Source organism: Antechinus flavipes, chromosome 2 (assembly GCF_016432865.1).
Source record: "Antechinus flavipes isolate AdamAnt ecotype Samford, QLD, Australia chromosome 2, AdamAnt_v2, whole genome shotgun sequence".
NCBI classification, from domain to species: domain Eukaryota; kingdom Metazoa; phylum Chordata; class Mammalia; order Dasyuromorphia; family Dasyuridae; genus Antechinus; species Antechinus flavipes.
Window position 1 is genome coordinate 593,866,301 of NC_067399.1, and position 72,089 is coordinate 593,938,389.

Genomic DNA, 72,089 nt, shown 5'->3' on the forward strand with positions numbered 1-72,089 from the left:
TAGAAAAAGGGGAGAGGAGAGTTTAGAGATGATACTACTATATAGCTAAGAACCAAATGAGAGAAAATAAAGTCAGAGCAAAGGTGATAGTTTGGCAGAGAATTTCAGTGGAGAGTGACTGGGTGACAAAGAATAGATTTAGGACTAGTTGGAAGTGCTGAGGGGTGAAAGATACCCAAACAGCAATGGAGTCCCCAGACTGGTGTTGCAGGTTTTTTGTGAAAGAATTTGCAGTCCCGATCTCCAGGAGAGGTTATTGACAAAAATGGTTTTCACTGAGAAACTATTTCCCTCAGCAGGCTGCTTCCTGATTAGAAAGATAGCAAAGGTTTGGGTACAGAATCTTATTTTTTATTTAGCCTTCTACAATTTGGGGTTAGGGATCAATTCAAGGCTAATTTCCAAATCAATAAGAGTAGTGATTGTTTTACAGACCAAAGTGATTCCCAGATTAATTGGAGATGGAAGTTTCCCCATGTGCATCTGGGAGAAGGGTGGGAATTATTTTTAGGAATTTCCCCAGGCCAGGTGACACACCCTCCACAAAGATCAAGGGGACACAGTTCTATTACATCAAAAGGATAGGTGATAATCATCAGAATATTGTTCACAGAAGTGGACCATATGAATAATGAGGATATCAAGGGATGATCGCTCCTAAGTATAGCTGATACAGATTGAAAATGTGGGTCATGAAAATTAAGGGCATGGATGACAAGAAAGAGCAGGGGAGACATTAAGATATGCTTGTGAGGATATTAATATATATTGCATTTCCCAAGTTATAGAAGATATGATTTTGAGTCTGGTATTAAACTCCTTGAAAAAGGAGGGAGAGGGGCAGTGAACGAGATAAGGTGAGATCTTTCAAGACAGTTGTGAAAATAGAGTAAGGCTTCATCTATTTCAAAGTTTGAGTGGGCCTGAAGGACTTTAAGCATTAAGTCAAGGGCATACTTAAAGTGTCTCCTCCCTGCTATTCTCCTAAGGGCATACTTAAGCCCCCTTCCTGCCATCCTCCTAAGGGCATACTTAAAAGTCTCCTCCATGCTATCCTCCCTATTTCAACTGAATATGGGCAACTATGTACTTATTGGTCAAGTTCAATTTCTTGGATAGTTCCTGCATTTAGAATGTAAGATCCTCAGCCAATAAGGATGAGGGTCAGTGGTGGGAGGGGGATTAAAAGCATTGACCTTGCCCCCTAAGGTGCTTCCTCCCTTCAATTGTTCGATGGGTGGGACACCTGATTCTCGTGAGAACGGTAAAAATAAACTTTGCTTTGCTTTTAGAGATCTCTCCAGTCTTTTTTTTTATTAAATGATTTCTGAGCCACGCAGCAGCTAGATGGCGCAGTGGATAGAGCACCAGACCCTGAAGTCAGGAAGACCTTAGTTCAAATATGACCTCAGTTACATAATACTTCCTAGTTGTGTGACCCTGGGCAAGTCATTTAACCCCAATTGCCTCAACGACAAAAAAAAGAAAAGAATAGAAAAAGGAGGGAGAAACAACCAGACTACTTCCACAATGGTCTGGATAGGAAGATAAATATGGATGAAGGAAGCCTAAAATAAGGAAGAGTCACTGAATAAATGGGCCAATGAAAAGAGATCTAACTCAAAATAGGTATTTTTTTAAAGTACATGTAGAGAGGCAATACATTAATATAAAGCCATAATGACTCATTAGCAAGTAATTGAATTTCAGGCTTTTTCTGAAGATTTCAAGGTCTGGCAGTAAGCATTTATTTAGCACCTTCTGCCTGTCAGGCACCTGAGATACAAAGAAAGGAAAGGCAAAAGACTCTCCCTTCCCCTGAAGAACTCCCAATTTAATATTGGAGGCAACATGCTAACAACTATGTACAAATAATATATCTACAGAATAAATAGGAGAGAATCAAAAGAGGGAAGGCACTAAAATTAAGAGGATTAGGAAAATCCTGTAGAAGGTACATTTTTAGCTGGGACTTGAAGGAAGCCAGGTAGTAGAGAGAAAGAATATTCTAGGATTGAATATAGTCAGAAAAAATAGAGTACAGATAGAGGAGATATAGTGGATAATGAGACCTTCTAATACAAAGGTTCAGATTTAGACAAAAAGGAAAAGAAAGCAAAGTTTACAATCTGTTCTCTTAGTCTTCCTGTTGAGGTCTAGATTTGGGATACCTAAATGAGATTAGGGTTTAGTTGAGGTCTAGTGGCAGGTTTGGGGTACAGGGAGTCAAGCAAAGATCCCTTGCAACCTCCTTGGATTTGGCGCAAGGATACAGCGGTAAATGAGGTCTAATAGTGGCATGAGTCCCCAATAAAAGCATTTATTGGCCGAAGAGCTAGATTGATAAAAGAGGTTTATTATTGGGTTTGGAAGTAAGGAGATAGGTGAAGATAGAGATAAGCAGGGCACCGGACAAAGGGTCCAGTGGACAGAGGGTCCTCACATGGTTAGCATGTTTGGAATGTCTGCGAAGAGGGGTTCCCAGCGTGGCCTTTTTATAATAGGAGATTTAGCTTGAGGGGCTTTTGGGTGTAACCTCAAAGTTGGCTCAGATCTGAGTCAGGTCCGAATCTTCTATTGGAATTCAAAGGGACCAGGATTTGTGAGTCAAAGGGTAATTACATTCACTAGAAGGGGATGAGAATCTAGAAAGGAATCTTTCTCACATCATTCTCCCCTCAAGCAGTTGGAACTTAAATTCATTTAAGAAAAAAAAAGACATGGGACAAAGTCTCTTATTGAGACAGAATTGAGGATTTTCTCCTTCCAGGATTTTCCAAGTTCGGGGGTCCCCTCTTCATTTCATCCTCAAGCAGTCACCTCCAAAGGCATGTGGGGAAAAGGGACGCCGATCTCCTCTTAACTGATTCTAACTGGCAAGGGTCGTAGAGATTTGGGGGTTCATGCCAGGAGGTGAGGCATGAGGTGTGGGGTTTGGGAAGGGCAGCAGGGCATCTAAGGGGTGTTTGTCCCAGTCAGTCGTTCCCAGTCAATTGTTCCATGTTCTCCAGGCTGAAGGGCAGTTGAGTGTCCAAAGTTTGAAGCCCAGATCTTGGAAGCAGGTTAAAACCGGAGTGGCATCCAGGGTGGAGATGGAGGCAACAGGAAATGCATCAGGTCCCTTCTGTGGGCTGCCAGTAAGAATGCTGATGGCCCATCAAATGCTGGGAGCAAAAGATTATTTGTCTATAGTAAAAAGGGTTAAGTAGCCTAGAGTTTAGTCCTTTCACTCTTAATTTCCAGGAAAGCTAATTTCTCTGGGGGTTAGTATTAAAGGGCCGTGGACTAAAAAGTCAGGGTAGGCAGGAGGCCTTGATATCTACTAAAGATAAGAATGCAATTTAAGCTCTTAGAAATCTTTTAACTGTGTTGCCTTTCTTTAAAAAGGATTGGTTGCTCAATAAGCAAAGATCCTGAGGTCCCCCTCCCCCACACACTTTCCCCACTCTTATGGGGAAGGGGTGCAAAATATCAGCATTGTCAATCCAGCTTACTGGCCCCTGAGGTGTTGGGGATAAAAGGAGAAACAGGGCCAGACCCCAATTCCCTACAGGGGAGTAGGACACCAGGGGCAAATTCAGCCCCTGTGATGTGATGCAGTTTCTCCATTGTTCCTCCTGCTTGAACTTGGGACAGAGACTGGGGTCTCCTCGGACAGTTTCCAGGGCTCCACAGGCCTAAGTCTGGGAGAGATTTGTATTAAGAGGCACTTCTGCTCCACTACGAGTGTTTTTTCAGGAGGCAGAAGTTGCCCTGAGAAGAAAAGAGCTGAGAGTCTCAGGTTAAAGTTAAAGGGAAACCAACAAACAGGTATTAGCAGCAGAGTGGAAGAAACATCAAGTTTTGGACCCCGGAAAAGTTGAGGTGGTGGGTGGGTTCTAGGTTTCACTAGGTTGAGTTTTTTCAACTTAAAAGAGACAAGTGTGCTGGGTATGTTTTGGCTCACCACTTTTGCCTGAGGGCACAAGTGTTAATCAGTCCCAGGAAAGAAAAAAAGCACTTTAAAGGATGGACTTGAAAAAAGCACTTTAAAGGATGGACTTGTCCAGAGAGAGATTGGAATTCAGCTAATCTATTCAGAGTTCAGGTGTTGAGATTGAGGCATTTTTCTCAAGCCCACTGTTTGTCTCTGTACTAAGGGACAGCTTAATTCATTGCAAAACCCGAAAACTTTCTCATTCTATAAAGTAAACTTCCTAGACGTCTCTAGAAGGTGTCACAAAGGCCCTCCCAGAGGGCCGTTTGCCAAAAGAAAAAACAGGATTTTGTCCTCACAGCGTCCTATGAGCAACGAATCCCCCTGAAGACTTCTGGAGCCTGTCAGCAAGCTCAAATTAGCCCGGGAATTTGAGCCGCCTGTCATTATAGAAAGGCGATGTGGTGGGTTTGCCTCTGTGGAAACCTCCTAAGAGGGCCACTAACATTGAGGGCAAGGTAGCAAAGGAGAAGTGTGGTAGGAGTGGGTGTGTTCTCCATTTCAATAGCTCCTTGCTTAACTCTAGACAGTATGCATATTCTATAGCCCCTGGGCTCCTTGAGCCAGTAGTGTCTCTAGGAATGGGGGAGGGGGAACAGGGAACAAGTCTAGAGAGCTTGAGAAAAGCACAACAGGAAAGACAGACTTCTTTCCTTAAGGTGTTCACTGTGAATTCTTAAATGACTTCAGTTTCTCGCATTAATTCCTTTCTTGCTGCAGTCAAGGAATGAGGGGAGAAAAAAAAAAAAGCCATCTTCTAAAGAATTTAATTTACCTTGACCTGGAGTTTTATTCCCCAGCCATCATTCCAAAGGTCTTTCTTGAAGCTGCAACCTGGCCAGGGTTGGAGCCCAAGGGAAAAACCTTTTGTTGGCAGGGACATAGAATGCCAATCCAGAAAACAGAACAAAATGCGCTAAGAGCAAAAGGGACTGAGAAAATTAGGAGCAAGAGTTCCCACCTGTAGGATTAAGTAGCAAAGTGAGAGAAAGACACAGACATAACCTGGCTTACCTAGGTTATCTCTCCACAAGCAGCTGACAAAAGGTTTTAAGTAGTGCCCTGAGGCGGAAAAAAAAATGCGAGAAAAGTTTAAAATTCCTGTTTTTGTAGACAGCCTTGTGAGCATGCAAAAGCGTAATTCTGAGGCTTCTACAGTTAAAGGCTGTGGAGGGAGGGGCGTAGCTCTAACGCAGGATGACCAAATCAAGGAAACCTAGTCCTGCTTTCAAATGTTTGGGATGAGCACGCTTCCTGAGGGCTGGAAGCTGGGGCTTTAAGAGCCAGTAAGAGTCTGGGAGGGGCGCGGCTCACTTGTCCAGATTGCTAGCAAAGTTCCATTTTAAAAATTGGGGAAAACCTTTCTGGAGATTTGAGAAGATTAAGATTGAGTCCCCAATCTCCCCACTGTACAGTAACTCCAAGAAGGGGACAGGATAGGAGCATTTAAATGGCAGGTTACCAAGCCACATGGGAGAGGTCTGAAACAGGCCTTGAGTTCTACACTCCTCACTCCATGGAAGAGGGGGAGGAAAGGCCAGAACGAGGGCCGGGGAGGAAGAGATGCCATCTTACTCAGCCCCGTGCATCCTGACTGGAGAGGGGTCCTCTGGCGATTCCACCCAGGAACTTGAGGGCAGGGTAGCTCATCTAAGCCCCCAAATCTTGCTGGGAGAGCAACACCTGAAGGAGAGACTCTTATCCCTGTCCAGGAAGTAGCAGCCATGGGCAGAGACAATCTCTAAACTCACCCCAATTCAGTGACCTTTCTCCTCGTGGCTAGAGCCTGACCATTAGAGACTCCCTTGCATTTAACAGTGGAGTGGGAGAAGGGCTCAAACATGGCTCCTTTTACGTTTCTCTGGTTATCTCCCCAGAACAGATCAAAGAGAGCGTTGGCCTGGGACCCCGAGAGGGGTGGGGTCCCCAGAACAGCCATGTGTCTCCTTGGTCTGGGGGGGAGGTGTTAAAGAGACACTTCCTCTCCTGTCTCAGGGCTTTCTGGGTGAGAGAGAGAAAAGATTAGAAATTTGTTGAGATGCAAAGGAAGGGCCTTTAATTCTCGAAAAGGATTTGGACAGAGGGAGTTTCCTCAAGCAAAGCACCTGCTCCCGGAAAGATTTTAGAGACAGGGGAATGTCTAGATTGTGGACAGGTAAAAACTTTTAGTTTTCCAAATTCTTAGAGACAAAGAGCCGACAAAAGAAGGCCTTTTGTCAATCTGCAGCAATTCCTAAAGAATTGTGCCAGAGTTTAGAGCTCCCAACAACGACCCAAGCCTGACCTGAGGGCTTTGGGTGTCCACTGCAAGATAAGGAAAGAAAAAAGTCTTTTACCTTGTCCAGAATTCCGGATTGCCTGGTCCTGCTATCTGTAAAAAATAGCAGCCTTTTCACCTGAAATGGAAGTAGGGTGAGATGGAACATTCTCCCCACTATCTTTAGAGATAGAGTGAGCCGAAAGAAGGAACGCAGATTCTTCCTGGAAGAATACTGACCGAACAGCTCAAAACCCAGATTGGTTCTGAGTGCCCTGAAAAGGTTGGGTTTCAGTTTGGTCGCCAAATTATCTAGCTTCTGGTGTTCGTTTCGTCAGAGAACCAAATGTTGAGGTCTAGATTTGGGATACTTAAATGAGATTAGGGTTTAGTTGAGGTCCAGTGGCAGGTTTGGGGTACAGGGAGTCAAGCAAAGATCCCCTGCAACCCCTTTGGATTTGGCGCAAGGATACAGCGGTAAATGAGGTCTAATAGTGGCACGAGTCCCCATAAAAGCATTTATTAGCCCGAGAGCTAGACTGATAAAAGAGGTTTATTATTGGGTTTGGAAGTAAGGAGATAGGTGAAGATAGAGATAAGGAGGGCACCGGACAGAGGGTCTAGTGGGCTGAGGGTCCTCACATGGCTAGCATGTTTGGATCTGCAAAGAGGGGTTCCCAGCGTGGTCTTTTTATAATAGGAGATTTAGCTCGAGGGGCTTTTGGGTGTAGCCCCAAAGTTGGCTCAAATCCAGGTGGGGGCTGGGGCAGGTCCAGATCTTCTATTGGAATTCAAAGGGACCAGGATTTGTGAGTCAAGGGTAATTACATTCACTAGGAGGGGATGGGAATCTAGAAAGGAATCTTTCCCACATCATTCCCATTCCCTTTGAAGGTTCTCTCACCTAGGGAGGGAAACCTCCCTCATGTTTTTTCCCTCTGTTCTCTGTCAAAACATATTTAGAAAAAACTGGAAAACTCATGGCTCATAAAGCTTGATGAATGTTTTCTCCTTATTAAAATTTGCAATTTTGTTGAGGATAATATACCTCAATCAAAATCCAAATTATGGAATTCTGAACAACAACCTTCAAATATATTGAAGATTTAGAGAACCTCTCTGCTGTTCCTCAAATCATAACATATAAGCAAAATGCATATAAAATTTGCATTGGTATATTATTGTATCGAGGGAAAAAAAGAAAAAAATTTTTTCCAACTCCTAAATTACAATTTTACTCCAATTTGTCTGTCTTCATACCTAGAAATTAGATGGAGCAAAGAAATATATCTTATTGTGTTGTTGGTACACACAGAGTGACAATCAGGATAGATATTGTCGAATGCAAACAACTTCAAATGAGGTCTGTTTTAAATAGACCACTCCATACAATTAGTGGTTATAAGCCACATTGTAAATATAAAATGCCATATAAATGCATAACAATTAGAGAAGGAAATTAATTACAGTTAGTACTTGTACCTAACCAAGTTAAGTAGTATGATTAAAAAAAGGGAAGGGGGGAGCAGTGGAGGCCTTGGTTGAGCTGACACAATTAGCCAGATGAAAAGTTGTGTGTCAACACAGCTGTACTGTCAATTGTAGCAATAACACAGAGACAGCCTGAACTTCACACTTCACTAACTTGAAATACAAAAAGCTAAAAACAAATGTGCCTGTAAGTGTGCACAATTAGGAATAGAAGGAACAAAAAACAGGAGGAAAATGGTGTCCATTAACCTTTTCTATTCCCCCTAATCTTGACGTTAGACCCTGTAGTTTCATTTCTGACCTTTTCTTCCAGAGTTTACCTTTTTTTTTCAATCATAGTTTCACATGTTCACCCAGTACTCACTAGTTATAACCTTACATACAGTATCATCTAGTCTCTTATTTGTTTCAGTTTTCTCATATGTAAAATGAAAGGGTTGAAATAGACAATTTTAAGCTCCCTTTCACTGTATATTTTATGGTTTTAGAATCCTATGATTCTCATCTCATCATGAATTTCATGTAGGTTTTAAAATGTTTTAATATTTGAAATATCAATAAATAAAAGAATTCAAACAAACTTCCACAGTTCTATGAAGTGAAAATTCCTATTTGCCAGCTTAACAGATAAATTCCTTAGACTTTTCTATTTTAAGGCTTCTCCAAATATCGTACTTGATACTTCCCTTAAAAACATTCAAGTTTTTTTGAGTCAGGAGTCAATCTACTGCCTCTCCCCCTGACAAATGTTTTCTGGGCTTCTTCCCTAGACCTTCACACTACATTTAAACTTTTCATATCCTTACTCAGAAACAAAGTAACCATTTTCTGCATTCCATTCTATTTAACTGATTACATTTTCATACTCAAGACCCTGTTAGATTGTATTAACACAGCTCTGATATTTGGCAACAAAGTTGACCTACTTCTTTTTTAGTAATCCCCTAATTCTCAGAGTGTAGTTTTTTCCCAAAGGCAAAGACTTAAACTAGCAATATTCTAAAACCCTTTCAAAAGCTGAGGTCCCTCAACTTCTTACATTATTATACTAGATCTGATATCTTGGTATATGTACTCTGGCAAATACATACTCATTAAGAGAAAAGTTCTTGGAGGGCAAGGGTCCCGTTTGTTTTGGTTTTTAGTGTTCTTTGTATCCCCAGAATCAGCACTGAACCTGGTGCTTAATAAATGGTTGTTGACTGACATACTAACCTGAACACTTAGCCCTTCACACTATCCCAGATTCCTAGCTTCTCACTAGCCTGGTTTAAAAAAAAAAAAAAAAGTAAAAATAAATGAATAAAAACTCGACCTTCCACATCCTTAGCTCATGTTTCCGACGTAGTCTCCAAATCTCCTTCCATTAGAATGTTTTTGCTTTTCTTGGTATTTCTGGGTTTAACACGGTCCCTCGTTTATGACAAACTCTTGTTAGTCACAAACATTTATTAAACATCTACTATGTTCCAAGCTCCGAGAGTAACGTGACAACAACAAGACAGAGACTTCTCCGCCCTTAGGGGGCTACATTCTAATAAGGAGGGGAAACCACGTGCCAGTTCCTATGGGGTGGTCTTTCAGGGTCCCAAGTCTTTTCATCGGTTCCATTTCCTTTTCTAAAGTAAAAATAAACAAATAAATAGCTAATTCACCAGATCTACGGGCGCCTCCCGTTAAATTGGGTCTCGACAAACCCAAAGAGTCGGTCCTTTTTCATGCCTTCTTTCTTTGGTTGGCAGGAAGCATCCAGGGTCAGCCCAATTCCTTCTCCTCTCTTCCCCCCTCCCAAGCCTCAGCTCTCCCGGGTTCTAGGCCCTCCTCCAGCCCATCCCCCGGGTTCCTCTCTCCCTTCCCCCTTCCCGTCTTCCCTCCCAGGGCCGGAGAAGCGGGGCGGGGCGGTCTCGGCCGCGCCCCCTGGCGGCCCGGGGGGCGGAGCGGCGGCGGCGGGCGGAAGGAGCGCGGTGTCAGCACAGTGCCACGGTGTCTGCCGAACCATAGCCTCAAAGGGTCCCCCGGAGGCCGTCCCGAGTCCCCCTTCCCCCGCCGCCGTTCCCGGCATCCCCGCTCGGTCTCCAGCCGCCCCTCCATCTCCCTTCCTCCGTCCCTCGCTCGGTTCGTCCCGTCCCGCGCCCCACCGGCCTTCACTCTGGAGCGGCCCCGGCAGCCGCAGCAGGGGCGGCGGCGGCGGATCGAAGAGCTCTCCAGGTCGTCCCGGGAGAAGCTGCTGCAGTCCCGGGACAGGATGTTCTCCAAGTTCACGTCCATCCTGCAGCACGCCGTGGAGGCGGTAAGGCCGCGGGGTCGCGGGCAGCACGACAGGCCGGGGATCCCAGCGAGGCCTACCTGGCGAGCCCTGGATTCGGGGCAATGGCTCGGGTACCCCGCGAGGGTCGCGAGTTCGGCCGGGAAGGCCTCCTGGAGGCGAAGAGAACCACCTGGAGGGGCCAGGTCCATCCCGGCTTCCCTGAAGCTGGTGCCACAGTCCCCGGTCATGGTGGGGGAGGGGAGGAGGAAAAAAAAGAGGGTGACCCGGACTCGTGGTCCCGAGCTCGGCCCTGCGGGTCTGGACCCTCGGCGTCCTGCCTGAGGGCCCCCAGCCTCCTCCTCCTAAGCGGAGGTGGGCCTCCGTACACCTGGTCCTGGGCAGCCCCCCCTTTCTTCCCCCCCCTTACCCGGAGCTTCCTGGACCGTTAGTCTTCCCCTGGAAAAAGCCTTCTGGATTTATCCCAAACAAACAAAGAACCGAACCCCCAGGGCTTGTTTTCGTTTTCTAGAAGGGGAAAACCCCTTCTGGCTGGGCACCCCGACCTTTCTGGGCCCAGTGGAGCTAGACCCCTTTCTTTAAGCTCTTTGCTTCCCCCTCCCCCCCTCCAGCTCTTAGGTGCACTTGATTGAGTTTTGCCTTTCTGAACTGGGACTCCCCCCTTGGGGGAGGGTTTTTTAAACGTTGTATGGATTTAAACAATACTGAGCTTTCAGTGATGCCATCTGTTTCCTTTTTTTTGTCTTCTGCCTTTTCTGAATCTTTTCTTCTGTCCAGCAATTATGTTTACCTTTTCAGAATTTCTGAGACGTGTATATAAAAAGAGATACTCTCTAATAAATAGGGAGGGAAAGAAAAGTAGATAAATGAGCAAACAGAGCAAGGATTTGTTCTTTTAAAACAATTGGTTTATATTGAAACTGATGATATTCAATTAATTCCCCAACTTGAAATAGTTCTTGTCTTCATAGTCTAGTTCCGTGTTTATTTTTTAAAAATTGTTCACAATACTTGATTTTATCAAAAGACAGGATATTTAATTATAAATGTAATCTTTTGAATAGTAATAATCCTTTTACTGGACTCATTAACAAAACAAAATTTTAGAAATCATAGCACAACTAAATTGACAGGTTTTAGCTGTTTTGGAATCCTTGTGACAAAACGTGTACATGAAATCAAGAAGGAATGAAATTTTCAACAGTTAAGAATAGTATTTAAGCTGGAGAAGATAGGATAAAATTTAAAACTCAAGTACTATATAATTTATTATTATCATAGCATAATTTATTCATTTTCTGTGTTCACCTCTCTTAAGTTGTTTACATTTAAAATTCCTCCAATTTTGAATAGCAAGGCTTTAAAAAAAAACTTTATTATGGTATATTCTAGGTCATGGAAATAAGAGATCTGTCATTGTTTCAAATTATTCATTTTAACTGAAAATGTTTTTTGCATCCATAAACTATCTCTTATGATATTGAATTTTTTGGTTTGATAGAAATCAGCCATCCTTTTTTTCCTGTATGATCTTAGAAATTAATGTGGTTCTATGAATTTAAATATTTTGTAGAACTAATTTTAGTTTGGAATTAATGTTTTGAGCCAGTGTTGTCTCCACTGTTTACTTTCCTATGGTAACTAGATTTTGCTAAAATTTGCTTCTATATAAACCAAACAACTTTACATTTTTGTAATTTTTAATCTTATAGGCTATAGGGACAGGCCTGTGATTTTATTAATACAGAGAATTCTAAAAGAGAAAACTCCCTCTATCACTGTGTTTCATCATCTCTGCGACTTACATTGTCTTCCACGATCTTCTAGAGCTGGACTTCTTTAAACTTTTTCCACTAGTGATTCCTTTTTTAACCAAGAAATTTTTATGCTACTCCAGGTATATAGGTATACAAATCATACATTTACAATAATAAATCATAATTTCACAACCCACATATAATTCACAACCTCAACCCCATATGAAGTCTTGACCCACAATTTAAGAAGTTCTTCTCTAGAGCACAGAAAGTAAAGTGACTTGATAAGGATTACATAGTCAATATATGTTAGAAGATTGAAAAGTTTCTGGCTTTGAGCCCAGTTCTCTTCACTATCCTCTCATGAAATATTTTATTATATCTTAATTTGAGTCTTCATTGTGTTCACTATTTTAGTATGTCTTTTCTTTCAGTATTCAAAGAAGTTTCTTCCAGTCATCTTTTTTATCCAAACTCTACCAATTTACACTTAGAATATTTTTTCTTCATACAATAATCTCTATTCTTAGCTCATTCTATTGTTTTTGTGTTGTTTCTCAGTGTATAATTACAAGGTTTTGTGAAGATTATATGTATATAATAATGGAAAGTGGAATTATTTTTCTTCCAGTGCCTGTGCTGAATAATTTTAAAATAATTTTGACATTATTACTTTCCAGATTTCTTCATTCTATTCCTTCTCTTCAACTTTTTTTCTTCCTGTTTGCTAAATCATTAAGGTTGCCAAGCAGTTTGTGAACATACATTAAAACAGAGTTTGAAGTGGAAATTTTGCTTCTTTAATAAGTTTCTTATTTAATTTTATCTTAATTTCAACTAAGATATTTGCAAAGACCATTATTTTTAAATTTGCAATAAGGTATTCTATTTTGGATTTAGGTGAGAAATTCGTGTTTTGGGGGGAAAAAACTAATCCAATGACCAAGAAAAATTCTTTTAACAGAATTCCAGCCAGCCATCTTCTATTTTAACTAGCTTATGTGAACCTTTAAAACCCATCTGTTATACAAATGGACTCTGTTGCCAATAAATAGATCAGGTACACATCTGAGAAGTATTTTTAGATGATTTGTGGTGTGTGTCATTTAAAGAAATTAAAAGGGAAATAAATTGCCCTACTTTGACTTAAATTCCTTGCTAATTTAATTTCAGTTTTAAGGAGTATATTTTCCCATAAGGTAATATTTCTAAGACATTATGAAGGGGGATAATCATGTTTGCCTTCAATTTTTGTATAAAGTCTTATTTCCATCCTGTTAGATAAGAAGGGATTTTTGAGATGAAAAATCCCCAAAATATTAGTTTATGATTTAATGGAGCAGATAATGTGGCAAAATAAGATAAGAATATGGGACTTTGAATTCAAATCCTGATCCAGATACTTAATAAGGTAGGTGACTCTGAGCAAGTCACTTGACCCTGTTTGTTTCAATTTCCACATCTAAAAAATAAATTGGAGAAGGAAATGGCAAACCACTCTAGTGGTTTTGCCAAGAAAATGCTAAATGAGGTCATGAAAGTTGTATACAACTTAAACTGCTGAACATCAACAACAAGGATTTTAAAAAGTCAAATTCATAATACAGTAGTTCTGTTTTAAATATGTTTATAACTCAATTCTAGAACCATTTTATAAAATGTTTATTAAACATTGTGCTGTGGAGGCTAAACAATGGTGTAACCCATCACCCTTGCCTTTAAGGTTTTAGTTATCTTGGGGAAATGACCTATAAATAAACTCAGGTATTATATAAGGAAGCAAATGATTAAGTGTTATGAGTGCTGCAGACAATAAGTATTAGAACATTGAAGACAGTAGACTTGATCTAAACCTTAGAAGATTGACAGTATTTTAAGAGAGGGGGAGGAACATTAAAGGGCTAGGGAAAAGAAAATGATCCCAAGGAAAAGAAAGATAGGAAAGATTTTTTTTTTTTTTGAGAACTATTTGGTCAGGATAGGTCCTCTAATGGAAAATATGCCACCATTGTTTATATAAATTACATATATATACACACATATATATGTATTGTGTATGTATTGTTCACTTTGGTATTAAACATATGCTTATTAACAAAGTCAAGAATGTGTTTATCACTCTGAAGGAAACTCAAAATTTTTTTTTTTTGAAGGAAAGGTTATAAAAGATTCCCCACCTCTAGTTTCCATGTTTGGCAGTTGAATTTGTATAGTATAAAGCAGAACTCTAAATCTCAAATCACACTTCATTATTTTTTATTAGAAGAATAAAAGTTTCTATGCATTGATTGAGCCCAAGTTTCTAACTTATTACTCTTACATTCAAACAGACAGTTATAAGGGGGAGGAGATCACATTGGACATCTCACAGATAACTATGATATATGATCAGTGTAGTTGAGTTGCAAAACAAAATGTACTATGCTTAGTCCAAGGGGGATTAGTAATGAAATAGGTAGATTTACTAGGGAGTCATCTTACCTAACTCTTTATTTGAAATATTGAAAACTTAAGCTATTACTTGGACCTATTTAACCTTCTTTTTAAAATAAGTTGCTTGTTTCAAGTATCATTCTTAGGAAAGGTATTTACAAGGAAACACAGTTTTTGTTGCTTAGACTTATAGTAGAAGTGCAGTTTTTGAACTTTTTGTATTTCTTTTTGTTTAGCTTGTGGAAAAGATTAAGAGTTCTATTGATTGGAAAATTGATCTGAGACAATGCTGCCTTCTTTGATTCATCAGTTATTCTTTCTAAATCTGTTTAAAATTTGCTCTGAAGAATTAAAAATGAAATAAAAGCACTAAATCTTTAAGAATAACCCGCATATTCTCCTGTAATAGCTTATTCAATTTCTTAGGTTTGTCTCACAACTGATATTTCTGATGGAACTGAAGTTATTTAGGGAAATATGCATATTTTGAAGGAAAAATATTTTTAAAATAGTTACCAGAGCCTAAAACAAGATTTTAGAATGGTTTGTCTCACACTAATGTTCCTCATATCCTCAATCTTCCTTAAATTTATTTTCATGATTCTTAACTGCATGTTTATATTTTTCTTCTTTAATAGACTTTTAATTATTTAAAAGATTTTATAGGAATCTACATCTTATAGAGTAGATTTATTTTCTTTTAAATCAATGTTAGGAGAGGTAATAAGAAGAGGAAAAAAAAAAGAAAAGGCATGACTAGAGGTAATAGAAGTTGAGGATTTAACATGTTAAATATCAGCACACACACATACACATATACACCCCAATGGATATAAATGTGTGTATTTATGATATGTATGTGAATAACCAAATAAAAGAAGAAAAGATGCTTTACATGTTAAGCATGGGAAACATGGGACTATTTGGATATTTACATCCTATTAAGTAATCTGGCATTTGGTTAGACATTGATATTTCCAGTTCTAGTTTTCTGGCAATTTGAATGCTTATTTGCTTCCCTAAAAGTAAGAATGGAAATAGTATGAAATTTTGGGTGTTGTGTTCAGAGTGACATAGCATAAACATTATTTGTCTTAAATTTCTAGCTATGCAGTCCATTATTCTGAGTGAGGTTTGGCAGACTCTCTGCCTTTAATAAAATAATAAAAGTATTTGTAAAATGTGATAAATTATAACATGTATTAGACTACCTGCTGTCTAGGGGAGGAGGTGGGGGGAAGGAGGGGAAAAGTGGGAACAGAAGATTTTGCAAGGGTCAATGTTGAAAAATTACCCATGCATATGTTTTGTAAATAAAAAGCTATAATAATAATAATGTGATAAATTATTTCCAAGCATTATAAAATATAGCATACTGTAAATATGTAATAAAACTATATTGTGAAAGTACTTGGATCACTTGTTCTTGAGGCCAAACTGGTTTGTTCTTTCTCTCGGTATTAGTAGAAATCTACAGTAAAAATCTATAAATGGCATATATAAAACATGGAAAAAACACAATTTTGATCCTTAAAATTGCCCTGAAATTAATTTCAAAGTAAAAATGGAAAATATTCTTTTGAAGTAGAAATTTTGACAAGGTTTACTTCTAAAATGAAAGTTTGCTAAAATAGATGATGTTCATTTTATATCTAATACAGTATAAAATGGAAAAGGTTTTATTTCTAATATCTCTGAAAGTGTTGCCTATAGACTGATTACTTAATTGGTTTTATATATTCTTTTCTGCTGATGTGGAAATAGTAGTTTTACATTTTAAAGTCCAAAGTAGAAAGTTCCCTTGATATAATTTCATTCTGCTGATACTAAATGTTGATATGAGTTTCAGTTTAAAAATAAATAATGGCAAAATAAGGATGGGTTAACTGTTTTCAAAACATGGCATATGCTTATGAGTAGATTAATAAAAAACAATTTCTTAAAAAACATACCAAGAAAAGATAAGGCTAAATTGTGATCCTTATATTGATAATTTATATTTTTCTTCTTATAAATTCCATTTCTATCTTGGCTTTGAGGTTTTTATGTTTCACTTTAATACCTGACCCAGAGCAAAAGGCATTTAAAAGTGGGTATTTTATATGCTGTTATACATAAGTAGACCAAAATTCTTTTTTTCATTTATTGAAAATTAAAAGCTATTTTCTAAATTGTGAGGTATTTCTTTTTCTTTCTTTGTAGCTTGCACCTTCTCTTCCTCTACAAGAAGATTTTGTTTATCACTGGAAGGCAATTACTCATTACTACATAGAGACTTCAGGTAATTTTTAAAATTAGATAAAGAAATTGCACATGAAAAACTAAATTTATGAATTGCTAGGATCTTTTTTCATTACATAAGTTTCCCCCAGAGGAAATCAAACAAACAAACAACTTATTCTACTTTGATTCACATTTTAGAAAGTATCCTAAGATAGTAAAGGTAAACTGTCAATTTAATCTTTCATTCTTTATTCTCTGTCTTTGAAAATATTTCCTTTTAAGTGTCAGATCTAATTTTTACTCCCCCCCTTTCTGTTCAATTTGAATAGAAATTTGCAGAAAACTTTATTGAGTGGTACTACCTTTCCTGATGACTGTTCTCAGCCCTTAACTGACCTCTCCCCCCCACCATAAGGAAAACACATTTACAATTTAAGTTAATTTCTTTTCATTTGTTTTTCAATATTAGAGTTTTTCTAGTAGTAAATTTTTTTCTTAATGACATGTAGCCCATGATCCATTTTGAACTGTCATTATTGTCCAATAAAAAATTTGTGAGTAATTTTTAAGCCAAGGTTTTAAAAAATATTTTATCAATTAATTGATTGATAAGTATTTATTTATTAGTGCAAAAATTCTACTAGGCCCAGGGTATATAAGAGAAAAATGAAGCTCCTCCAAAGAGCTATAGTAAATTTGAGGAAAATGAGATATACACATATCAGCCAATACAAATTATTAATTTTTGCAGGGAGAGGAATATTATGGCACTAGCAACTGAGTGAATTGGTGCATTTAGGAGGGGTACTTAAGTTTTGAAGGTAGTGAGTTAAGTGAGTTAAACATTCTAAGAAATAGATATGAAAAGGAAGGAGTGCATTTCAGGCATGTGGGAGGCAACCAATGCAAAAGCAAATACGCAGGAGCCATCTTTTCAATACCTGTTATCAGAACTATTCCAGGGAATAAAGAAGAAATGATGTAGTCTCTTATCTCAAGAAGTTTCCAGTATCTTACTATAGATAAAACATTCTCACATAATACAACTACTTATAAGCTGAACAAGGACAAAGAGTAACCTTCTATTTCCTTTCATATTCCCATAAATCCCTGATTCTGGTCAAGGAACAAATAAGAGCTTAATAAATGCAATTAAATATATGTATCATATATACGATCTATAAACACATTTGTGCACTGCTTAATGTATCGACAAATACTCACCTAAACTATATGTCAGGCACTGTGCCTAATTAGAGTTGATCTAATCTTACAAGAAGATGTTTTAGGCAGAACCTGAAACAAGGTACTAAGTAGAACTAATTAATTACAAGGCTTGTGTTCACACCTTTACTCATTGGAGTTCAATGAGTTCACACCTCCCTTGAAGTTCTTTGGGCCAGAGAGCACTATGGGAGAAAACCCACAATCCCTCTCTTGAAGGAGCATAAATAGAGCTTCAATGGGCCAGTCAAAGAAGTTCTTCAGAGTGAAGAAGCTACAAGTCGAGATTTCACCAGAATGACATGAAGAGTGGAGCTGGCTGGAGGCTGAAGAAAGCAAAGGCAGAGGCTGAAGGACCAGACCTTTGGATTTGGCGACATTCTGAGAGAGCTCTTGGAACCAAGCAGAGAGATAGGCCTCTAAGCTAACCGGCCTATATTGGAGATATTAAAAGATCTGAACTTTTATCACCTGGCTGCATTTGGGAAGAAGATCACCACATTCTGGCGCCCGAACAGGGACAGACAAAATCCTGATTCCAGGGAAGGCACCCAGAGAGAACTTTTATAATATTTTATAGAAGAACAAGAACCCCACATTTGAATTCCAACATTACCTGTGGTCAAATCAAAAATATGAATTTTTTAAAATAGATTTTTTCCAATTAAAAATTCTTTCTCGCCTATCTCCTTCCCTCCTTAAACGAAATAAGGAAAAACAAGACCCATATTGGAGCTAGTCAAACAAAACAAATTCTTAATATCAGCCATGACCAAAAATATGTCTCATTTTCATGGTGAGTCTATTATTTCTTATTCAGGGGAAGGGTAGCATACTTCATCATTGAACCTCTGGAATCTTGGTTAGTTATTGTGTTGTGGTGATTGTCATTTTTGAGTTTTTCAAAGTTGTTTGTTTTTATAATATTGTTATTACTGTATAAATTTTTTCAGTTATTCTACTTATTTTGCATTTATTCATTATAAGTTTTGCAGGTTTCTCTGAAGCCATCTTTTCTCATACTATACTCTAAAGTATAGTAGTATTTTATTACATTAAACTATTTGCCAATTAATAGGTAACCCCTTAGTTCAAGTTATGTTGCAGAAAGAGCAACAATAAATATTTTTGAGTTTACAAGTAGTAATTAAAAGATCCCCATTTTGAAATTACGTATATTTACTGCAAATCTAGCACCTGTTGCACTGCACTTGCCATCCCTATACCATAATGGGGATGTTTAGCATTTTGTAATTTTCAGCTATATGATATTGTTGAGAGAATATTGGTGTTAAAAGCTTAAGATCATTGAAATGTTACACAATTTCCCAAATGTCATCTAGGCCAGTTTTTTCCTCTTATTAAATTCTGGGGCTAGCTCATTTTCTAATCTGCCATTATAAAAATAGGTTGCATTTAAAAGGGAAAATACTTTCTTGACCAATTTAATAGTATGAATATAAAAATGGGAAAATATTGGGAGAAAATCTGTATCGTTTAGTAGCCCTAAGTACCAACTTGGAAAAAAGTTACTAAAATCTTTTGATTAGAGTTTTTTTAAACAGGTTTTTTTTTTTTTGTTTGTTTCCTCATTTATTTAAAACACACACACACACACACACACACACACACGATGACCAGGTAGGTTGAACTGACTTTCCCAGTATCACATGATAACCAATGATAGAATCAAGAATAGAACCCAGTAGTGCTCACTTTCATCCCTTCCTCTTCTCCCCAGTTTGGATCTCAAGGTTACTCTTATCAGCTAGTTTTCTTCACAATTCCTGACAATTAAAAGTCAGGTTTTTCAAACTGTGGTTTAATTAAATATTTTATTTGTTATTTTAAAAAGTGTTGGATTGATGTTTCCTTTTCCTTACATGTTCTCTTATGTAAAATATACTGCAATTCTATTTAATTCAAGAACAATTTATTAAGCACCTATTGTGGGATTTTGTATTAGTGGAGATACATACAAAAAAGATCTGCATGGCCTTTGGGGCCTTATAATTAGGGGGAGATAAAGCAAGTACAGAGAAATGTTATACAAATTAGGATAAGTACAAAAGAGGTACATTTTTGGTTATTTTGGATGAATAAAATTTAATCCAGAATATTGAACAGATTTTTTGAACAGGACTGTGGCAAAATATTATTTTTAATGAGAAGACAAAGTATGATGAAATTTGGTGGATACTATTTTTATTCTTTAGATGATAAAGCTCCAGTGACAGATACAAACATTCCATCTCATCTGGAACAGATGCTAGATATCTTGATACAAGAAGAAAATGAACTAGACTGTGGAGAGACTGGCCCTTGTATGGAATATTTACTTCATCACAAGATCTTGGAAACACTGTACACATTAGGGAAAGCTGATGTAAGTTCTTGATACATTCTGTTTTGATTAATTTTATCAAATTTTATGAGTACTTTAAAAACAGTATAGAGTGACTAGAGGGTCAACTTGATAAGATTGTCATTTATTTGTGTAGATTGTATGAATTCCTTAGTGAGCAGAAATCGTTTATTTAAAAACTTCTGAATAATAAATAAGACACTAGATATATCTAGTATTCTAATATAATTGGGTAGATTCGACACATTGAGGGTCAGAAGATGAATAATAGGATGTAAAGCATGATTCCCAAATCATGAGCTAATTCTAGGGAGTCATGTGCTATACAGAAAGGATAAACAGCCTCAGAATGGAACTCACAGTGCTGGGGGTTAAATCTTTTACTGCATGATGTCAGGAAGTCCTGTGGTCTTCAGGAGCCGTCAGCAAACTGAGGATGTGGATAAGGTAAATAGTATGATGAGATGGGAAACATGGTCTGGGGTCTGACTATATATATTAGTTCATGTACTTTTGTACTGGTCGATTCACTTATACCACTTAGGATCATCTTGCTTTCGAATAATGGCTTTGGTTCCATTCTCTTACTATTCTCTTCCAGCAACATAAAATTTTATAACCTGATTCTATCTATAAATGATATTCAGACAAGCAGATATAGAAGTCAGATTTTCTTTGAACACCTCTTCCAAGCATTATAAAATTATTAGTGATATCTTAGGCACACATATGTAGACAGCATTAAATATTTTATATTGTCTTACTCATTTTTCAGTTACTCAATTTTTATTTTTTCCCAGTATACCAAATGTTCTGCAACTCATTTTTCACCTTTTTTTTTTTTCCATTAAAACATTAGTTAAAGATAATGATTCTGGAGCAAAATAATAAGCATTGCACTCCAGTATATTTGTTTCTAATGATTACACATATTACACCATGAAATGAGTAAGTCACTGAACAAATAATTTTGTAAAATTATGATTCATATTCTTTCCTGGTATTTTTGATGCTTAAAAATTGCTCATTAAAAGGCAATATATCTGTATATATATGTGTATATATATACATACACACACACACACACACACACACACACACACACTTCAACAACAATACTGTTTGAGGATGTATTTTGATGGAAGTGGATCTCTTCGATAAAGAGAGCTAATTCAGTTTCAATTGATCAAGGGTGGACAGAAGCAGCTACAAAGAAAGAGCACTGGGAAATGAATATAAATTGCTTGCATTTTTGTTTTTCTTCCCAGGTTATTTATACCTTCTGAATCCAATTCTCCCTGTGCAACAAGAAACTGTTCGGTTGTGCATACATATATTGTATCTAGGATATACTGTAACCTATTCAACATGTAAAGAACTGCTTGCCATCTGGGGGAGGGGGTGGAGGGAAGGAGGGGAAAAATCGGAACACAAGTGAGTGCAAGAGATAATGCTGTAAAAAATTACCCTGGCATGGGTTCTGTCAATAAAAAGTTATTTAAAAAAAAAAAGGCAATATAATGAAATTCTAATTATATGAAAATAAAATATCTTTATAAGGAAAAGAAAAAAAGGCAGTATAATTAGTATTGATTATAGGAGACCTAAATAATATAAGTTCACTGTTAATTCCTTACCCATTTAATTTTACTGTATCAGTCCTCAGTTTTCCTGTGTACTATGCTATACAAAGAGTTTACAAATAATTAAATCAAGTATAGTTGTCCATTAAGATATAATTTGTGCCATAGAATTCCATTTGATAACTGTTTGCATATTAGGAAGTTTCCAGCCATTATCAAATAGTAACCTCTTTAGTTGAAACTACATGAGACTAACATTTAGAAACTACATAATTGTTTTTGCTAGTACGAAATTTAGATCTCAAGATTGTCTTGTCAACATAACTTTGCATATTTACAAATTTTTAACTTTACACACTATGTAGTCTGATGCAAAATTTTGTTTCCAGAATTTAAAGTGATATTTGGTATTTTCATTCTTATATTTTAATTATCTATGATTTTATGATATTTGAGAGGGCAATAAATTAATGAAAAAAATTTTTTCCCATTTCTTCACTTTGGGGTTAAATATATTTTCATTATTAATTTCTCTTTTTCCTGTGTCTGTACTTAGTGTCCTCCAGGAATGAAACAGCAGGTACTGGCTTTCTATACCAAACTTTTAGGAAGAATCCGACAGCCATTACTTCCACATATTAATGTACACAGACCAGTGCAGGTATTTTTTCTCCTTTAACATAAAAATAGTTCTTTTATTTGGTTTGATAAATTATTTTTAGCTTTTTCTAAAGGAAACATTTCCAAAAGGAAATGTTTAGCTCTAATCAAATATTTGAGTATCCAGCTATGTATAAGATAGTATTCTAAAGTTCAATGATGTAATTATCAATTTTTTATTTGCAATGTTGAAGATATTAAGAAATAGATTAGAAAATGAGAATGTTTTTCCCATCTCTATAACATGTGATATATGTCTTCTACAGATTTGAAGCTTCAAAAAAATCCTTACCTTTATATGAATCATACAAAAGTATTCCTTTTTCTTTTTTTAAACAGAAATTAATTAGACTTTGTGGTGAAGTACTTGCAACTCCAACTGAAAATGAAGAAATTCAGTTTCTCTGTATAGTGTGTGCAAAATTGAAACAAGATCCCTACTTGGTCAATTTTTTTCTTGAGGTATGTAGAACTATGCTTTTATTTTAAGAACTGAAGATATTTGATACTGACTTCAGTTATAATTTTATAAGAACTTTGCTTTTAGAAATTTAAAAGCTTATTTTTATCATTTGCTAAGACAACTTTTTATTTAGCACTTGTTATTTTATTCCAAATTTACTGGGGCAGCTAGGCGGCACAGTGGATAAGAGCACCAGCCCTGAAGTCAGGAGGACCTGAGTTCAAATCTGCTCTCAGATACTTAACACTTCCTAGCTATGTGATCCTGGGCAAGTCACTTAACCCCAACTGCCTCAGCTTTAAAAAACAAAACAAAACAAAACAAAAAACTCCCAAATCTAATGATGCTAAAAGAATGCACTTGGATTGCATTAATGAAATTTTCATTGTGAAATAGTTTCAAAATTAAGATATAGTTGAAGGAGAACAAAAAAGAGTGATGGAGGAGACTAAAATCTCCAGGCAGGTTTGCTCTAATTATTGTTTAATAAATCTGATACGAGATAGAGGTAACTGTAGATAGCTAAATTTTATGCCAGATATTAAGAATTGGTAAAGTTTCTCATATAGTGAATTAGGTAAGATGATCAGTTTTACATTATTTTTACTAATTATGTTGGTTTTCTTTTTGTATCTTCATAGTTTTTTTAAATGTATTTTATTAAAACCAACATATAAAAAATTTTTGAGTGGGAAAAATATATTTACTGATTTGCTTCATAATGAGCGGTGTTAGTTTCAAATATAAGCATGTTTCCTAGCACTGAAGTCACATTTTTTTGTATATAATGTTAGTAACATTAGTGGTTTCATATTTCTTTAATTTTCTTGTGTGTGTGTGGTGACCTTTTGCAATCTAATGAAACCTATAGATTCTTCTCAGAATAATTTTTGTTGCCTACATTTGTAATAGATGGAAATGATAAATTAGACGTTAGTGAAAATAGAAAATTTTTTTTCCTTCCAAGTTAAATGGACCACCAAATCTATTCATAGATTCCTTCTCCATGGATTCCAATTCAAGAACTCTGACCTAATGCCTACAAGCTTTGTGACTTTGAGCAAGTCATTTTCTCAATCTCAATGAGCATAATATTTATACTAGCTACATCACAATGTGATTGTGAAGGAAAATGCATGATAAATCTTAAAGGCTGTAAATGTATGAACAATTATTATCTCTTAGTATTCTATTGAAATTTTTCAAACTTAAAATTACTTATCAAAACTAACAATATTGCCTACTTTAGGTCTTTATTTAATTTGTTAAATGTAAGAGAATAATTATTATATATTAGTTGTAAACAGTGCTTCCCAGGTGCTGAAAATAATTTGTTCATGACATTTTAGATACTTTGCCTGAAATATCAACTCTTTTGGTTTAGCAAACCTTATTTCATTCATAGTTAAGAGGCAAATTTCAGCCTAGCATGCTTGGATTCTTATACGTTTTAATTAGTTGAATCTTAATTAATGAGCTTTTATTGTATTTTATTCTTTTACTAATAAACTTTTACTAGCAGGGCTAGGTGAAGTTTAGGAACTACTGTGATGTAAATAGAAATTGAAAAGAATTTCACAACATAAATTCTAAATATTCTAAAATTGTCTTTAAAAATTTTTATTTCAGTGAAAAAAATTTGCTTTCTCACATTCCCATTCCAATCCTCTCTCCCTTTCCATTTGAGAAAAAAAAGAACAAAACACCTTAAAAAGTTACAGTCACTAAAAACAAATTTGTCTCATTTTGTACTCTGATCTGAGTCTTTATGCACTTCGCTGTAGAGAGATAGCATGTTTCATCAGTAGTCCTCTGTAATTGTAGTTGATAATGGTGCTGATAAGAGTGCCTAATTCTTTCAAAGTTTTCCTTTATGATGTTGTCATCATTATATAAATTGTTCTAATTCTATTCACTTCACTCTGCATCATTTGATACAAGTTTTCCAGGTTTCTCTGAATGCTTCCTCACTTTTTACAACACAGTAGTATTGCATGACATTTATATACCATAAATTATCCTTCCCCCAATATGTGGGCACCCTCTCAAATTCCCGTTATTTACCACCTCAAAGAACTACAAATATATTTGTATATCCTTGGAGTTGGTTTCACTTAGGACTATTTCTCTTTAAGTTTCAACTTCTTAAATTATGGTTTGTGATCCCATATGGAGTCCCATAACTGAATGTGGGAATTAGGAAATTATGATTTATTATAGTAAATGTTTGATCTGTATGCCTGATTTTTGTGCTCATCTACACAAAATCACATAAAAATTTCTTGGTTAAAAAAAGGGGCTATGAGTAGAAAAAGTTTAAGAAGCCCTGTTACTAAGTTACCTTTCTTCTAATAAATTTTTACTCTTTTCCTCCTTGTTTCTTAGTTGAGTGAAATATTTTTGTGAACTGTGTGTGTATGTGTGTATAGGTATTTGAAGTGTCAGCTGTTCTGTCTACCCCCTCTTTATTGGTATAAACTTCTACTTGTGCACCTTGATTATGCAATATAATTTCTTTCTTTCCCTTTATCTCCATCCAGTCCCAGTGTATTCTGCTTCCCCTCTTAATTTTCCCTTCATTCGTCTTTTAAGATCATCAAAACATGATAGAACTATACCTAGGCTATGTCTACTCAGACTTCCTTTATAATTCCTGATGATTTTAGGGATCAGCAGGTATGCACATATCATTTCCCCATATTAGAATGTAAACAGTTTATGCCCTTGCATATTGTTGTTCATTCATGTTTACTTTTTATATTTCTCTTCGTTCTTTTGAATTTCAAAGTTGCTCTTTCATCAGGATTCCTTAGACATCTTCTAGTTCATTAAAGATTCACTTTTTTTTTTTTTTTTACCCTCTATAGGATTATATTCAGTTTTGCTGTGTAAGTTATTCTTGGTTATAATGTTATAATTTTATCCATTGGAATATTGTATTCCAAGTTCTTGATCCCTTTATTGTGGTAGCTGCTAAATCATGTGTAATCCTAACTGTGGTTTTCCTGTTACTTGAATTACTTCTTTTTGACCACTTGCAGTAATTTTTTTAGCTTTTGGATTTTGACTGATATTCCTGAGAATTTCTGGCCACAAGGTGACCAGTGGATTCTTTTTTATTTTACTTTGCCCACTGGTTCTATGAAATGTAGGCAGTTTTCTTTTGAGATTTCTTGAAATATGATATCTAGCTTCCTCCCTTTCTGCTTTTTGGTAATGACATTTATTTAGTTAATTCTTTTTTTAAAAAAATGTTTATTTCATTTATTGCCCAATTAAAAAATTTAATGATCATTTAAAAAAATTTGAGTCCCTGTGCATGTCCTTTGATTCAGCAGTTTCAGTACTGGATCTGTATCCTAAAGATCACAAAAGACAGAAAAGGACCCATATGTGCAAAAATGTTTGTAGCAGCTCTTTTTGTGGAGGCAAGGAACTGGAAATTGAGTGGATGCCATCAGTTGGTGAATGGCTGAAAAAGTTATGGTTTATGAAAGGAATGAAATGTTATTGTACTGTAAAAAATGATGAGCAGGCTGGTTTCAGAAAAGCCTGGAAAGATCTACATGAACTACTGCTAAGTGAAATGAGCAGAACCAGGACAACATTGTATACAGGAACTACAAGATTAAATGATAATCAACCATGATGGCTTTGGCTCTTTTCAACAATGCAATGATTCAAAGAAAATAGAGACAAAAATAAAAGCAAGAAAAATTGTTTCAGTCTGCATTCAGGGTTTATTAGTTTTTCCTCTGGAGTAGATAGCATTTTTCATTATGGATCTCATGGAATTGTCTTGTATCATTGTCTTGCTCAGATTAGTTGAGAAGTTCGTAATCGATCACTCTTACAATGTTGCTGTTACTGTATACAATGTTCTCCTCAGTTCTGCTCACTTAAACTTAACTTTGAATGAATTCATATAAGTCTTCCCAGGTTTTTCTGAAAGTATGAAAGCTTTTCATGAAAGCTCATTATGTCTTTTATAGCACAGTAATAGTATTCCATCCCAATCATGTACCACAATGTGCTCAATCATTCCCCATTTTATGGGCATCCCCTCAATATCCAATTCTTTAGAACTATTTAAAAAAAAAACCGCTACAAATATTTTTGTACAAATAGGACATTTTCTATTTTCTTCAAATGGTTATTATTTTAGTCTTTGTACTAACATCCAAATTGCCTGGCACATACTAGATGCTTAATATACACTTCTTTATTTATTTCTGTGTAGTAACTATTTGTAGTTCTCCTCTGCTTAATGTGGTCTCAGCTTTATTTCTTAAGATTATTAATTGTAATCCTTTTTCTAACAGTAATAAAAAGTTGTTAGTATTGTGATTTTTAGTTTCATGAAAGGAAAAATTCACTTGCTAATTTTAAGACAGATTATGATAGATTCTAATTTGTGTTTGTGTTACAGTATTTGCTCACTCTGTTTATGTACTCCACCAAAACCTTTTGCTTTCAAATTGATCCTTTAAGTTTCTTTTTGTTTCAGGAAAACAAGTTATTATAGGAGAAAATTTGGAATCTTATATTCAAAGATAGAAATTTAAAATGTAAGGAGTATAAATGCCAAGAGTACATGTGGTGTTTATATTTAAAGAGATTTATGAAAAAATCTTGAATATGAATTAGTTTTTAAAAATTTTACATTTCCTATCATGTTATTCTCATGATCCAATTGAAATCATTGCTTTCATGATGACTTGATTATTTTAACTTTAGATCAAAATTTTTCTCTTCTGTTATACCTAATATTACAGTATCTATAAAGAAAATTAAAACAAATAATATTCATCTAGTGGTCATTAGTCTCTTCCAGAAAGATTTTGCAACTAGTATTAAGAGTATCATAAAATAGTTAAGGTACATATTAAATCTACTTGATTCATAGTACTATCTTAAGTTGCAGTATTTTTTTTCTGGAGATAATACCTTATTGATTGCTAAAGTACCTAATTGTAGAAAAATCCACATTTTCCTCTAGACTTTGTAGTTTTTAGGATTGTGTGGTGTGACTTTGAGAATGTTGTGGTTCTTTTCAGAACAAGTTAAAATCATTGGCTTCCAAAGGAGAATCAGATTTAGCTACAGAGGATACATTAAAAGGACAAGATTACTTAACAACAGCTACAAAGCAGGCCTGTCAGTCTGAGGACCTCTCTAGTGGTATTGGAATAGAGGCAACAGAAATAGAAGACGATCTTCCTCATCAGCCAGATGATCTGTCCACAAGATTGGATCAGCTGAATGTCACTTCATTGCCTGAAGCTTCTGCTGCTCGTCCACATCAGGATTATAATTTAGTAAATTCTTTGCTAAATCTTACTAGAAGTCCAGTAAGTTCATTTATCATTTACAAATCTTGTCATTTTCCTTTTGCACGATTATTGTAGTAAAAGTTTGAAATAAAGCTTTTAGATCTTAAGTATCTATTCTTAGTTTAGAAGAAAACATATTACTATATTTTTAAGGTTTTTTTTTTCCTCTGAAAACTACAGATTTTGAAAGGCTGTATTTTTTTTTTCTTAATAGGATGGTCGAATAGCTGTGAAAGCATGTGAAGGTCTGATGTTGTTAGTAAGTTTGCCAGAGCCTGCAGCTGCCAAATGCCTTACTCAGAGCACTTGTTTATGTGAACTACTGACAGATAGACTTGCTTCTCTCTATAAGGCCTTACCTCAGTCAGTGGATCCCTTAGATATTGAAACTGTGGAAGCAATTAACTGGGGGTAAGAAATTTCATTTGTATTTCTCCATGAAGAAAAACATTTTGCACTATAAATTTCTGTTTTTTTTCAATGACCTTTATTTTTGAAAATTGTATGGCATTTCTTGTGTAGAGATGTTTACATTTCACTGTTCTGTTTCATGTTTGTAGGAGTACTCAATTTTAAATGAATTGTAATGTAATAGGTATTTGAGAATACAGTTATATATTTCCACCATTTTTTTTCTTTGTTTAAGCTGCGTAATCTTTATAGATTATTCTAGATCTCTTCCTCAGGAATCAAGTTACCTAGCAATAGGTAGTTGCTTGCATTCTTGGGATATCTATCTTTGAATTCTGCCCTTCCATCACTTTTTAAAAACCAAAATTAGGGTACTATTTTAGTCTCTTAACTTGAAGAAGAAACTTCTTGTTTAGTGGTCCAACAATTGGCAATCCTTTTACAAACACTTTTCAGCAGAAAAGGGAAAGAAGACTTACCCATTTTTATCATTTATTTGCAGATTCTCTTACCTTCCTTCACTTCTCTTTCATAGCAACAACTAAGCAACCTACTTTTTATTGTTAAGTTTCCAGAGATTGTGGGGAAATTGAGAGGAGGAAATCAGGCATGTTTTCTCCTTAAATTCCACTTATTTTTTAGTATTTCCGTTTCTGTGCACTAAAAAAAAAAGAAAGAAATAATTTCTGTTTTTCTAATCCATCTTTGTTTTTCTTTCATTGCTTTGTGTAAACACTTTTTGAAATTACTCTTCCCTTTCCATTGTCTTAAGAAAAATAATGAACCTAAATGACAGAATGAAATGTGTGCATCTTGAAAGCTATAATAAATTTTTTTGGGGGTATATCTTATATACTAAGTACTTTTCTGCATATTACAGTTTGGATTCATATAGTCACAAAGAAGATGCATCAGCTTTTCCAGGAAAACGAGCCTTGATTTCCTTTCTCTCCTGGTTTGATTATTGTGATCAGCTAATTAAAGAAGCACAAAAGGTTTGAAATATCTTTGACTCAAAGATCATTCAAAAAATAAAACTATGTATCCTCTTAAAGTTGAACTTCTTGCATCTTGCCCAAGAGAGATTTTAAGTATGTCAATGATTTGCATAGTCTAGTTTAAAAAAGCAAAGACTTTTTCCTGGGAAGTTTAGACTAGGTTCAAGTTCTGAACTTTTTTTATTACCTTAAACAAATTACTGTGCCCTTATTTTCTGGTGTATAAAAATGGGTATAACATTTGCTTTTGTAGTTTTTAGAAATATTACAATGTATAATGAAAATATATTTCTTTGAGAAACTTAGAAAACTTGCTGTATTGTAAGAAGGAACTGTTGCAGTTAGTCCTATGGTAATCAGTAGATTATCCCCCAAGCTCCTCCCATCCTTGAAAAAGAAATTCAGCTTCACTTTTTAGCAGATTGACTTCAAGTTACTTCTTTGCCATTGGCTTGCAGTGCTTTCACTATCTTGATTTACAGTAATCATAATAGATAGCATATGTTGCTTTCAGGATTTCCAAACACTTTACATGCGTTTTAAAAATTTGATCAATTTAACAGTCCTGTGAAGAAAATGCTATTATTATTCCTATTTTACAAGGGAGGAAATGAGTCTCAGAGGTTCAATGACTTGCCCAGAGTCACATAATAGTGTCTGAGGTAGAATTCATATGCACATCTTTCTGATTCCATTCTGTTCACTAGTTTTCTGAAACAGTTTTCTTAAAGAAGATATATATTTTTCATAAGTGAAAATATTATATAAAAGATTAATGCGCTTACCAACAGTCAAATTAGCTTATGACTGCTGACAGGCTATTTTGATACCATTTACACATTTTTCTTCTTATTTCTGAACATTTGCCGAAGGTGTGTAGATGGAGCCCAGAAAAAATGTATAAATTGAGTATATTATGTCAATACATCAGGAATCTTGTTGGTCAGTCAATGAACATTTATTAAATACCTGTTATGTGCCAAGCGCAATGTACGAGGCATTGAAGATTCAAAGAAAGTGAAAAAAAAAAAAATAGCACTCACCATTTATAGTCTTAGAGAATTGTCTACGATCCTGGGAGGTTCAATTTTTGGTAGTCATGTAACAAGTATCAGAAACAGTATTTGAACCTCTAGCTTCCTGATCCCAAATCCAGCACTCTTTTTGCTTTACACTAAGATGCTTCTCAGTTTGGTTTTATATGATCAATTCACATTCTTAAGGAAGATTATTTTCTCCACCAAAATAAATTAGGAAATTAGCTTTTCAATTTCCTAAATATTTAAAATGTAGTTATTTTTTCAGTTTATAAAATGTTATTCTTATACTGTATTAAATGTTTCTCTTATATTATGTTTTAGTCTGCTGCTGTTGCTCTGGCCAGAGCTGTTCGGGAAAGGTTTTTCATTGGTGTTATGGAACCACAATTAATGCAAACGTGAGTAACTTCTTTCTGTTGAAAATAAATAATAATAAAGTTAGTGTTTTTATGTCAAGTTAGTCTTTTCTGTCAACCCTAAGTATCTTTTTTTTTTTTTTCTTTGTCCAGTTCGGAGATGGGTATTCTGACATCTACTGCTTTGCTCCATCGCATTGTTCGGCAAGTAACTTCTGATGTTTTACTTCAAGAAATGGTTTCTTTTATTCTTGGAGAGCAGAGGGAACCAGAAACATTAGCAGAAATTAACAGACATCCACTTCGGCATAGATTAATTGAGCACTGTGATCATATATCTGATGAGGTGAGAAAAGGAACAATTTAGAAATTGATTTTAGCATGTCAAAGATACTAATATCTACATATATAATTGTGTATATATTATGTACATTTTTTCAATGTATTTATTTTCTAAAATTTGGAAAGAAAAACTATGCACAAAGGCAAGAATAATAATTTGAAAAGATATTTTAAAATTCATTCTTATACTTTTGGTTACAGATTAGCATTATGACTTTAAGGATGTTTGAACATCTATTACAAAAACCCAATGAGCACATTCTTTATAACTTGGTTCTGAGAAATCTTGAAGAAAGAAACTACACAGAATATAAACCTTTATGCCCAGAAGATAAAGATGTGGTGGAGAATGGATTAATAGCAGGAGCAGTGTAAGTTTTTAATGTGTCAACTGAGCATCTTAAGTAGACAGTTTCTTAAACATGAAATCTTAGAACTGAAAGGATCTGAGTGATAATCTAATCCAACTTCATATTTAATGCATGAATTCTTTCTATAGTGTCCCTACAAGATAAATGTCATTAAATTCAACCTCTATTTGAACAGCTTCAAAGACAAGACATCACTTTGAAGGGGACCCAGTTGTATTTTAGGGACATCTATATTCTTGGGAGATCTTTAAGCTAAAAATCTTCCTTTTCACTTCCTTTTCCCCACTCCTCATCCCACAAAAACAATAATAATTGGTTGTCATTCTTCCATATTTATAAAAAGTAATTATATTTTCATATAATGAAGCCTTTAAAAATACAAAGATAGCTAGCTATTCTCTGTAAATACTATGTAAACTAAATATCCCTGTTTACTTCCTCTTATGGCATGGTTTCATGTCTCCCTTAATTTTCTATTTCACTTTGCTTACTCTTTCCTCATATCTCATTTAGAAGATGAAAAATCCAAAACCAAAAGATTCCAGAAATTTAAAAGTTTAGATGAAAAAAGCCTACCTGCCATAACAGCATAGAACTATTAGATTTATTGCCAGATTTAAAGTCAAGAAGCTATTGTTTCAAACTCTACTTCTGTCACTTACCTGGCTGTGTAGTCATGAAAAAGCCACTTAATTCCTCTGAACCATAGGCAGCTCTCTAGGACTCTTTGTTATAAATGATCAATGGAGGAAGTTATGGAGTAAGTTCCCACAATAATAATACCCATCTGATGAAATTACAGGTTCTAGACCTATTGACATGGATGTTTTAATCAGTACTTTTAGTTGGAAAAAAAAATCTGTCTGCTGTAAGCTTAAAACAAAATTGATTTAACACAAACTAGTTTGTCAGTTATATACTGATACAGTATTTCTTTTTTTTAAATCAGCTAGATGGTGACATTATCTAAATAGGAGAAATAGAATTTCAGAGATATTGTGCAACTTTTAACTGATAGCTATATTTGATGATTTCTCATTCAGCCTCCACTTACTATCGTTGAAAATCTTCACATTTCTGAAATAGGCCCATTCTATTTCTGAACATCTTTAATCATTAAGAAATTTTGCTTTTGAGTTGAAATCTGATGCTCTGCTTTGTTGTTTTTGTTATTCAATAATTTTTTCAGTTATATCTAACTCTGTAACCCCATTTGGATTTTTTGTTTTGTTTTATTTTTGGCAAAGATATTGAAGTAATTTGCCATTTCCTTATCCAGCTCATTTTACAGATGAGGAAACTGAGGGAAACAGGGTTAAGTGACTTGCTGAGGGTCACAGCTAGTAAGTGTTTAAGGCCAGATTTCAACTCAGGAAGATGAATTATTCCAGATTTCAGGTCCAGCACTCTATGCACAGCACCTAGCTGACCTTAACCCTCTGCTACTTTTACCCACTTCTTCTATTAAATCTTTTGGAGCCAGGTAAAACAAATTTAATCTCACTTCCACAGGATGACTCTTCATGAACACAGACAGCTATCATAGCACTTAAGTCTTCTTTTTAGGCTAAATAGTTCCACTTTTTTCCACCATGTTTATGGCATGGATTTCAATCTCCTCTTCTCCCCTTCATCCAGAGTACTCTGGTTTATTTTTCAATTTAATTTTTTAAAATTATGAACTTAAATATAAAAAAGAGACATTTTCATACACAGAAGAAAGTCCAGCTTTTAAAAAATGTATACCAATTCCACATGTTGCCTTCAAAATTTCCTACTTATCTGTGCTTCTTTTGGAGCTAGCTTCCTTTTGTGTTTTTCTGTGCATTTAAAAGTGTTGTTTTTGGCCTTTTTTTTAAAGGGAGTGACTTCACTATTGCTGCCCACCCTCTCCTGACTTCTTTTTCCCTCTACCATTAGCTTAAATAGAGAAAAACAAAAACATTGTTAGGGATTAAGCAAGAGTTAGGCAAACAAATCCAAACAGTGGCCATATCTACAAATATATGTTTGATCTTTGTGGCCATCCACTTTTTATTAGGAGTTGCATAACATGTCTTAAAAAAAATAGTTGGTCATTGCTTTGATCACAGTTTTCAAGGCCTTTGAAAGTTGTTTTGCTTTATAGTGTTATCCTTTGTATAAATTGTTCTAGTTCTTCTAACTTCACACAATTCAGTACAATTACATACTACAATTTGTTCAGTCTTTCCTTAATTGTCTAAGAGACAATCTAAGGTACTCTCTCCTACCCTTTTTAGGATCAGGAAGTTTATTTTCCTTTTGACTCTTTTCTTCTTGTTATTATTCTCTCTCGATCCTGCTACCTTCCTAATCCTATTTGATCCTTATTAATTTTGAAGCATTTTTACATTATACTGTTTGTATGTTGTTCAGTCTTCCTTTGTCCATTTCAGGTAAGAGTGAAGTTCATCTTATGCCCTCTCCCCCTACTCCTTCCATCTTTGTAAATTCTCTCCACATTTCTAAATTATGAAAAATAACATGTTCCATTCCATTCTTCCATCTTGGGCAAGTTACTTAATCTGTGCTTGCTTTGGTTCCCTCAACTATAAAGTGGGGATAATAGCATACTTTCCAGCATTGTTGTGAGGAATAATTTTGATAATAATTGGAGTGAATTGACCACAGTTCTTGGTACATAGTTGCTGCTATATAAATATCAACTATTATTATTATTTCCTACTACTACTATGATTGTTTTCTTTCTACATGACTGGTTTCCTCCTTTTTCTTTTCCTTCTTTTTCTCCTCTTAAAGACAGACCCTCAGAATAGAACCAAAATGCTCTCAAATCATATGATTTTCTTAACATTCTTATTATTTTAAAAATACATTAAGGTTCTGAAGGGAAGAAAGGGGAGAATATGCATTTATAGCATGATTCCTATGTGCCAGACACTTCTCATAATGACTCTGAGATGTAGGTGCTATTATTGCCCCCATTTTAGATTCAACAGAACTGGGGCAAACTGAGTTTAAGTGACTTGCCTAAAGGCACTCAGCTAGTAACTGTCTAAAGCTGAATTTTAATTTGAACTCAGGTTTTCCTGTCATACAGTTCCTTCTAGTTGTTAGTTTTTTCAGTTTCAGAGAATACCAATTTAGTTTTGGTCTTTTCAGCATCAATGCTTGAAAGTCCTTTATCCCATTAATTAAAGGTCATTTTCCTCCCATAGAATTATGTTTGACCTTACAGGGTAAATTGATTGCAAACTCATATTTTTGTCTTTTGAGTATCATATTCTAAAATCTCCTGGTTTCTCAGAAGAAGTTACCAGGTCTTTTGTGATCCTGATTGTAGTCCCTAGATATTTCAGCAGTTTCATTCTGAATAGTTCTAATTTTTTTTTTTTTTTCGGAAATGAAAGCTTTAGATTTTAGCTATGACATTCTTGAGACTTCCTTTTGGGGGTTTCTTTTAGGAGGGTATTGATGACTTCATCTTTATTTTGCTTCTTAATTCTAATGGTTCTGTACTTTTAAAAACATATATATATTTTAAAGAATATTATCAGCCAAGACTTGTTTGTTTTTTTAATTATGGTTTTCAGAAAGTCCAATAATTTTTAAATGATCTCTCTTACCAAGTTGAATATTTTTAATAATAGATATCTTAAATTTTTTTCAATTTTGCGTTTTTGATTTTATTTGAATATTTTTGTTTCATAGAGCCATTGATTTCTTTTTTTTTTTTTTTTTGCAAATTTATTTTTAACACATTGCTTTATGAATCATGTTTGGAAAAAAAATCAGAGCAAAAGGGAAAAACTGAGAGAGAGTTTAAAAAACAAAACAAAACAGAAAAAAAGAAGCGAACATGGCATGTGTTGATTTACATTGAGTCTCCTTGGTTCTTTTTCTGGATGCAGATGGCATTTTTTCCCCAAAGTTAATGGGATTGCTTTGGATTACTGAACCCTTGAAAACAATCAAGACTTTCATAGAAGGTTGATCATCACACATTCTTTCTGTTATTGTGTACAATCTATTCCTGGTTCTGCATGTTTTGCTCAATTCATGTAAATATTTCTAGGCCTTTTAAAAATCATCTTGTTCATCATTTTTTATAGAATAATAATATTTCATTACCTTCATATGCCACAATTTATTCATCCATTCCCCAAATGATGGGGATTTACTCATTTTCCAATTCTTTACTACCACAAAAAGAACTTCTACAAACATTTTTGTACATGTGGTCCTTTTCCCTCCTTTATGAATTCCCTGGGATATAGATCCAGTAATGGCACTCTGGATTAAAGAGTATGCACAGTTTGATAGCCCTCACAGTTCCAGATTGCTCTCCAGAATGGTTGGATCATTTTACAACTCCACCAACAATGCATTAGTGTCACAGTTTTCCTACATTCCCTTCAACATTTATCATTATCTTTCCTGTCATCTTAGCCAATCTGAGAGCTGTGAAGTTGTCCTTCAGAGTTGTTTTAATTTGCATTTCTCTAATCAATAGTGATTTCGAGCAATTTTTCATATATTTTCAACATGAGACCTTTTCTAGAAACACAGACTGTAAAGATTTTTTCCCAGCTTGGGCTTTTCTAATTTTCAGGAATTTCATATTTCGGTGAGATTTTACTACTAATTCTTGTTCTATTTCTTTACTTAAGAAATTGTGTTTCATTTTTGATTCTACATTTTTTCTAGCTATTTGAGTAGTCTTTGTGGAAATTTTTTTTCCTGAGTCTGCTTATAATTGTTGAGTTAAATTTCAAATAATTTTTAGCACTAGATGGATGTTTCCTTTGATTTACTTAGTTTTCCAGCTTAAATTAATCACTTACAGCTTTGCCCCTCCCACTGCACTTTTGAGTGATCAGTTTTGCCTTAGATTCTTTCCCTGATTTTCACTATTCTGGTCTTAGTTCTTCAATTATTACCCCTCATTTTTGATGTTCAGAATAATGGATCATCAGAACTCTTTCGTATATCATAGGGCAAGATATTAGGGACCAGATAGCTCCTGAGCCTATACTAGTCTGAGCACTGTGGTGGTTCATTGTTGATTATTTCATGTTGCTCTTCTGTGAGGCTTCTATTATTTCCCTTTTCTCTTCCTTCTTCTTTGTCTTCATGTCTTTTTTTTTTTTTTTTAAACCATCTTGGGTTTGTTTTTGTTTTTAGGGAAATTCTCTCATTCCTTTTGGCCACAGAACTTTGCATGCTATATGTATCCCCTGGTTATGCTGGGATACTGTATTGACAGGAAAAGACTACTTAATTTTGTGCAGTTCATAAGTAGAAGAAATTACTATAGTTTCTCATTGGATTTTTTGATCATGATTCAGTCTGGTGTAAATTTTAGGGTTTTTGCTGGAATACTAGGTAAGTGGAGCTGAGCAGTGTGTCTCCTATTCAAATGCTTTTCTTGAAGAATATTCTCTTTACCAGACTTTTGACAGACTTTTAACTTGTCAGTGTCTTTCTTAAAATGTTTTCCCAAAATTGTAATCATCAAACTTGACCTTGAAGTAGAAAAGGAGGAATAATAAAAAACTTCCTTTCCTTCTTTGCAGTGATGGGTATGGCACATTACATATATTTTTCAAACTTATTATGGTTATCTAGTTTTGTAAAATTGCTTTCATCCTACGTAATGAAGGGGAAGGAGCAGAGTGGGAAATACATTTCTTTAAAAGGTAATGCAAAAACGAAAGATAAATTTTTTTTTTTCTAAATGTGGTATTTAGATATGAACATCCAAGTGTCATCTGCCAGAGTACAAGTTACAGTGGGGTTGTGATGTCCCTCATACAATGAATTTTATTTCTCTTTGAGTAACTAAGATCAACAGGGTTATTTATTTGTGGGTTTTTGTTTGTTTTTGGCTTCTATGATACATTGTTGAATTTATGATCCACTAAAATCTTCGTGTATTTTCCACTTAAAATGTTATAAGGACATGCCTTTTCTATTTTATACTTAGGCCATTGATTTTTTTTTAACCCAAGTGTAGGTCTTTTAGTTATTCCTTTTAAATCACAATTCATTAGATTAACCCTTAGTTTTATTCATCAGGATATTTTTTGCATCCCATTTTTCTTGTTTGGTTGTTTTAGATCTCTTCTATCTTCATGGTAGACAACTTGGTACATCAGAAGGAGCAAGTCCTCTAATGTGTCTGGGCCTTAGTGTCTTTACCAGTAAAATCAGAGTATTAGGTTAGATGAACCTTAAATTTCCTTTTAATTCTATAAAAAAAGATGTGTGGGGCATCCCTGACATTGTAATCCCTTTCATGGAGTGTAGATGACTCACTTTTTCCCTGCCCTAGCTGGATCATCTTCACTTTTTTTACATTGGCAGGTCTGCTTTCCCATATATATACTATACTTAAACTTTTTTTGGTTGTGAGAGGTAACCTTATTGTGGAAAGGTACATTCCTCCTACTTACTACAGCAGCTGTAGATCCTCTGCCACCTTGCTTCCACTAAAACAAACTCAGTCACCTAAAATCATGTTAATGTTAAATCTTATACAAACCATTTATTTAACAATATAGTAAAAACTATGATAACATTAAAACAATGGTAACATATATAATTATGTAACAGTATAGCAAAACAATAACTATAACATTTTCAAGCAAATACAGGAAGAAACAATTTATTGCATAAATCTGGTTCACATTCATAGAAATTTGACATGAATGAATAATCCTTCACAACTCTGAATTACATGCCCTCATATCATTGATCCATTTAGGAACATCTCTACCATGGGAAGCCCTTTTTCTGCTTAATGATTTCCTGTTTCTAACTGCTTCTCTTTTTTCCCTAACTTCTCCCCTTTACTTTCAACTGATGAAGCATTCACAAGCTCTCTTAACTCAGTCACACTTAAGAAAATGTTGAAGAAATAGGCAGTTTTATTGGCTACTAATTCCCTGAAACCAGACAGCTAAGGAACTTACTTTGCTGGCTCTCTGGGCAATGCAGACATGTGTAATTAACTGTTAGCCAGCCTATCAGACAACGAATCAGCTTCAAAGCCTTTTATTTCCTTAGCCTGATTTTCCCTTTCAAACCAGAGAGGGCAGCAGATAGCAATAGATTGCCTGTGTTGGACTAATGAGTAACAGTGGTCTTCTAGTGCAATTAGCCTTTTTCCAGTTGATAAGGAATAAGAAACTAACCTGTTCTATTACTGGCTTCTTCACATAGTTCAGAGCCAACTGTACTGCTTTCTCTTCCTTTCTCTCTTGCCCTTTCTTTACTTTCTCTTTTTATATGGTCATTCACTCCCTTCCGTAGCTCAAGTCTTAAGTATGGAATTACTTTTCTATTTCTGGGTTACAACTCTCAAACTCCTATTTTCTGTTAATTGCTAAGTTGTCCCTCCATGTCTAAGTCTCCCATAGTCTCCAAATAGCCATATGTTTTATCATTGTGGCCTTTTGTTTTTTAACCTTTTGAGCCTAAAATAGTTAAATTATGTGAATTCTGAGATTATAATATTCTACAGACCCAATTAGACCTCAGTCTAAAATATAGTCCTCTTAGTCTGGGATTCTTTTTAACTTTTTTTTCCCCACATGTATTATACAAGTTTTTAATAAAAAAGTTTCTTTCCCTTCTAGTATCCAAACTCTACACCTCTGAAAGAAGAGTCACTATACATCCTTTACAAGGTGTTTTAAGCTTTATCATTATATGAAAGTTCATTTTCTTCCTTGTTTGACAATTCTCACATCCTACCTGAAAACTACATTTACTTAAATATGGATTTTATGATTTAAAAAAATAAACAAAAGTTCTCTTTCCCTTTGAGCTACCAGATTGTTCTGACCTGACATCTAAATCCACAATTCTATGCCATCTATAAATTTGATAAGCATTCTGTTTATGCCATTAGCAAATAAATTATAGAAAGTGAATAAAACAGATCTTACATTGCTTCTAGAAATTTCACTCCAGATTCTTTGTTCTTGCTTTTAATCATTAAAACAGTTCTGAATTTATCTAATTTTAATACCATCCACCCCACATTCACTATCTTTTCTACAAATATATTAGAGACTTTGTCAAATATCTTGTCAGCATCCAATATATTTATCATCTTCCCCTGGTCTACTGTTGTTGCAACCCATGATTAAAAATCATGCTTTTAACAATTCATTTTAAAATTTTGCCTGAAATTAAAATCAGGTTCATAAGCTGTAGTTTAAGAAGTCTACGTTTCCATTTTTGCCATTTACTTGTAGCACCCATTGCAATCTGCATTTTTTTTTTTCTCAAAAATATGTGACAGGCACATAGCAGTTGCATTTCTAAGAATGATGATTTGTCTTACCATTTGCTCACTTAGCTTGGGTCTCACTTATCTCTCTAGCTGAAGATGTTTTTTTATAAGAGTAGTTCTGTCTTTCCATCATCCCTTTTCCTGTAATTATTCTTTTCACTATTGGTGCAGTACCAATCTCTTTGCCTCCAACATAGTTTGTAAAACAAAAATATAAAAACCCTGTGCACTCTTTTGATATTAACATTCATTTCCAACCTCTGACTTTTAGCATTTCTGATATTTTTATGGACTTTGCCACTTAGTTTTAATTATCTGCCCTTGATTTCATCTTTTCTGTATATGTCTTTCTAAAATCATTGTTGGCCAGTGCATTAACTTCAACCTTTTTTTCTTTTTTAAAATATTTATGCTTATCAAGGAAATTTTGTTCTTCAGTTAAACTTTTTTTTTTAAGCCATATTCTACTCTAGAATTTTAGTCTTACAACTTCTTTTGGCATACAGAATATGCTAGCAGATGTCCAAATACTCAGTTTTCCTTATCATTACTCTGTCATGGTTATGTGGCAGATTTGTGTTCTGTTTCTGAAACTTTTGCCAATTTCTTTCTGGTAGATGCATTCTTAGCCCAGCATTATTTTATACCTTTTTTAGTCCTACCCAAAATGTTCTCTTGTGCCTCCCCCATCCGATTTCTGGTTCTCCTCAAATGAATACTTCTTCTTGGTTCTTTTTGGAATAAAAATGTATCTTTTTTTTTTTTTTTTGCTATACTATAGTCATGAGTTGAATCCTATTTTTGAATTAAAATATAAAATTCATTTATTAAGTACCTTTTGCTCTAATATGAAGCCACAAATATTTTATTGCTGGGTTTCATTTTTGCACTTGATCTTCTGTGAATTAATTGCTGGGCCTTTAATCTTATTTTCTTTTCTCTTTATTCACCTGTTCCCTTTTGTGTATCTATAAGTCACTAAATATATATTCTTATTAGATGCACTTCAGCTGGCTAAGAGTATAGTTTTCATATGTGACGTCTTGATTAAGAAATTCAAATCTTTGTTCTTCAACATCATCTTCTTTACATTTTTAAGGTTCATATCTCATTTTAGTAAAGTTGTAACAAAATATTTTCTTTATTTCTAAAATTTAACTTAGGGATTTGGAAGAAGATCCATTATTTACTGATCTTTCACCAGAAAACACTTTGTCAAATCAAGAGTGGCTTAGTTCTTCACCACCTACTACTCCGGAACATCCAAAAAATGATGGAAAAACTGAAGTCCATAAAATTGTAAATAGGTAAGTTTCTGTTTAAATAGAATTTGCATGGCTTCGTTTTAATTTTGCATCTATAATTTTTGTGAATATGTTATTTGCATAGTTATTCATTTAAAAATTTCCAAAACCGTATTGTGATGTCAATAGAAGCCTTCACTTTCACAGCTTTTATTTAATACAATATAGGGAAACAGGCAACTATGCCATTCGCAGTAATTAAAGCTGAAGGTAATAGTAAAGTCCAAGAGAAAATAAGTTTGACTAAAATCTAAATTAAAAAAAAAATAACAGTGATTTTTAGCAGGATCAAAATATCATTTCTTATGGAATCTTAAGATTAAATAGTGTGGGGGCAGCTAGATGGTGCAGTAAATAGAGTACCAGCCTTGAAGTCAGGAGGATCTGAGTTCACATCTGATCTCAGACACTTACTACTTCCTAGCTGTATGACCCTGAGCAAGTCACTTAACCCCAATTGCCTCAGCAAAAAAAAAAAAAAAATAAATAATACGCTACTTTGGAAATGTTAAACAATACCACAATACCACATTGTCTGTTGATTCAAATACATTTTCTTGGCCAAATATATGTTTCTATTCATTTATTCATTTTCTTGTTTCTATTTAGATTTTACTAAATGAAACCAACAAAATTTAGACATTTATCTGCCCTCTTGTTTCCCCATTGACCAAAAGCCTTTCTCTTCTTTCTTTGCTTAAACAATAATTTGAGATCTCATACCAAGTTTTTGTCTTTATAGATTTGCATATTACTTAAGATCAACAATGTTTTAAGTTTACTTGGGAACTGAAAATGCTTCCATGATCAGCAAATTAGGTCTACTTGTTCTTTAGCATGAAAATAAAAACAAACCCAAGCTGTTTAATAAAATACTCTTAAGGGCAACTTGAAATTATAGAAAAATATTTTCCTAGTAGTATATTTGATGTAAAAATTAGGCAAGTTATATATTGTCATCTATACTTTTTCCAAGAAGTCTTCTCTTGAATTGACTTAATTCTGCTCAAAAGACACCACTAGGCAAAGGGAATTGCTTTTAACAGTATTGTCAAATGTAGAAACAGTAGTACTTAAGATGCCTTGATTTTGTTTTTGTTTTTTTAAGTTTTCTCTGTCTAGTACCAGATGAAGCAAAATCATCCTACCAGGTAGAGGGCACAGGTTATGACACCTACCTCAGAGATGCTCATAGGCAAGTAAGTAAAGCTACTAATTTTTAAAAAATTAATTCATTAAAGAGGCACATACTCTGAAATAAGAACAGTAAAAAATTTATTTTCTATCTCTTTGTTATATAGTTTTAACTTATCTATGCCCCTTTCCACTTTCTTGTTAGTAAATTATTTCCTGCCCTTTCTTCCTTCCTGTGGTAGACTTGATAACACTAGCCATTCCTAATCACTCCTTCCCTTCAGTCCCCACCAGACCAGGTTTCTTTAACTCACTCTGCTTTATTAGTTGAGAAAAAAGATTGGGAAGAGAAAAAGGAGAAAAAAAAGAAACGAGAAAATATGATTTTGCTGCCAAATCCCTATTACCACTTCTCCCTCTTCCCTACCCTACTTAATTCTCCCTTCCATCAGTAGAGGATGGCACTACAAACTCTCATTATAGTGAGGGAGAAATGAGGAAGGAAAGTTTGCCTGCTTGTTCCTTGCTTCTTTTCTCTTCCTCTCCCAGTAAAAGAAAGAAAGGAACTCTTTCCATGTCTTCATTCCTCCAGAGCCAGTCTAGAAAAGGATTGGGAAGAGAAAACCTCTATTCTTCCTCACTGAAATGAGCCAGGTACTGTGCTAAGTGCTGGTTATTCAAAAAAAAAAAAAACACAAAAAACCCCATAAAAAATTAGTTTCTGCCCTTAAGAAGTTCAGTCTTATGTGGGGAAAAAAACATACAAATAACTATGTACAAGCAAAATGTATAAAGGATAAACTGAGCATAATTAATAGAGATAAGACATTGGCATTAAGGATATTCAAGAAAGGACTCTAGGAGAAGATTGGATTTTATTTGGGACTTGTGGAAACCAGGAAACAGATAAGAATGGAGAGCATACTAGGTGTGAGAAGCAGAGTGGAGATGCAGTTGGGAGATGGAATGGATATTGCAATGAGACTAGTGTCACTGGCTTTTAGAATACATGGAGAGGGAGTAAGGCATAGAAAAAGGGCAGGACAGGGTGGGGTGGGAGGCCGGTAGGTTGTGAAGAGTATTGAATGCCAAACAAGATTCTATATGTGATTTTGGAGATAGGGATCCATTGAAGATAATTGAATAGCAGGATGACCTGATCGGACTTGCACTTTTGAGAATATCAGTTTCATAGCTAAGTGAAATATAGGTTAAAGTAGGAAAGAGACTTTTGGCAGGAAGATCAACCAGCAGCCTTTTGCTGTAATCTACATAATGAGGTATTAAGTTCCTGCACTAGGGTAGTGGCAATGTTAGTGGAGTATAGAAAACATAAAAGAAATATTACCAAGGTAAAGTTGATAACATATTGTATATTGGGGATAAGAAAAGAGCAAGGAGTTGGGAATGACATTCTAGGTTGTGAGGCTGGGTATCAGAGAGAATGGTAGTACCCTTGACAGTGATAGGGAAGTTAGAATGAAGAAAGAGCATGGGGTGAAAAGAAAATGAATTTAGTTTTGGATATATTATGTTAAAAGATGACACAAAACATCCTGTTTGAGATGTCCACTAAACATCTGGAGATGAGAGACTGGTGGTCAAGAAGGAGGTTAAAGCTGGTATCACCAGCATAGAGATGATAATTGAATCCATTGAAGCTGATGTGATCACTAAAGGAAATAGTATAGAGGGGAAAAATCCCAGATCAGAGTCCTGGTAGACACTTCTTTTAATGGGTATGATCTGGAGAAAGAGCAGCAAAGAAGACTTAGAAGGAGCAACTACTTAGGAAAACTAGCACAGAAAAATATCATGGAAACCAGAGAGAAGAGAGCATCATGAAAAGGATGATCAGAGGGTCAAAAAAGAAAGATCAAGTTGGACATATCCCTTCTTCACTTTCTCAGCAGTCAGTCCTTTTTTCCTTATTTTCTAACATCTCTTTTCTGACTATCCCATTTACCAGCCTCTATGCCCAATTCTCATTCCTTGCTTAAAATCATAGATTCAGACCTGGAAAGGAGCCCATCTGGTCTCTCTCCTTTACTTTAAAAAAACAAAAACCAGGGCCTAGTGAGACTGAGCCATATCAGTGGTAAGTGATAGAGCCAGGGATCAAAACTGGGTCTTCTTATTTCAAAGCCATTGTGTTTCTTTTGTGCTTTATTGATCAGCAGAGAGCTGGCTGAGAGATCTTTCTTGCATCTAAAGTGTAACTTCAAATGTTTCTCAGACTCATTCCAGCTGCTAAACACAGTGGAAGGAAAGCTGTTCCTGGCATCGCTAATTTGAAATTCAAATGTATTTTTTCATGGAATCAATCTTTTAAACAATTAAATACTTGAATTGTAATCTTTCAGTTTCCCAAATTGTAAATTATCTGTATATGATTTGTGGTTTAAAACCATTTTACTATCTAATTGGAATTAAAAAGTTACAAATTTGTAAACTATTGGAACAATATGATATAAAGGTTAAAGGAAATTCTGGATAATTGGTAATATGAAAGCAATTTTCAAAATTACTTTTGGATCAGAATTTTAAAGAACTTAAGTGTAAAAATGCTTTATATGGGGTACACAAAAAAATGTCTTAAAGCCTAAGGGCCAAATTGAAATTGTTAGTTAGTTCCATCATTTCTGATTCTTCCTTGTCTAGTGTGTTCTATTGAAGTAAATTCCTTTTTTTAATGATATTAAGTTGTTTTGATAACTGCTCCTTTGTAATATAGTCTGAAATCCTGAAGTGTAGTTACCCTTCTTTCATCCCTACCTCTTTTCATTATTTCTCTTGATATTCTAGGTCTTTTATTTTTAAAAATGTTTTGTTATTTTATTATATCCTATAAGACATCTCTTTGTAATTTCATTGGCGTAGTATTAAAATGGTAAATTAACTTTGGTATTGTCATTTTTTTTATATTGGCATGGCATAAGCTCTGAATATTCCTCAGATTATTTTAAGTTGTTTATTTCTTTAAAAAGTACTTTGTAATTGAATAGATATTTTGTGTGCTTTGAAAGTTATGGTAACTCGAGGAACTTAATTGGGTTTAACTGTTTTAATTGTCAGTTTAAAAAGACATTTTGATTTTAAAAGGCCACAGTTAACACTAATAAAAACTTTAATATTTTATCATGAATGTTTTGTCCACACAAAGGTAAATTTAAGAAGATTTATTCTTTCGTGTAAATTTTGGAAGTTGCATGTTTAAGAAAATAATTATTGATTCTTCAAGGTTTATAATATAAGATGAAAGAGCAAAATTTTCACTTAAATTTGATATTATATACATAGAGAGAAGAGATGTTAATAATTTATTTTTCCTGAAAATGTTCATCTTTGTTTTGTGAAATAACAGTTATAGGCCCTAACTATGGACACATGCTATGTCACTGCTTTTTTACTGAGATATCTATCTATTCATATTCATGCCTTTTGATACTAAATTAGATATTTTGCTCTGGACTTAACATTACTTTTAAAGCCATTCTAGTTGAAAATATTGAAGGAAATAAGTGCCTTTTTTTTTTTTTTTTTTTTGTGAAAGTGATACTTTATCATCATACCCTTTGCACTCTGCCACCTTGTCACTTACAGCCATTTCAGTTAGGTGTTCCTCCTTTGGGCTTATATAAGCCAAGTATCCCGCAAAGCCCAATTAATATCAGAGGATAGCAGATGTGGAGTTGGAAGATATCCTAGAGATAATCCACTCTAAACTCCTCATTTTTCAAATAATGAAAATCAATACTCTAAGGAATTAAGGAGATTTGCATGAAGTAATATAATCACTGGGAGTTCAAATTCAAACTCAAGGCTCTTGAGTTCAAATCCAGCACTCTACTTTTTTCACAATATCCCACTGTTGTTTCTTGTATACCTAGCATTGTATCTATTTTGGTGAATAAATATATTGTAAAGTTTCTGAAAATCATTTGTTTAAAATTTGTTAGCTCAATTTAACCATCTAAATACCTTTTTCTTAGTTCCGGGACTATTGTTCTATCTGCTTAAGATGGGAGTGGCCTGGCTCTCCAAAAGCATTGGAAAAGTGCAATTTAGAAGCAGCTTTCTTTGAGGGTCATTTCTTGAAAGTTTTATTTGACAGAATGGGAAGGATTCTTGATCAGGTAATTTGAAATAAAGTACTTATAAGTATTGTGTTTGTGTGCTTTCAAATTACTATTCTTTGTAAATTGTACTTGTTTTAATTAGATCTTCAACATAGCAACTATATTTTCTTTGTCTCACTTAATAACTCATGAAACTTTATTTCAATTTGGTCACCTCTTTGGTGACCTAACTAATTTCCTTCAATAATCAGCTTAGAAAGCTAACCTTGCACATATATATGGAAATCTAAAAACAACATTGAAGAGTAGAGATTTAGGAATGAGAATTAATATTCATTATCTTTCTTTTTCTTGTAAAAAAGCTTATAATGATTAAATTGGGCCCTTCCGAGGACATAGTTTGCTGACACTTGGTCTAGTCTGACCTTGATAATTGTGATATGCAAAGACCTTGCTCTTTCTCTATGAAACTGAGAGAATAGATAAGCAGATATAAGTATTTTCTTTTTGCAAATAACTTGTGAAGAGTTCTGGTTATTTTTTCAAGTGAGAGAGGATAAACATCAAAATTACTTTATTTCTTCACCTTTGACCTTTTATTCACCTTGGCATAAAATATTTCTTTTGCGTGTACTATATTAAATCTAGGTGAATAAAAAATAATCTCTTATGAACTGGCACATTAGTAGTCTTTCACTGACTTCAATCACTTTATCAGTGAGTAATGTAGATTTACCTAACATCTCTTCTGTATTCATTGCTCCTTTCTGCCCACACTATCTCTTAAGAGAGAGAAGAAAGATGTTACCTTTTTTTATATAGATGTTAATCATTTGTTTTCCTGAAAGTTTTCATATTCTTTGACTTCTTATCTGTTAGGATAAATCCTATAGAACATTTTAGGAACTAGAAGAGTCCTTACTTGATTGATTTTAGCCAAAATGTTGAGAAGCAGCATTCCTTCATTTTACAAAAAAGAAAATGCACACTCATAGAAGTATGTTATTTTCCCCAAGTCACAAAATTAGTGACAGAGCTGAAATTTGTATATTAGAGAGTGAAAATATCTAAGTTATGTTTTTGCATCTATCTATATAATAAATTATATTTATTAAAAATGTATATTTTAAAAAATCTATGCTAAAGATTTTTGGGTAGTTTTTTTTTTTTTTTGGTTGGGTTAAGGCTAATGGTTGCCTTTGGATGCAGAATATTGTAATGAAAAATAAGATGATGGGCTTTATTTTCTGATGAACTGAATTTAAGTAATAAGTTAAGTAGAATACTATCAAATATAAGAAAAATGATTTATGATTTTTCTGTTTTTTCCTTTCCACAGCCATATGATGTAAATTTACAAGTAACCTCAGTGTTATCCAGACTTTCTCTGTTCCCTCATCCTCATATACATGAGTACCTTTTGGATCCATATGTGAACTTGGCTTCTGGCTGTAGATCACTTTTTTCTGTTATTGTCAGGGTGAGTGATTAATATTGTGTGTTATATGAGGTTCATAGAAGTGCTAGTCTATTATTAAAATTATTAAGAAACTGTTATATACTAGATTTAATATAGTTACATGCAAAGGAAATAATTTATACATATTCCCTAAAAAAAGAGGGACATTTATGACATTCTATGACTTAGGTTATACATATAAAGAAATAGTTTAATATGAAAAGAAGGTGAGCATATGTGGGTATTATGCTATAATATATTCTAGACACTGTATTTGGAGTCATATTTGAGTTCTAGGTGATGTGTACTTTACTTCCCTCCTTTTGACTTTGTTTCTTGATCTCTGAAATGAAGGCTTGGATTAAATAAGTTCTGAGGTCCATTTCAGCTCAAATTATTAGAGCTGGAAAAGACTTTGGACTGAGCAAGTCCAGTTTCCCTTTTTTTACTGATGAAACAAGGGCTTAAACAGTTCATGAACTTAACCCAATGTCACCCAGAAAATGAGAGGAGGAGTTGATTCAGAGCTTTTACTTAAAGTCAAATATTCTGTCCTTGTTCTAATTGTGTCATGCTAGTCTCAATCTGATTCTGTGAAATGCAAATATTACCTGTAGATGAAGAAAGTAGCCAATAGCCCTAAATGCAGGACTCAGCCTGCTCCTTATGATCAGTATCTGTGACTTTGGGCAGCTCACTTATCCTCTATACCTTAGTTTCCTAACTATAATATGGAGAACTTAGTTCAGTACTTCCTAAGGTCGCTTCCAACTCTATATCTGTGATCCTGTTGAAAAGTCTACCTTTAAATGCCATTATGTTAAGTTTTTACATGAAGTAAGTCTGAGTGAATATTTTATCAATGAGAGGTATGTTTATTAGTAAAAACTGACATTTTCCTCTCTGTATTGTGATGACTGCAATATTTTAAAATCAGCTGGAGTCAGGAATTCAGGTTAAGGGAAAATCCTTGATCTTTATTCTGGAGGTGAAGAGGGGTGGCAATAGGAAGTGAGAGTAGTGGCGACATGAACCGGGCCAGCAGTCTCTCTGCCGCAGTCCCTCCATTCACCCAAATTGTTCCTATGTCATTTCCTATACAACACATCAAAACTTGCACAGAGAGTGGGCAGGGCCATTCTTTCTCCAAGCATATATTAATAGAGTATAGTCCAATTGCTATTTAGCCTCACGTGCTTGGGATCTCAGTGCATCAACTCGAGCTTCAGCCCATTACACTGTATCTTAGAGTTAGTTATATAGAAGTTTTATAACAATAGGAACTCTCATTGTACATTGCTTTAAAATTTACAGAAAATCTTCACTATAATTCTCTTATAGCTTGATTAAGCGTATGTAATTATTCTCTTTTCCACATAAGTCAACTGATGTTCAGGAAGACCTAAAGCTTTTAAGGAACAGAACCTAAATCCAAACCAGATTTTCCCCAAGCTAACATTTGCATACTTAACACTGCCATGGACTGCTCTTATTTTCTAGGAAGTTTCCACGTGTGGGACTTGCTAGACACAGGATCTTTTGTTATTGTGTGTTTATAGGTCGTTGGAGATCTTATGGTCCGAATCCAGCGGATTCCAGATTTCACCCCCAAACTTCTGCTAGTCAGAAAACGACTACTTGGTTTGGAGCCTGAAGGTCCAGTGTAAGTCATAATTAGACATGTAGTCATACAAAAACTTACAATAATTTTGCTATTTTGTGATGGTTCCTTTTTAATTACTTTAGTTCTTTTAACTTTACTAGGATTGACCACATGACATTACTAGAAGGTGTGATTGTATTAGAAGAGTTCTGTAAAGAATTGGCAGCAATTGCATTTGTAAAATATCATACTTCATCTACACCATGAAGGACATCTTTATGGTAGCTTCCATGTCACTCAGGCAAGAAAGGTTGAAGCCTTAAACTGGCCGGAACTGTGGAGGTCACAACTGAATGGACATTCTTGGTAACAGATGTACAGTTTTTGACATTGTCTTTTATTGTAGTAGTTCTGTATATAATTGCACGTCACTGATCCCAGGATGCAATCAAAGGAACTTCAGGAAACAAACATTTCTAATGACTTTCTAATGGCTGTAAAAATTTCTGATGTCATAACTTTGACCTTATTTTATTTTAATCTTATTTTGGATAATGAGGCTTTATGACACTCTGAAGCTCAATACAAATGTTCTTTTTGATTGATATGTAGCAAAGAAAATCATTGGTTTTTGTAACTTTTGGATGCCAGAATTCTTATCAAGCAAAGCATGAAAGGAAAATGGAAATCAGATAATGAAAAACATGCATTAAAAAATATTTATTCACTACCTAAAAAAAGGTAAGGAAAAGTAGAAGGTGATAACCGAAGATAAGAATTTTTAGAACAAATTAGCTTCCTTCAGTCTTTTATAAGAAAAAGGATAATTTAGTATAATGAAGAAATTCTTAATTCATGTACTGGGTATTTAATCAATTACGTATTTTTCAAAATGTTATTTTAATCTTGTTTAGCAATATTAAGAATTGATTTCATATGCTGTTTTCAGTTTATTTAAAGTATCATATTTGCCACTGTGTTTGCTAAAACAGTATTTTTTTAAGAAGCTTATTTAACACAAATTGGGTTTAGAACATTTTGTGCCTTGGCAATGTGTTTTGTGATTTTATTATCCTGTTGAATTTCATGGTAGTTTCTAGGCAAAGAACTGACTGATACCACTTTAATAAGCAGCAGTCTGAATGCCAACATTCTCAATGTTTACATTTTTCTTTATTGAAGTCTTTGTTATATAGGGTTCTAAAGGGAAAAAAAAAATCATAGTCTTTCAATGTCCTGCTTATATGTCAAAGGATTTTGGTAAATTGCTAGGGTGTCTGTGTGCGTGTGTGCGTGCGTGTGTGTGTGCGCGCGTGTGTGTAAAATGGGTGCTTAAAGGGGAATATTGGGTAACTTATCTTTGGGGTGAGTGGACAAAGCAGTGTGTGTTGCTGTCACTTGGTCTTTTTAATTTAAATGATTATTAGTACTCAGATCAGTTCTTCTAAGTTTGTTTAGGAATTTTTTTGTTAAATTTTTAAAGTTAAGCAGCTGCACTTTCTTTTTCTTTATTACCAGTCCACTTAAAAATGTTTGGGGGAAAAACGTTAATTTTATAATCATGTAAAGGGAATCTGTCACTGCCTCTTTGAGAAGGTCTATATACACTTAGCATATATTTGCATGTCTGAAAACTGCACTGCCTGTGTATAGGACCAAATTATAAATCTTTGTGTATTTAAGGCATTTGCTTTGATTTCATTTGTCTGTTCTCTTATGTTTCATAAAGCTTTTTTTCATTGTTAGATAAGAACAAGATTTTAAGCAGTTATGAATATTCTTAACAGTAGATTTACCACCTTTTAAGACAGTATATTTTTAAGTAATTTAAATCAAATCTGTAATGATATTCCAAATTTGCAAAGTAAAATAACAACAAAAAAAATCAAATTTCTAAACTGCAGGTGTTAACGTGTAGTTTTCTTTAAAAGATTTTGATAATGGAGTTTCATTCAGTCAGCTATTGTTATCAGTCAGTTCATGCAAAGAGTACTGCATTCTTATATTGTAGAAATTGTTTACTTAATTTGAATTACTTAAAATTTAATGCATTGAGGTAAATTTTGCTTATTAATATTTTCTTATGTTGATATATAATTGTTTAATGCTTAAGATTTGACTGATGCTTTTACCTCTCAACCAAATACTATTCATTTCTCACTCTCAGATATGGGTGTTTGAGCTCATCCACAAAATCAAGCTAAGAGCTTTAGAACTTGTTTTTGTAAAGGGTGCTGCTTATGAAACCATAGTTATTAATACAGTGACTTCCAAATAAGTTAAAATTAAGATGAACTTTGTTTTTATTTTTTATTTCAAATTTTCACATGCACTTTTCGTTGTTTAGGAAGATAGGAAAAATCACTCAGTGTTGGATCTGAATTTGTCAGTGGAAAGTTGCAATAAATAGCTAGTTTTATTGTTATTCTGTTGATAGGGCTCTATATTTCCTATCAGTGAACATTTAAATAAAAGATTGTTAATAGCTAGTGTTGGACTAAAAAACACCACTGAGATGATCACCTTAAGGAGATCCCTAATTGAATTTTAGCTTTGCTGCGTATTTGTGTAAATAGGAGTGCACATTTAAAAAAAAATTCTTTACCAGGGCAGTTGCTGTTTTCAAATCCTATTGAAGTTTTCATAATGAGCATCAGTCTTAGCCTATTATCATTACAGTGCTCATATTGTGACTATTTCTCATAATATAACTGTGCAATATGGGAGCTGTGAGTTAAAACACAGCTTTTCAGTCTGGTTGTATATTACTTTATGTATATATAAGGACCAAAATCCTTAGCTTGCTTACACTGTTGCTAGTGTAAAAATTGTTACACCTAATTTTACAGGGCACAAATTACTTCATAAATTGGTAAATTTTTCCATGAATTATTGTACAAATATAAAATTACCATTTAATTATGAAGTTCATAGACATTGATAGAATAAACCGTGAAATGCTAACTCACAAATTACATGGTGTTTGTATTTTGGGTTGTACAATAAATCCAGATATCTATGCCAGGGTAATATAATCCAGCGCTTTAACACACAATTGATAATCATTTCAGGCCCTGTAAAATAGTGTTACTGTAAACTCTTTGTTTGCCTCTTGCCTTGTTTACATTAAACAGGATATTCAGTAAATTTTTTCTATTGAACTTTGTATAAATTGCTGACTCAACAGTGTTACCATGGTTTGTCAGTCATGGAACTATCCCAAAAAGTTATTGGAGTACATACTTTTACTTTTACAAAGAAGATTGTGATAAAGTTCAACTCTGTGCTAACCAATGCATGCAGGACTAAGAGGGATAATCTAAAAATAAATTAATTTAATTTAAACTACATGTGTGTTTCTATTTTTGGAATCTGAATTATATATGTTTCATTTGTTGCAAGTATTTAAAGGAAGGATGGCTTATATGATAACACAATAATATGTCACTTCATTCAAAATACTATTTTTAAAATTACTATTATTTTGCCTGATGATTAGCCAATTCAGTTAAATATAAAATTCTCTGCATGGATAACTGAATGAAACAAGTATAGTATACAGCATAATCTAAGAAGAAACAAAGCCAGCCATGTACTTTTACCCCTGCCTTTCAACCTAAAACTTTAGAATTTGAGAGTAGAAAAGAATTTTTCAAGTAGTATTCCCAAGTGTATATATAGTTTTTATGAATTAGGAATTTTGCAGTATTTCATTCATTAAAGTACTATAATAACCCCAAGGAAAACTTGAAAAATTCAAGTCCTATTTCAGAGAAAATGGTATGTCTATGTGTGTAAGAGCTGATTCATTGCCATAGATGTTTCTGGTCTTTGCCAATCCATTTATGTTCCACTATTACTACAAACTACCATGTGAACAATATACCTGATACCGGGTATGTTTTCATCCACAAACTTATTTTTTCTTATTTGGCTACTGCAGGTCTTATCTACATATATCACATTCTATATTACGTTCCTGCTCATAAAAACATCTTAGTTGGACTTAAATTCATTCACAGTCTAGTTCCTGTCTCTTTCTGGGCTAATGACCCTCTTCCTTGATGTAGTTCATGCTCCAACCATACCAGTCTGTTTGCTGCTCCTGGGGTGAACATTCCTTGTCCCACCTTAGAGCCTTCGTAAAAGTTCTCTCCCATGCCTGGAATTCTTCCTCAACTCTTCTTGGAAGTTCTGTTTCTCTACAGGAAAAAGTTTCTGGCAATGAAGTAAGAATCTGAGTTCACTTCTGATCCTTATACCTGTGTGATCTTAGGCAAGTCAGTGACTTTCCTGGGCCTCAGGTTTCCTTAACCTGTTGAATTTGGGTTTACTAGATGACCTCTGAGATCCCTTCTAGTTTTAGTTATATGATCCTATGATTTCCAGTAAGTAACACTGCCCCCAACAAAATTCCTGTTTTCTGTATTGCTCATATATACTGATTGCTACATATGGGGTATCTCCTCAGTAAAAGGAAAGCTGTTTTACAAGGTAAAGCTTTCTGCCTTTCTTATCTATTCCCTTCATATCAATACATTATTCAATGGCTGCCACATAATAGGCTCTTAGTAAATGCTTGTTGATTGAAACTACTCTTGGTACTGATGGGAAATGCTAACTCCTATTATATTTTTTTGTTGTTGTTGTTTTCTCTATGCTTTCTTCCCATTTTGGCTCATATTTCCCAGGAGGTCAGGAACAATAGTTAAATATTATGACTTGAAAGACTCGTTCTTCCTGGGATATAGGAAGCATATGCCTGTAGAAATAGTGAATTAAATTTCTAATGGATTAGAAATGAAAAGTTAAGCCCAAACAACTACAGTGGTCTTTTTGGTTTGTCTTTCTGGATCTCAGGTAAGTAATAAATATTCTGATTTAAATTCTTTCCTTGGTCTAAACTAGGTCTTAATAGTAGCCCTTTTGCTTATTGCTACAGCTCAGAGCAATATCTCCTGAGAAATTTGGAAGAGGCGACATGTTTTCATGAAAAGAACATTAGACTCAGGAAATAAAGGACCTGGTTTTAAGTCCCATTTGTGCCTTTTAGCAATGTAACCTCAAATTAGTCTTGCTTCTGACCTCTTAATGATTTCCTTATTGATAAAATGAGGTGATATATAGGGATCCACTTAGTTGTAATAGTAAATGGTCAGGAAAGATCATGTGGATTAAAATCAGTACAGCTGAACATAAATGTACATAACCTTAATTTTAAAATATTTTACTGTTACAAAATTACATTATCTGAACTTGCAATAAGTTGTAATCTTTTTGCAGGTACAGAGACTTTACTCCATGTTTGATGGCTGTTGACCAGGTGGTAGCTATAGCAGTAATATTGCTTTATCCACTGACTCTTAGAGTTAGTTATTAATTAGCTTAATTTCAATATTATGTCTCAGAGAATAGGGAAGCCCTAGGAAAGGAGGGGAGAGAGATGGGAAATGGAACTGTCAGAATGCAAAACATTTAGCAATTATGTTGATCTTAGGTATGGTTTAAGGTACCCCAAAACAATTGCATTACTAACATTAGTGATCACAGCTCATCATAACAGAAGTAGTAATGTTGAAAAAATTTGAAATATTGCGAATTTACCAACATGGAAAAATTGGCACTGATAGCTTTGCTTAGCACATCCATGAAGTGAAATAAAGAGAAGCTCGATAAAAAGTAGGCTGTAGATAGTCCTGAATTTGGGAATGATACCTTCATGAACCCTAGAAATTGGTACATTGTCTAAATCCATTCTCAAACTTAAGGTAAGAAGGAGGCTTGGATCTTTTGTGTAGGCGATGTGGATTTTCCTTTAAAGGGAGAAAAGGATTCTTAGATTTTAAAGACTCAATCTATGAGTAGTTGATGTCATTCCCAAACTCTATAAACTCCTGTGCCTGCCTTCAGGATCAAATATAAAGTCTTCTGGCTTTTGAAGCCCTATATATATATGCCCATTTCTCCATGTCTCCACCTCAGTTTCTACAATCTACTGACACTAGCCTCTTTGCTGTTTTTGAACACTGTACTCCATCTCTGGATTTGGCATTTTCACTGGCTATTTCCCACCTAGAAGGCTCTCCTCTCTGCTTACCTTCAAATTCCAGCCAAAGTTTCACCTTCTAAAAGAAGTCTTTCCTACCCCCTGTTCATTCTAGTGCCTGCCTTCTGTTGATTATTTCTAACTTACTCTGCATATAAGCTAATTTGTAGCTTGTTTGCATTTTGTCTCCTTAAAATTGAGCTCCTAGAGAACTGGGACTGTTTTTTTCCTTTGTATACCCAATGTTTAGCATAGAATTGGTACTTAATTAGTTTTCACTAAATATTGAAGATTTAGCTGAATTTGTGCTGCCCTACAGGGATACCTTTCTGACTTAGTAAGATGGTTGTAGTAGTGAAAGAAAGGGCAGAGTTGAGGAATAGCATTTTGTCTAAATGCTATCTTCTTTATTCTTGTTTTATGTAAAATTGTTTTCTGTGCATTTTCTTGATCCTTCAATTACTGAATTAAATTGAGTGAGGTCGGATCCAGAATAGATTTTATAAGCCTTTAATAGTTTTTTTTTTAACAAGTTAAACATGTTAAAATATATCTTAAATACAATATATGCGTATATGTTCATACAGTTCTCTTGTTGCACAAGAAAAATCGTATTTAGAAAGGTAAAAATAACCTGGGAAGAAAAAAAAATGCAAGCAGTCCACACTCATTTCCCAGTGTTCTTTCGCTGGGTGTAGTTGGTTCTGTTCATCATTGATCAATAGGAACTGAATTGGATCTTCTCATTGCTAAAGATAGCCACTTCCGTCAGAATTGATCCTCATGTAGAATTGTTGAAGTGTATAATGATCTCCTGGTTCTACCCATATCATTTAGCATCAGTTCATGTAAGTCTCTCCAAGCCACTCTGTATTCATCCTGCTGGTTATTTCTTACAGAACAATAATATTCCAAAATGTTCATATACCACAATTTACCCAACCATTCTCCAATTGACGGGCATCCATTCAATTTCCAGTTTCCAGCCACTTTGAAAAGGGCTGCCACAAACATTTTTGCACATACAGGTCCCTAAATCTTTAATAGTGTTAACTATTAAAGTAATTGCTTTTTTAAAATGTTGATCTGGGCCCACTGTTTCATGAGTGTGAAGAATTCCTAGTATGGAAATACCCCAGCTTGTAATGGGCTGAAGCTCGAGTTGATGCACTGAGATCCCAAACATGTGAGGCTAAATAGTAATTGGACCATACTCTATTAATATATATGCTTGGAGAAAGAATGGCCCCCGCCCACTCTTTGTGCAAGTTCTGATGTATAGGAAATGACGTAGGGACGATTTTGGTGAGTGGAGAGAGGTGGGGGGGCAGGGGGGCGGAGACTGTTGGCCATGTTCGTGGCGCAACTGCTCATATTCCTATCGCCATTCCCCTTAACCTCCACAAAAAATAAAGATCAAAGATTTTCCCTTAACCTGAATGCCTGACTCCGGCTGATTTTAAAATATGCGATCATCACACCAGCTGATCTAAGAAATGTGTAAATTTTGTAGTCTTTTAATCTAATTCAACTCTGCTTCAGATGCCTCCTCATTTCTAGAGATGCCTTCATCTTTTTATCCTCTAGTGAATTCCTTTCTGAAACCTCCATTTGTGGAATCACCCATGATCTTTTACTCTAATTCAACTCTGCTTCAGATGCCTCCTCATTCTAGAGATGCCTTCATCTTTTTATCCTCTAGTGAATTCCTTTCTGAAACCTCCATTTGTGGAATCACCCATGATATTTATGTCTTCTTCTAACCTAGCTCAATTTCCAACATCCTCAACATTTTTTTTATCTGTGCCACCTGGCTTTACCCCTCCCCTGCCTCTTTTTCAGTGCACTTAAAATGTATTATCTACCTTGGATAGAATGTAAGCTTTTTGAGGGCAGGGACTGTTTTTCTTTTTGCTTCTAATGTATGTGTATTCCAGGCCCTCCGTGTAGTGCCTGGTAAGCACAGTATGTGCTTTCAATACTTTAAAGCTAAGGTTGTTCACTTGATTTGCCCATGGTCACACAATTAATACATGTCAGATTCAGCACTTGAACCCAGGATTTCCTGATTCCAAATCTGGAAGTTATCTGCTATCCATTATGCCACCATCTCTTCCACCTTCTTATGGGGATTATTTTTTTTTTGGTTCCTTATTAATAAATTATAATCTTGGTTTCTAATTATGATCAAAGGATTTTAATAGTTATCAAAGGCTACTGATAAGAATTTCAAGTTGAATTAAGATCATCAAAATATAAATGCCAGTTTTCAGTTCTTAAAGCATAGTGTCATAGTCAAGAATTCGAACTGGAAGTCAGAATACCTGAATTCTAGCCCTGCATTTGCTACCAGTTTTTTTCATTGTGCAAAACACTTTGTGCTTTTTCTTACTGGAAAATGAAAGAAGTAGGTGAAAAAGATACTTAAGACCTATTGCAGTAATAAAATTGTAGGAAAGAAAATTACATACTCTTCCTTTGCAGTGATTGGGGGGACTATGGGTTTGCAAAATTGCATATTTTCTTCACCTCAGTAGATTAGTCATACTAAACTTGTTTCTCTCTGCCCCTTCTTTGTGACAAAATATAGTTTTCTGGATAGAGAAGGAAGAACATATTGAGAACTCAAAATGATATAAAAACAAAATACAATAATGAAATTAAAGTACAAATGTAAACCTAAGGGGTAAATATGATTCCTAAAAGAGCAGAAAAACTGTTTTCCTCTCACAAACTGATTTCCCCCATCCACCCACAAGATCCTGTGACAGGACAAAGCAAGTCTAGTATTGCCTAAGACCTTTAATTTATGGCTTAGGAATGAGAAAATCAATTTTACTGTAATGTAAAAGGATGCAATGACTCACAAATTCACTGTAGTCTTGATAAAGTCATATATTTAAAGCCTTGGAATGGAGATACATTTATGTAATTATATGAAAAATGTATTCCCCATTCTACTTCACAAGGATAGTAGCATGCAGCATTTTAATTGATTTACTTTCCCTAGAGAACCGTTTGCTGAAGGAAACAAATTAGCCAACTCCATAAACATTATTCTTCCATGTTGAAAAAATATACTTTTGTACTTGTCTTTACCCTTTAGTTCTTATTAATTGTGTAACAAGTTAGAGGATGTAGAGTTTAGAAGCCTTCAAGGCTTCAAGGGTGCATGATTATTTGGGTAGAAGAGATTCTTGTACAAGTGGAGGCTGGCTTAGCTGCCAAAGAGATCCCTCCCAGACTTCAGATCCTATAAGTGTAATATGGTTTCTGTGTATATTTAAATCCCAAATTGTCCTTTATTCTATAATTCAGTGATTTCCTTTCCATAAAGCTTTTTTTTTAAAAATTAGGAATGATTGTAAAATGTTTAGTTCATGTAATTTTTGTACATACTAGTCTGGAACAGAAATGAAAATTCAAAGGAGATCTCTAGATTGAAAATCACAAATATATAGAATCCCTGTACAGCATATATGTATCACTTTGCAAGTTACAAAGTACTTTTTGCAACCATCACTTGAAGAACAATGAAGTCTTCTTGAGGGCCTGGCCTATTTAATTGTCAAATTCCTAGTATAAGGCCTTATATACAGAAGATACTTTTAAAAACATATTATTATTATTATTATTATATAATGTAATAATATATTTTATATGCTAATATGTAATATAATAATAATATTTTATTTCACAGAAGATACTTAATAAATATTTCATTAACCGAATGTAGCTAAGCCAGGACTTATCACCTTGGATGTTTAACTTCAAACTAATATTATTCCACTGTACTCTCTTCTCCAATGATCCTAAGGTCATGAAATTATGATGATGATGACATATAGCAGTTTAAGGTTTACAGAGTGCCTTAAAAATATTTTATTTTCAAAACAACCCTGAGTGATAAATGATATTGTTATTTTACAGATGCGTAAACCAAATCAAACACATGGTAAGGTCATAGCTAGTAAGTGGCTGAGTTTGGATTTGAATTCATATCTTCCTAACTCCACATGCAGTATGCCTTTTAACTACCCAGATTAGAACTAAAAGAGGTTTTATAAAATCTTTTATTCTATCCATCCCATTTTATAGACAAGGAAACTGAGGCCTAAAAAGTTGGAGTTTCCAAAGTCATAAATGCTTATTAAAAGCCCAATTTTGAAATCAAGTGCAAATACCATCCTCAATTGTATAGTTACATTCTGGTATATAGCTGCTTTATCTTGGCATTTCAGGTTTTTTGGGATTAATAAATGAATTATTTTTTATTAAATACCTATTTTTGATGAACATTTGGCAGCCAAGAAAAGAGATTTGGGATGAAAATACAGATGAAAATAAGAGACACAGAGGAACTAGACATACAATTTCACTGGTATAGCGAACATCATTTACCAAGTAGACTAGAAACTACAGCAATTTATATTCTGGGAGACTAGCCCAGTGTCATATAGCCAGTATTTGTTTGAAATAAGAAATGAACTTGACTATCTGGCTCTAAGACCAACTCTTCATCAACTAACAAAAGATATATTGCCTTTCATTGATAAGCTTAGTGACAGATTATAGGAGGATATAAAGATCAAAACAACACAAATTCTGCTCTCATAGAGTTTAAAATTAGGAAGTTCTTCTAAGCTCAATTGCAAATATCTAATACAAAATGAAATGTGCATTAAAGGTGAGATTTTTTAAAAATGTTACATGAGGTCTGCAGGAAAATACTTTCTTCATATTACCCATAATCCAAGGTAGTTTTAATCATGCATCTTCCCAGAAGTGCTGTTGGCAAGAACAGATGTACTCAGAAAGCTCATTAGAAAGTTAAAAGCAATGACTAATAAAAATATAAATACAGATTGGGAATAGTGTTCCCTGAGTTTCCACTATTAGGATCAATGGAAATATAAGTGTTTTCACAGAATTCTCCACTAGTAGGAGCCTGTTCAAGCCAGTGCTGTGTAGTGTTATAGAACTGATATTCATTGAGTTCTGAGCAGGAAAAGAATAATGAATCTTGTGAAGCCTTGTTGTTCAATCATTATCATTTTTATTACAATAGAATAAAAGGCCACTTGAAAAGTGCAATTAATTTGATACTGATAATTGTGGGTTGAATATTTCATGGGTCATACATTGTTAAAGCACATTGTAAAATATACTTTGTTCTTATTATACAGCATGTCATTGCCATGCTTTCTGATATGAAGCCATTATGCATTTGGTCTTGCCAGTTAGCTCTGTGTAATCTCTTACATTAAGGGCAGTATGAACTGAAAGCTGAAATTCTTACTTACAGTCTAATTTGAGTAAAGAAGACATGAACAGTTTAAAAGCATGTTTTTCATGGATTTGGGATTATTCCAAATCTCCTTTTAGAAGCAGAGGCCCAAAGATTTTAAGGAATTTGCCCAGGATCACCTTCCAAAAATGGGGGGAAAAAAACAGGACTCAAATCCAGCTCTTCTATCTCCAAATCTAGCACTCTAAAACTAATCTGATTTTAGTATAGCCTGAGGAAGTTTCAAGCTATTAACCATACCTACTGCTGGAAGAACTCTTCAGATTCAATTTGGAAATTCAGACTTACATTAGGATGCTATTTATCAAATACTGGTGATCTAAAAGGATTAGGTAATGGTCCTTTAAAGATCAGATCTTTTCTTTGCTGACTCCCAAATACTCTCACCTTCTTTATTTTTCTAGTCATTTCATGGTGAGTGTCCCCTTCATATCAGTTCAACTCAGTAAACATGAATTAGGGATCAAATCTTAGGTTTATTTTGGCAAGGCATTATTCTAAGTATAGAGAATAAAAAAGACCAAAAAAATACAACTAGTCCCTCCCCTCAAAGAATTTGTATTCTATTGTAAATTTTAACATATGGATAAGTAAGAACAAACTAATTTGAAAAGAAATGAAACTAGCAACCAAGATGAGGAAAGACTACCTGTGCTGATATTTGAGATGAACTTTTGAAGTAAGCTTCCTTCCAAGAGATGAGGGGGAGGAAATACATTGCAAGTATAAGGTATAACCTGTGCAAAGACAGAGCTCGTAGGTAGAATGCTAACTTCTGGGACAAGTAAACCAATTTGCCTAAATAGTGAGTACATGAAAGCAAATAGTGAAAAATGTTCTAGAAGCAATAGAGATCAACTAAATTTCTTAAAACAGGAATAGCACAGCAAAGGTCAGACCTATGCTTTTAGAAGGTGATTTTTATTGCTGTACAGAGGATAGATGGGAAGAGAAAGAAAACAGAAGACCAACAAAGAAGCGATTGGAATAACTCTGACAAGAGGAAATGAAAGCCTAAAGAAGACTGTATGATTGGCCACTGACTCTCCTAATTTCTGAGTGTTTTTATCCTCTCTCCCAAGCTTCCCATCACAACTCAGATATTTTGCCTGATTCTAATTTGTTGTGTAACATCTATAAAATTAAGGGATGTAATTAAATGATTTTTGATTTATGAGATCTTAATTTAACTTGTCGATTCTACAATCTAGTGTAAATGATGTGATTTTTCCTAAAGTTTAGTCCAAGGGATATATCTGTTCTTGAAATAAAAGACATCTGTCAGTATTGCTTCTCTATACTAGGCCATTGCTAGTTTCCCATGATGACCATTTCAAAAAGAAGCCCCTTAGACTCATAAAGATGTATTAATAAGAAACTGAGCTCTTTAATAAAGTAAATTCCAGTGCTAAGTTTTCAGTTCTGGCCCCCAAATGGAGTAAAATGTGGAAGACATTAAGTGACATGAGGAATATCCAATTTAAAGCTAGAAAGGACTTTATGCTGGTATAAATGGAACATTAGAGAAAGTTGGGAAATGATTTTCTTTATTGTGCTCGTTTTCCTAAGAAAAACTTCATGTATGTACTTAATTTTAATGTGTTAGAAGAAAAGATATAGTAGGGAAGGAAAAGGGAAAAGGCATTTATTAAGCACCTACTATGTGCCAGGCATCATGCTAAGAATTTTCTAGACATTATTTCATGTAATCCTCACAACCACTTTGAGAGGTAGATGCTTTTATCCCCATTTTTACAATTAAGAAAACTGAGACAAATGAGTTAAATGACTTAGCCAGGGTCACACAGGAAATATCTCAGACTGTATTTGAATTCAAGTTTTTCTGATTATAGGCTCACCACTCAGTCTGTTGCATCACTAATGTTGATTTTTTCCCCATAATCCCAGCTCCCAGCTCATAGCAAATTCCATAGAACACAGGTTAGGAAATGTTACTATAAGGTTTCTGTTTAGCTGTGATTCTTTGAAGGGGAAAAGGGTAATTTTTTTTTTCTTCTTGTTCCTTGTTTGTCTTTTGCTAACCAGTTCATTTAGAATTATTCTGACACTATGATTGGTTGTTTTTTTGGGGGATGTCAAACAGAAAACAAGTTTCAAGGCAACAGATGGATAGGATACTTGAGGTAATAACAGTTGCCTTTTTTTTTTTTTTTTTTTTTTTTGGTCTTAAAGCTTACAAAGTACTCTACATGCACTTTCATTTGATCCTTAAAACAAATGAAAGGAGAAAAGTGCCATTATTTCTCATTTTAAGGATGATGTGATTAATAATTGAAAGTTTGAAGAGAAATGGGTAATATTCAGCAATAGATTATATTTAATATTTCCTGACTGATTACTGAAGGATTAGAGAATATAAGATTCCATTCTGTTTATTGATGTTGCTTGCAAATATTTGACTGAATAGATAAAATAAACCCCTATGTAACAGACCATTTTACAGATTTTACAAGATATCTTCAATCAATACATTAAATTACTCAAGCTTCTATGGAAAACATAGTAGAAATAATCCTGTTCAACAATTCTGATAACAAACATTAGGCAAAATATTTAAAAGGAAATACATGTTCAACAAAGATGTTCAGCATTGTGGTGGAATATATGAGTTGAAAAAGAATTCCCTATGGATGAGGACAATGTGTCAGTAAATTAAACCCTGGAACTTTGTAGAGCCTCCTGGTAGGCATTTGTAAATAGAGAGTTTTGAATTATCCATGTACCCAGGAAATACTAGTGGATGAAGGATGTCTTTTGTTCCAGTTTTCTATATTTGGATGACCAACTCATTGAGCTGGTCATTAGTATGTATATCAGGGACAGAAAATAAGATGAACAGAAAATAAGCCTTGAGCTTAAAAGGAGGAAAAAAGCAAGTTGGACTTTGTTTCCCAGAAATTGTAAAGTTCTGTTACCCCAAGCCTTCCATGAAAATAAAGGCCCATTTTATCAATACTAATGTTCTATTAATACTAGAAAATAGCAGTCAGATATGGAATACACTGCCTGTGAAAAATTAAAAAATAATGTCCCCAAGAGGGCAATGGGGAGGCACTTGAAGGGTATGAGCAAGCTGCAATATCAAATCAATCAGAAACTCCAAACTAATGCAAATATTTTCAAGGAAGAAAAGGAGCTAATCAAAAGATGATGTGGAGGGGTGACTGACAGTCTGAGCACTATCAGAAAAAAAAAGTTGAGGAAGATTTGTAGCACATTGGGTGGAGCCCTGTAATGTTCTGATGAGAGGATATGAGCAAGAGTGGTGTAGGATAGACATAGGCAAAAATGGGCCACCACCTGCATTATAGAAGGGAACTTCTGAAGAAATGAGGTCAGTCAATAAACACTTATCAAGTACATGCTAAATGCCAAGTCATTGATCCAATTAAGTTTTAAATATTTTTACAGATGATCAAACTGTTGCAGTTACCAAATGAAGTAAAAAGGAATTTTTCCAGAGTATAAGAAATTTTTTTCTTTCTTTTGATAGTAATATTAGCTTCTGGTATGAAAATTTCTGTAAAATGGGAAGGTTTGGATTGTTTTTTTTTTTTGCCAAATAATGGATTACTTACTTCAGTTTTTTTCAAATATAGCTTGTGTGTGTATGATGAAGTCACTCATTTATATAAAATGCCCAGAATTGATCTGATTTACTGTCTTGTGAAATTGTATTGATCAGAGTATTTATTCTAGCTTCTCTGAAAAAGAGTAGCTTAGTAATAGTTTTGGCCAAGGAGAGGCAATGTTGCACTGTGAGAAGCATCATAGCCCTTGACCTATAGGGATTGGTCTTTTTCCTTAAGTATTTATCAATCCCTCTCAAAAATTTCTATAGGGATTTAAAGAAATCTTCAAGAATGGAGTTCCATAAACTGGAATAGAAGAAACAGGTTAAAAAAAAAAAAGATTAAAAATGAGCAGAATACTGTCAGAAAAATCTGGAAAGTTCTCCAAGAACTCAAGCAAAATGAAATGTGGTGTGTAGAAAGAAATAGTAATGTTGTGGGATGATAAGCTATGAGTTGTATTCTCAGCACTATAATGATCCACTACTTTGAAGGATTTTTGATGAAAAGTGCTATCCATTATCAGAGAAATAATTCTTTGTGTCTGAATACAGATTGAAGTATACTTTTCTAAAACTTTCTTTTTCTTTTTTTTTTAAATTAAAGCTTTTTATTTACAAAGCATATGCATGGGTAATTTTTCCAACATTGACTATTGCATAACCTTTTGTTGCAAATTTCCCCCTTCTTCTCCTCTCCCCCCCCCCCATCTGACAGGTAGTCCAATACATGTTAAATATGTTGAAATACATGTTAAGATCCAATATGTGTACACATATTTATATAGTTATCTGGTTGTGTAAGAAAAATCAGATCAAAAAGGAAGAAAAAGAAAAACAGAAAAAAAATGAAAGCAAATAACAACAGAGTGAGAATGCTATGTTGTGTTCTATCCTCTGTTCCCATGGTTCTCTCTCTGGGTGTAGATGGCTCTCTTCGTCACTGCATAAATGGAACTGGTTTGAATCATCTCAATGTTGAAGAGAGCCATTTCTGTCAGAATTGATCGTTATATAGTCTTGTTGTCATGTATAATGATTTCCTGTTTCTGCTCATTTCACTTAGCATCAGTTCATGTAAGTCTCTCCAAGCCTCTCTGAAATCATCCTGCTGGTCATTTCTTACAGAACAATAGTATTCCATAGCATTCATATAACATAATTTTATTCAGCCATTCTCCAAACTGATGGGCATCCACTCAGTTTCCAGTTTCCTGCCACTTCAAAGAGGGCTGCCACAAACATTTTTGCACATGTGGGTCCCTTTCCCTCTTTTAAGATCTCTTTGGGATATAAGCCCAGTAGTAGCACTGTTGGATCAAAGGGTATGCACAGTTTCATAACTTTTTGAGCATAGTTCGTTCACAATTCCACCAACAATGTATCAGTGTCCCTGTTTTCCCACAACCCCTCCAACATTCATCTTTATCTTTTCCTGTCATCTTAGCCATTCTGACAGTTGTACAGTGATACCTCAAAGTTGTCTTAATTTGCATTTCTCTGATCAATAGTGATTTGGAGGACCTTTCAAGTGGCTACAAATAGTTTCAATTTCTTCATCTGAAAATTGTCTGTTCACATATTCATCATTTATCAATTGGAAAATTGTTTGAACTATTATAAATTTGAGTCAATTCTCTATATTTTAGAAATGAGGCCTTCATCAGATTCTTTGGATGTAAAAAATGTAAAACTTTATTTTTCTTGTGGTTTTTTTTTTTTTTTGGAGGGGGGGAAGCAGGAAGATCTGTTTTCTTCCAAAAACAAGACTCTTATGGAAATGTGGCTTCTCAAGGCAGGGGAGGAGGAGATTGGAAAGGAAGGAAGAGAATCTGAAATTGAGAATTTTAAAAATAAATGTAAATAAACTTTTACATGTAAATAGGAAAAAGGGAAATATTAAATAAAGCCAAAAAAGGACCAAAAAGAATAATTAAAAGAAGATAAAGAAAAGAGAATTCAGTTTAAAATTTGTTTAATTTAAACAAATTAATTTAGTTTAAAAAGTGAGTTCTTCACAAGAACCTTGTGAGATAGGGAAACTTTTTTTTTTCTATTGTGCACAAATAAGTAGATTTAGAGAGATAGTCATGGGGTAGTAGCAATTTCCAGATTTGTAACAAAAAGACATTAGTTTTGAGTAACAGTACTTATGACCAATATGACCTGCAAGTCACTTAACTTTTATTTAAAAAAAAACAAAAACAAAAACAAATAAACATCTTTTCAAATGACTTACCTACCACCACAAGAACCCTACTTTGCTAGCTAGGAAAAAAAAATTATTTGGTCATGCTTTGACCTCCTGTCTCTCATTTCACAAGTATGGTCTACATATAGAAAGGAATGCCTTACCATAAATCTTCCTGGATTAAAACTTGATAAAATCAACTTATTCTCATAATTTTCTATATAATTTTCCTTTCATTTCTGGCAGTACTAGTTAAATGGGCTATTCCCCTAAAAAACCTTGTTCTTATCTTTCCATTTTTATTGATAGTGGCAATATCTATCAGCTAGCTAAGATCTAAAAATCTCTTATTTTGATTTCTTTTATTATTTTATTTCTTGTTTCTAACCATGTGCCAACTCTTGTTCATTTTCCCTTCTAAAGCATTTTCTTCAGCTTCTTTCTTTGTTTCATATCATGTCGCTATCATCTCATTTCAGACCACCCATACTATTTTTTAATAACTTAACAGATCACAAGTCTTTCAATCTAGCTTCCAAATGCCATAAATGCACAGTTTACAAAGAATACTATAATGTAAATATAATATAAAGTACACCTATATATTCCTTAATCTTAACTGTCTATGATCTGGTCCCAACTTAACTGTCCAGCTTCATTATGCCCTGTCATGCATTTTATACTCCAGCCATATTGGAGTATTTGCTCTTCCTTGAAGCCATCCCACCTGGTCCTACCTTCATGCGTTAGCACATACTACATCCTACTTGAAACATTCTCCTACATTATTTCCTGCTGAAAATTTTTTTTTCACTTGAGTACCAACTCAGTCTACCATATCCCCCACAAACCTGATCTGATCACTTCCTTTCAGATAGAAATGTTTCTTTATCAAATCTCTGAAGACACTGTGATCTCTCATGTACTTAATTATATTCTGACTTTTATTATAGTCATTTGCATGTGTGTCTCTTCTGTAAATTCCTTGAAGGCAGGGATAAGAGTTGTTTTTTCATCTTTAAATTACTGTCTTACACATGGAAGGGACTTTAAAAATATCTCTAATTAGAGAGATAAGACATCTAGAAATAAAAAGTTAAAATGACATTAAAACAATCCAAGAAACATCAAGAGATTGCACATAATTAGATTAATTACCAAATCTTCTATTTATATGATTCAATGTGCTGTAATAGAAAGAGAACTTGTCTTGGAGTCATAGGATCATGGATTAAAAACTAGAAGGGAATCATTTCACACATGAATAAACTTAAACTTGAAGAAATTAAATTACTTCCTTAAAGTCATACAGAGATAAAGGGCAGAATGAAGATTCAAACTCAGATCTTTGAGTTTCAAATAAAGCATATTTTCCTCACTGTATCAATGGTTTAAATACTACCCACTCTTACTAACCATGTGACCTTAGGCAAGTCACTTCCTTTTAAATTATACCTTAATTGCCTCAGATGAGAAATCTTCATCAATCAATGGCATTTCCTCACCATTGTATCAGGATTATCCCATGTTAATTATAATCATATAAAATCTTCCATTAATTACATGTGTGTGCACAGAATATAATATTTTACAACATAGCACAGATTTATAACTAGGGAAGACCTCTAAAGGTCCTCTAATCCATTTTACAATGAGTAAATTGAGACACAAGCAGTTAAGTGACTTATCTATGTTACATAAGTATGTCAAAGAAGCAAGCCTCATTTTACAATTAAATCTGCCAGTGTGACATTTGTTTAATTTACTTGTTAATATAGTTTTAAAAAATATTTTATTTTCCCCAAATACACATAAAAAACAAATTTTAACATACAGGGTTTTATTTTTTTATTTGCATTCTAAATTCTCACTTTTCCTCTTTCCTTTCTCTCCTCCCTAAGATAGTAAGCAGTCTGATATAGGTTATCATGTACAATTATGTAAAAACATTTCCTTATTAGACATTTCGGAAAGAAAAGGTGAACCAACAAAAAAGAAAATAAAAGAAGGAAAGAGATAAATATAGTATGCTTCAATCTCTATTCAGAGTTCATCATTTCTTTTTTGTGGAGGCAGGTAGTATTTTTCAGAAGTCCTTTGGTTTTGCCTTGGATCACTATATTACTAAGATTAGCTAAATCTTTCAGTTTATCATCCTTACAATATTGCTGTTACTGAGTCCAATGCTTTGGTTCTGTTCACTTCACGTAAGTCTTTATAGATTTTTTTGAAATCATCCTGTTCATTATTTCTGACAGCACAATAATATTCTATTACTATCATATACCAGAATTTGTTCAGGCATTGCCTAATTAATGGATATATCTTCAATTTCCAATTCTTGGTCACCACAAAAAACATTGCTATCAATATTTTTGTTCCCTTCTAAAATAATTTCTTTGGGATACAGATCTATTAGTGGTATTACTGAATCATAGAGTGTGCAGTTTAATAGCCTTTAGGCATAGTTCCTCCAAAATAATTGGATCAGTTCATAACTTCACCAACAATGAATTAATGTCCTAGGTTTCAAACATCCCTTCAAACATATATTTCCTTTCTGTCATATTAGGCAATCTGATAGATATGAAATGATAACTGACAATTGACTTGCATTTCTACAATCTAAAGTGATTTAGAGCATTTTTTAAGGTAGCTTTGATTTCTTTGTCTGAAAACTGTCTTTTCATATCCTTTTTTTTTTTTTTTTTTACTATTTGTCAATAGGGAGATGATTTGTATTCTGATAAATTCTGATAAATCTGACTTAGTTTTCTTATTAATTTAATAAGTTAGACCTTTAGAGTACTTGATAAAATATTTTTATTACAGTTTTCTACTTTCCTTCTAATTTTGGTTGCAATGGTTTTGTTTGTGTAAAATCCTTTTCATTTATTTAATATAATCAAAGTTATCCATTTAAATTTCATAATACTCTTTATTTCTCACTTAGTCCTAAATTCTCCCCTTCCCTTTAGATATGACAGTTAAGCTGTTCCAATGATCCTCTACTTTTTTTATGGTGTCACTTTTATATCTAAATCATGGACCCATATTAACTTTATATATAGTTTATAGTATGGAATGTTGTTATTTGTTTGTTTAAAAGCTATCTTCATGTAGTATTGATTAGACCATTGCAGTCCCAACCATTCTGACAAAGAGTCTAGATAAAACTGCTTATATATTATAAAATTATTCTAGTAATTATTGTATTGTAAATGCCTGCTTGAGGGAATGCTATAAGACAGTAAACAAGAAGTTGTCTTAATATATATAGAATGCGTGCACATTGTCTCAAGGTCTCCCAATTGTACAATTTTAATTGTAACATTTAGAACAAGGAGCTTTTGATTCTTGAATGGGTAGCTGATAGATTTTGAGATTCGCTGATTTTATTTCCATAAGTAGAAGTCACAGAGGCAGTAATATTTACTCTACCACATTGCCTCTTCCAGGAGTACCAGGATTTTGAAAGAGAAAGCACTGCAAAGAAAAGCTCTCAGCAAAAAAAAAAAAATAAATAAAAATAAAAAAAAATGGAGTGTCCTGGACTTACCCCAGGAAACTAAACATGAAAATGAATAATTGTGGTTCAATGAGAAGAATGCCAGATTTTGAGTAAGACTGAGCTCAAATTCCACCTCTGGTACTTATTTTCTGGTGGTTTTTGACAAATTACATAACTTTTCTGGGCCGCCTGTTACCTTATATGTAAAACAAGAAGTTGGATTGGGCAAATCTAAGTTCCTTCCACTTTGAGTTTTCCTTGGCATATGGCTTAAGCCCAAAGGAAGAAAATTACATCAAATGGCTCAAACTCCATTACTTTTCTAGTTCCTGGAAGAGCTTTGTGTTAGCTAGGTGGCCTGGTGGAAAGGGTATGGTCTTGGAATCAAGAAGACCTGAATCAAAATTCCCTCTATCTCTAATTAGCTGTTGGGTTCTAGACAAATCAGTCCGCCTCTATCAGCCTCAGTTTCCTCAACTATGAGTTAGGTGAGACGCTAAATTATAGTATTTGCCTCACAAAGTTGTTGCTAGTATCAACTGAAATTTAAGTAAAAAGCCTTGCAATCCTCAGAATTCTGCATAAATGTTAACCATCTCATTCTTACAGACAATAGACAAAAGAATGAGAAATTTGAGAGAACAACAATCTTGTTAGAAAATGCAAAAATAACAACAAAAATCCCTTGTTTGTCAGCATTTACTCAAAATTGAGAAAGAAGTGGGGTGTTTAAAAACAAAACAACCAAACTTGATTCTTATATTTCTTGGTTGTTTCATCTTAGGTTAGTCACCTCACTTTTCCAGATCCCAACTTCTTCTATAAAATATCAGGGTTATATCTCTAAGAAGACTTCCATTTCTGGGAGGCTATGGGTAGAACTAAGATCAGAGATCTAATCGAATGCAAACTCCTAGAAGAATACTATTTATGTTTTTGGTTTTTGTGTCCTCAGCATCCCGTAGCACGTTGCACTGGGCAGATTCAATTGATGGCCACAACAGAATACTGCCTGGCTTGATTTCAAGAACTAGACAAAATGGTGTTTTGTTTACAACTCTCATCGATAAACCATTCACTTTTCAAACACCAGAATGTTTGCTTGTTTTCTTCTCTGTTGCCAGCAAATCTCAAGTATCATACTGGGAGCAGGAAAATTTTTCAAGTATCAAATTAACATAAATCTTGGGAAACAATTAACCAAAGAAATTGACATTATTCACAATCTTTTAAGGCCTGCCTGAGGAAAATAAACAATAAGAAGGCACTGCAGAAAGCACTTTTCTGGTAGAAAACACGAATGCATTTGTTGTTTGCCTACCTGAAGGGCTCAGCTCTCCATAGTCCAGAGCATAAAACCTTTTCTCAGTGATTAGTAATGCCTCCCTCAGTTTAGTTCTCATTTTTATGCCTTTATAGGCTACCTAAAAAGGGAAACTCCATGAAAATAATCCAAGTCCCTCCAAAGCAAATGAAACTGGGGGAAAAGTTAACCAAAAAACTTTTAGAGAAACATGCCATAATTTACATAAGAAGATTGGGCTTAAGAAGTATCAATGGGATATGAAGGGAACAGAATAGAAATGGGACTCTAAATACCAAGGATCTAAGTCCAGCATAGCCACTTCTATATTTTCCAAGGAATTGTACTAGATGATTTCTGCCCCAACTCTAATTATATATGTTTCTAAAATGCCCTTACTAAGTTTTGCTGCCTACAAAAAACGTGAAAGAATAAGAGTAATTATGCATTTTGGGCATGGGTAAATATTCAAATTATAGTGCATTCATTTATTCAATGAATATTTATTAAGGCCAAGTGCTACATACTATAGGGATCCCGAGATGACAGGAAAAAGTACGGTCTTTCTTCTCAAAGAACTCAAAGCATTTCAGAGCCAGAACAAAGTATAAGAAACAGGAATGGGAACTTAAACTGTGATTTCGCTGACAAATAGGGAATTTCTTGGTGAGGAAAATTCCTCTATCAGTGTTAGTTGGCCTCTTTTCTGTAACTTACAGAGTTATA

General features: G+C 34.3%; 1 protein-coding gene and 1 long non-coding RNA gene across 2 annotated transcripts; one reads left to right on the top strand and one right to left on the bottom strand.

The window, feature by feature from the left end:
- Positions 1-2,336: 2,336 nt before the first annotated feature.
- Positions 2,337-9,522, bottom strand: LOC127551603 (uncharacterized). Its single transcript, XR_007951132.1, has 2 exons — positions 9,380-9,522; positions 2,337-3,164 (listed from the first exon to the last, which is right to left on the bottom strand). It is a non-coding gene; the product is annotated as an uncharacterized LOC127551603 (long non-coding RNA).
- A 352-nt stretch (positions 9,523-9,874) lies between these two features.
- On the top strand, positions 9,875-52,757 carry FHIP2A (FHF complex subunit HOOK interacting protein 2A). The gene is made up of 17 exons (XM_051981493.1): positions 9,875-10,014; positions 16,383-16,461; positions 19,844-20,013; positions 22,132-22,236; positions 22,575-22,697; positions 27,756-28,049; positions 28,246-28,442; positions 29,323-29,437; positions 30,802-30,878; positions 30,990-31,182; positions 31,380-31,549; positions 40,997-41,140; positions 42,246-42,336; positions 46,264-46,407; positions 47,690-47,830; positions 49,369-49,472; positions 49,574-52,757. The coding sequence occupies exons 1-17, from the start codon at positions 9,970-9,972 to the stop codon at positions 49,677-49,679; spliced, it is 2,298 nt and encodes a 765-aa protein (XP_051837453.1). The 5' UTR covers positions 9,875-9,969; the 3' UTR covers positions 49,680-52,757.
- Positions 52,758-72,089: the final 19,332 nt, after the last annotated feature.

Bases quoted from the DNA above. Each gene is read 5' to 3' on its own strand.
- FHIP2A (XM_051981493.1), top strand. From the start codon at position 9,970: ATGTTCTCCAAGTTCACGTCCATCCTGCAGCACGCCGTGGAGGCG. The intron at 16,462-19,843 runs GTAATTTTTAAA...TTTATTCTTTAG, and splicing joins TTACTACATAGAGACTTCAG to ATGATAAAGCTCCAGTGACA. The intron at 49,473-49,573 runs GTAAGTCATAAT...TAACTTTACTAG, and splicing joins TTGGAGCCTGAAGGTCCAGT to GATTGACCACATGACATTAC.